The sequence below is a fragment of the Pyrus communis genome, chromosome 16, assembly GCF_041283825.1.
Source record: "Pyrus communis isolate YQ-2024b chromosome 16, ASM4128382v1, whole genome shotgun sequence".
Classification (NCBI taxonomy): domain Eukaryota; kingdom Viridiplantae; phylum Streptophyta; class Magnoliopsida; order Rosales; family Rosaceae; genus Pyrus; species Pyrus communis.
The window spans coordinates 5,804,643-5,876,188 of record NC_142580.1 but is presented as its reverse complement, the minus strand read 5'-3'; the positions used below and the strand labels follow the sequence as shown (position 1 = coordinate 5,876,188).

The following is a 71,546-nucleotide window of genomic DNA, read 5'->3' as shown; positions in this document are numbered from 1 at the left end:
TAATCCCCTCCCCTATTTGCAGAAGAAGCACATTCATCGTCGGTCGTCCTCAAAACTCTGACCCAACGACGTAGGCTCGTAGCCTCTCTAAATTCCAACGCAAACCCAACTCCCCTACCTCTTTTTCTCTCGCCGTCAAGATCCCTCTCCAAGCTCTATTCCCGCACCTCCTCGCCCCCCAAGCCCCTATCCTCCCCTCCTTCTCCCCAACCGCCGCCGCCGTAACTCGCCGAGTCAAATCAGTCTTTGACTCGACCGACCCAGTCCCAAACCCTCTATGAGATGATGTCTGACGACCAGAACCGAGACTCCAGGCTCCTCCCAGACCAGAAAATCCATGCATCTTCACCCTGACGTCAGCGTGCATCACCTCCACCTCGGGCTCTCGGGCTGGCAACTCTTGCCGGGCCTTTCCCTCGGGGCCGCTTAGGCTCCATCGCCAGCACACGCTGGACCTCCCCACTCAGGCTCTCTGGCCCTGTTCCGCAACCTGTCCCTCGAGCACAAGCTCCTGCTAAAGCTGCGCTAAGGTAGGGGTGGCATGGCAAAACAACTCATTGGATTGTTAATGGTTAACCATTAAGACCATTTAGTTAATTTCACCATTGCACCATCATCACCACTACCAATCTCACCAACATATTATGTTGAAATCAAACGCAACGGGTCTTAATAGTTATCCATAAACTATCTAACGGGTTGATTTCCCATCTCTAGTGACCATCATAATGAGTTCAATTTAACTTGAACCGATTCGGTTCTCAATTTTGCCATTCAAAAACCGAACCAGATACATTAAGTACCCATATATTGATATATAACTATTTTTCCTCATGGATCTTACACCAAAATTCTAGGCTCTCTCATCTATGCCCATAAATCTGTCGGGGCCGAGCCTGCCCACACAAGCGCTCATGTAAACAAACGATAACTGGGTCGAGGGGCAAATTAAACTTGTACACCATAAATCCGTACCAACCCCAAGAGGAAAGCCCATTATTTCTGTCCTAGGCTTTAGTTGGGCCTCAAAACTACTGGCAGCGCCAGCCCATCGGCTTCAATTATTCCATAATTTCCCTTCCTTTTGTTCTGTCCTAAACGTCAGGATATCTTTTCATTTAAGGTAGAGAATTTTTGGCCAAGCCATACAACAAGTGAACTAAAAGTTCTAGCATCTTACTCGCTGTCTATGAGAGTCTAATTTTCCTCTTAAATTAATAGTTAAAAAAAATATTCTTAAACGGTAATACTAAGTGATCCAACACAACGTACTTTTACGTGCATTCACATGATACAAGGAGATGCCAAGCATATTGAATACTGGACAATTAGGTCGGTCTCTTGTGTAAAAAATGTCGGGAATCCAATCATGTAGAGAGCTTCCTAGATTGTGGACGGTTTTGGACCCTTTATGCTATTGTCATCTTACACTTTCTCTACTCTTCTTCCAACTTCAAAGTTTGAATGTAGTAGTTTCCTTTACGAAACTAGATTCCTCGTCGACCTCAACTTACATATATTCCCAACGCTTTTACATTGTATTGAAGATAATACTAGCATAAGAGCATTGCTAAAACTAATGTTTTGTAGGCATCGACGGAACCGTTATATTATGTAGGGCCTAGATCTCACAAGATAGATAAGCTTCTTTTCTTTTGAACTTACAATGCATACCGAAACATCACATAGATTAACTTATTTCTAATGATTATTATGCAATTATTTACCACTACTCATGTAACAAAAACTAGTCTTGTTGATTTCTCACATGCTCTCTAGTTTGGGGTAAAATATAACATATAATCAATTGCATCCAATCATGTGTTTATCTGTTCCAACGTGAGCCTTCGAAGCTTGGTCAATTTGTACATCAACTTCTCAATATCTAATCAACCATTTGGCAAACCATTAATCAAGGATAATTCATTATATAGGTTGGTGGAAGAGATATCTAATTAGGAGGAGGCAACCTTTCTAGACTTGGCAGTACAAAACTAGCATAAAACTACCAACCCTAACAAAAACGCATGACTTCTAGAAATAAATAAAAAGAATGACGAAAAAATCTTTTTGGTAATATCATATCAATAAATTTCCTTCGTACGTGGATATTTAAAAAAAAAAAAAAATCTTTTTGGGAATATTCTTCTCCTTTGAACTTTTTATCCGTTCAATACTTTCAGTTCACGGTTCTCAGCCTTCAAAGCATCAAATACTCAAAGGTTCAATTGGGAGTGGAGGACCATCCACACATCACTGAACCGTCAGGTCCCCCACTGAGCAAAGAAATTATAGAAAGTTCCAAAGCTTCAAGAATTAAAGCTCAACGTCCACTGGGTTCCAATCATCGACGTCCCAGTCCCAGCCCCCGCCGATTACTTTTACCAATTTCACATCTTTGGGAGAGTGCCAAAACCCTGCACAGTGCATGCAGCCAATCCATGTCATCATCTGCCATCTTAGGAGTCCAAGAATATATATCGATTTCACTCCATACTACCAGACTCTGTACGAGGCACATTGCACGGCAGTCTCAGAGGGATTCCTTCTCTATTTTTATGGCTCTATCCCCTTTTCTCCATAAAACTTCAATGGCTTCTTCTTAATTACCAGTCAGTACTATAAAATTGTTACACCATGATCCTCCGTAACCATTGTTTTTAATAGGAATTTGATAGATTTATTTATTTTTGCATGCACAGTACTACATATTGTTTTAAGGGTTTTCTTATTTATATAAAAAAAAAAAAACACTTATTTGTTGTTCATGTAGCATACAATAACTCACATGCATATGTCAGGAAAAAAAAGTTTAATTGTGTTACATCTTACAAAAACAAAGATTAATAACTTGATGGTTAGTTTATTTGTACTGATTGACAACCTAAATGTTCGTGTTGCAATTTTTGAATGGACATGAACTAAATTGTCATGGATCTCAAACTAGAAAATTGTAAACTGTTTGGCGACGGCAAATATTAGTAAATTAGAAAGAAAAAATATATATATCATGTGAACTATAAGTTTTCTATGAGAACACTTATGCTATGTTTGGAAGAGGAATTTTAAATTACTAAGGAACTTTAACTCATTCTTGTTAAATATGTATTACACGAGGACTAACAATGAACTACTTAAACTAGAAAAACTAATATTAAAATACTACAAATGCACTACAAATACCACTACAAAGGCACTAAATTGGCATCCGAAATTCTCTCAAATGTGTTGTTTCTAGTCGTTTTCTGTTGTTCTACCAAGTTTTTAAGGTATACCTACTACATTTGGTCTAAGTTTTGCTAAAATTTTACCCTCATCGAAATGTACCACATGAAAAACTTCTTCTCCATCCATTTTTATGTTTTGATTGATCTTAATTGTGAAATTTGTTTGGTGTCATTCTCTCGTTACAAAGTGAGCACAATATTTTTTTGAAAGTGTTAAACTTAAAACAGTAATAGCCATCACCTTTTTGTAGGTTAAAAATTCTACCCATGTGAATCAATTTTAATGGTAAGTTGGTAAGTAGGGTCCAATATGGGTTATATCCTATATCAATATGCCAGCACAAAATTGTATAAGGTGATGATCATTCATCGTGCATATATTGAGAGCTCAGTAACAAATTGTTAGGTACATATATCATACACAACAAAGTTTCCACAACATATCTGCTCTACTCATTTCATCAGTCACGGTCCTTCCCCAATATTACTGTCTATTAAGAATATCGATCCTACATATAAAAAAATGGATTGATACTCTCAATATTGTCCCATTGAAGATGGGTCAAGTTTGGAGATGACACAAGTGACTCACACGCTTTAGAAAATTGATACAAACGACAACCGACTAGGTATCTTTTTTTTTTTTTTTTTTTTGAGTTGAGCGATATTAGCAACTGATGGGGTTCGAACCCACGATATCATGCAAGGACGTCATTCCTCTTCATCACTGTGGTAGAGGATCACCTGCCCGACTAGGTATCTTAACACTCCAAGTTGGATGGTTACTTGTTAAGGTTAGACAACAAGAAGGCGTCAGCATCCCATTTCCAAGTGTCGTAAGTGGGTCCTTGCCACGGGTAAAAAGAGATTTGCAGGGGCAGGATTTTTCAAATGTGTTCATATGAATATCCGATCCCAAATGTATACCACAAAAGGCAAATAAAAATTGTGTAACTAACGGAATAAGGAAAAGGGGAAAAGAGCATCACAAAAGAAGAGGAAAATGCTTATTATTTATTCTTCACAAGGGTATTGCTAAATCCACACCAGAATGACTGTATGAAATGCAAAATGGAATTGCAAGGAATTGCGTTTCTAGGGTTCGTTATGCCCTCCACTTTGTAAATGGGAGTTTTTTTCTTGGTGAACTTGTAAATGGGAGTTGGGACTTACTTATACTATATTAATATCCAAGTGGCTTATGTTTGATGTATGCGAATAATCCAAGCAAAGTGCATGATTCTCTCTCGTACAGGATAAGGAGATAAAGGTGGATATGCTCACCATTTGAAATGTTATGCAAATAATTATGGGTGGAGTTTATTCACATACTTTTTATTTTTATTTTTATTTTTTACACACTCTTTGATCATTTCTGTTATAGATCATATTTAATTTATTCAATCCGACAATTAAAAAATAAGAGAGGTATATGAAAATTAAAAAATGATGTGTAGATAACAACATCCATAATTATTATAAGACTAGTTGCACCACTAGAAATCTCATCAATACACATCGTTTTGAAAGTGTGCGCATTGATGCTTAGACACGGCTCATCCGCGCGCAATGTTGTTTAGGCAACAAAACAATATTAAAGGAAATTGAGGCTTTACCATAAATACAATTGACAATATGATGAATAACCAAATACTTTATAAGTACATGCAAAGAATAACCAAATACAATTGACAATATGAAGAATAACCAAATATGAGGGGTATTGCCATTTGAAATTTTCATTAAATAGGCAGTGTTGACTATGCTTTAAAAAAAAAAAAAACAAACCTTTTTTTGGAAGCTTGGTAGACCCTTCTTCTACTTTTCTATACTTTTCTATTGTTATTGACAACATTTTTTTTTAAAAGCTTTTTTTTTTTTTAGAACTTTCATGAAAATAGCTTGGGCTAAGTATATTTTAATATAAAAAAAAGCATGCTATAACTTTATTTAATAAAAAAGAATTAAATTTTAATGAAAATGACACAATTTTAATATATATATATATATATAAAAGAAAAAACCTGATCCATCATAAACACCGTTTATGAAACTGAACACTATTTTTGAAACTGAACGGTATTAAAGTATTTATTGGTCCAATTTCACAAATAGCGCCTAGTTTTTTTGTCCACTTTCGTAAATAGGGTCTAGTTATTGGTCATGTTTCATAAATAATACTTAGTTATTGTGTCTAGTTTTATAAATAATGTATGGTAATTAGTATAATTTCATAAATAGTGTCTCTTTCTTGGTCTGATTTAATAAATAGTGTCTAGTTATTGATCAACTTTAATAAATAGTGCCTAGTTCTTGGTCACATTTCATAAATATTGTCTAGTTCTTACTCTAGTTTCATAAATAGTGTATAGTCCAGTTTCATAAATAGTTTCCACCTATTGGTTTAGTTGGAAATAATGCCTAATTCTTGTTTTCATTTCATAAATAGTATCCACTTATTAGTCCAGTTTCATAAATAGTGTCTACTTAGTGGTCTAGTTTCATGAATAGTGTATACTTATTGGTCAAGTTTTGTAAATAGTGTTTAATTCTTGGTTCAGTTCTATTTGAAACTTAGACCCTTTTTGGTTTTGTAAAAGCACCCGTTGCACTGAAAATGATGAACCTAGAAGTGACCATTTAGATCAAAACATTGAGACGATTGTGTTCTCAGTAATTATATTTAAAAAGCTATTTTCAATTACCAAATTAAAATTTCCTCACATTTTTTACATACCTACAATAATAAATGTAGCTCTCCATCAAATTTTTTGAGCTTGGGTGTCATCTTGGAGAATTTTTTTTCCTTGTGCCCGTGACACAAGTGGTACACCACGTGTTATTATGTAAGTGGTGGAAATTTTTTTATTTTTTATGTTATTAATTTTTTAACACAAGAATCTCACAACTTGTATAGAGATATGTGGTGTACCACCCTATGTTTCAGACACATTCTTGTCATCATAACTACTATTGGGAAACAACACTACAAAAATAAAATTAGGGAATGTAATTCAATTTGAAGTCTTTTTCTTATTCTAAGCAAAAAAAGAAAAAAAGAAAGAAAGAAATCTATTAATGTAGGTGACAATGGAAGAAAAAAGTGGAGTGTGGAAGAGGGGTGGACGTGCCCAGCGCAAGTTGGGTTTTTTATGGTTTTTTTATTTTTTTAGTTTTTATTCTTTTGTTATTATCATTAAATAAAGCTAGTGGATGATTTTTTTTTTTTTTTTTTTATATATTAAAATGTAAAGATTTGAAGCTCTTTTCATTAGTTTTTTTTTATTTTTTATCAAACACATTTGATATTCCAAATTTTTGTAATAAGCTGTTTTTTTTTTTTTTTAAAGTACCACAACCCCAAACCAACCCTCATACTCTCAATAAATACATTTAATGGTTCTTAGTTTTTGCATGCGTCTGACATTTTTGTAAACCAGATGCATGCAAAAGTATTCATATTAAAATTACAACCAAAACAATTTATACATGCATATGTAAATAGCCAAGCATAAAGCCTTTACTATTTATAATTTGGAGACAAATAGGATAAAGGGGATATATAAAGTTAGAGGGAAGGTGCGCGCGAGATAGGATTTGATCGATCCTTGGCTAAAGTACGACCCCATTGGGGCATTGACATGTTCATCTTTTAATCGGTGGATAATTGAATGACGTCATCGAGGAAAATGACAAAGGATTAGAGGAAGTTTAATTTTGAGTGCTGAGAGAAGTTATCCTAAAAGAAGAGATAGAGCTTGATCGGATAAGGCATTGCATGATCTATTTGTCAAGTTGTTACTTGTCAATGATGCATATCTTTTGGATTTGTCATTAATTGTTAAATTTCAGGTAGACAGGCCAAGAGCTCACTCCAACAACACTGATATTGTCCCCACTTAACCACCTGCTCAATCTGTCAGGTGTGGGGTTTTAATCCAAAAGGTCTCGATGTTAGTTAGAATGAGGTAATTCTATTTAAAGGGCTAGTTCTTAAGCCTTCTGGCAGATGTGGGACAGAGGAATTCTAACACTCCCCCACACGTGAGACCCCATTTTATGGGTCACACATGAAGTTCTACACATCGACAACCACGTAGAGCTAAGTTGGGGCTCACCCGTTCGCGCGAGGCCAATGGGGACCCACCCATTCACGTGGCATGTCTTGGCCTACGTGCAGCCAAGTCGGGGCTCACCCATTCTCGCGAGATCAAGGGAGACCCACCCGTTCATGTGGCAGTACGGGCCCATCCCCTGACTCTGATACCATGTTAAATTTTAGGTAAACGGGCCAAGGGCCCATTCCAACAACACCAATACTGTCCCCACTTAACCACATGCTCAATCTGTCAGGTGTGAGGTTTTAATTCAAAAGGCCTCGATGTTAATTAGAGTGAGGTAATTCTATTTAAAGGGCTTATTCTCAAGCCTTCTAGCAGATGTGGGACAGAGGAATTCTAACATTAACATTTTCATAATCTGCGCTTACTTTGATCATGACTTTTTTGTAATGAAGATCAGCCCAAATGTGATGATCTCATACGCATGTTATTTGGTTTTCCAGTCACCTTACTCTAAACTAGTGGCGGATGGACTAAGGGGCTAGAGGGTCAGCTGACACCCCCCCCCCCCCCCCCCACAACCACCCAAAACTTCAGTGAATGTCCATGAAGAATTTGGATGCTACCCCTTTGAAGATTGGAGTTAACTTCATACATACCCTTCAGTTGTTTGATAAAATGCCTAAAAGAAGAGTTGAGTTTCTTATTATTATTATTATTATTTAATATTACCTGACCAAAACGATGTCATTTTGCGTCAAGTTAGTTTAATAAAATAAAATAAAAACACCAACAGCCAAAAAAATATTAATAATCATGTGTATTTGCTAAATACATTGCTTTAGTCTTACTGGTTGCTACTACTTCCGTGGAGAGAGCCATTTCCGCTATGAAAATTGTGAAGAGTCCATTGCGTAACCGAATATGAAATCAATGATTGAGTGATAGCATGATGGTTTATATTAAAGCAATGTTTTTTCTTCTGTTGATAATGAAGCTATAATGATGCGTTTTCATGAAAACACATCATTGACTATTGCAACTTGTATTATTATTTGTTCTATAAGTTATGAATAATGGAACTATGGTTTAAAGTTATTATGTGTCTAAAAAATGTTTGTGAACTTTTACATGTGACCCTCCAAATAATTTTTCCTAAATCCACCACTGCTCTAAACTGCTAGGAGATTAAAGTTTATACATGATTCTGTGGAGTCTATAGCTTGCAATTGGTTGGTATAATAAATTACTTATTAGAAGGGATGTTTAATAATTCGTGTCTAGCTAGAAGACCCAAAGATTGTTCGAACAACCTTAATTAATAACGAGGCAGCATTATTTCAACACAACACTTCATTTGTTTGGTAATTTTGAGATGCCTCCTTCCCCTCTCTCATTTGTTTGTTTGTTTATGCGACTATATTGTTAGTCTCAAGAAACCCTGAAATTCCTCTTCTCCGAGAATTTGGTGGGGCCTGGACTCTTTGATAGACTAAGGTTTAGGTCAAGTTTGGTTATTGACAATTTTTCTTGATGAGCAATCTGTAAAAATTAAAAATGAGCTAAGACTCTCTATACGCCATCTTCAACTGAAGGAAAACCAGAGGGCTCTCTTTAGCCCTATAACTATTTGAAGAAATTATATTTTAATGAACATTGTCAGACCATATTTCATATCATCTCCAACCGAGAGGACCAAAGGATCATAGGCCAAACATAGTCCTGTGATAAAAACCATCTCCAACCGAAGGGGCCAAAGAGTCATAGGCCAAACATAATTTATTATTATAATTTAAAGATTACAACAACTTAAATTTAAAAACTACAACTTAAATATTAAAGGCTACATCAACTTAAATTTAAAGGCTTAGGTATTTAAGAGAAATGGATGGCTGACTCATTTGGGCCAGCTTGTTGGCCTGATTTGGTGGTTTTGGTCCTGTGGGGCCCACAAGCCCTTTGGCCTAGCCCTCTGTTGGAGACGGTTGTCGTGTCATTTCGAACTATTTTTAGCTCTATAGCCCTTTGGTCGGGTTAATTGGAGATGGCCTAAGTTCTCAAAGAGACTTGCAGTATTCCCTGATCCTGAGACAAGGTAGCCTCCCCTCCCTTCAATTTTTGCTGACAAAGCACAATTAAACTGATGGAATATAGTGATTGAATGCCACAATTTAGGGCTATTTTACTCCAATTATATCTAGAAGAGACCTGGATTGATTTTTTTTTACATGATGAACTCGTTATTTAATTCCACAAAAGAAATATATTTTTTATCAGATTATTATAGCTAACATAATGTATGATTTGTACTAAAAAAAAGCGTAATGCATGATTTATCTTAAATCTTTCACTACTTAATATAAATATATCATGTTGTAATTGGTATTAGAAGAAACTGTTGGAATAGAAAATAGATATTAAGTGGCTTTAGTACTATAGTTTAGTAGTATACATCTTCATTCTTGTCTTAATTACGTTAGATTCTTGTCAAAGAAGTATTTTAACGAACGATATTTAATCAAATTAAATAACTTAAAGAAGATATGCATGCAGTGAGTCATGAGTGAGAGCTACTTATTTGTGTGTATATGCTAGTGCATGACTTACTAAATACAAAGCATCTCAGTCGACTTCTCCTCCAAAAAGTAAAAGCAAAACAATGGCTTGTGGATCCCATCCCATATGTCTTTGCCTGCCCGGCTGCTTCACCATGCCGCCATGTTAATGACTATGAACTTGGCTACTTATGCATCACGAACAAAAATAGTTTAAGCATTAATTATTATTATTATTTTCAATAATTCTTCCGAACTGGTATTGTCTCTTTAACAAACAATAAGATTATTACAATCTAAACTACAAAGACGAAGATCTGAACTTGGACGCCGATGGTAACAAACAATGCTCTAGCCAACTTGATTAAATTCGTGTACAAAGATGGAGATCTGAACTTGGATGCCGAAGGTAAAAAAGAACGCTCTAACCAACTTGATTAAATTCGTGACTACATCTGAAGCGGTACTTAAAAAGTTAAACAAGGTATAAAATTCCAGATACAGTCTTGAAAGGGTTCAACGTATGAATTTCAGGTAGAGTCGTTATCAAAATGTGTACTTTTGGTTGGAATCAAGATAAAGTTTGTGCGAAAATATCTAATTCTTTTGTTCACACTCGCGATAATTCATTTCCTGATTTTGCAATTAGCTAGCTAGTAGCCCTGATTTGAACTTTCGCTTTCCCGGTAATAGCGTATAGTCTAGTAATGCTGGTCTATGTTCACATACGAGGTAACAAAAGTGAGATATAGAATGTTCACAGTCCATACAAACAGAACTAAGATGGAAAAGAGAAAATAAAAGCACAAGGAAAAGAGAGAAAAAAGAAAAAATAGTTTTGAAATAAATTGAAGAAAGTTGATTAATCCATTATAAAATTAATTGATAATATGAGATTTAACCCAATTACTTATAAGTATATGCAATATCCCTTTTTTCGTCTATGTGAGAAACATTCTCAGCACATTTCTCACATGTGGTAAATATTCAAGTTAAATACATGAAAAACACAAACAGTGTGACGAGGAGCACGTGTGGCCGTTAGACTTCATCTGTACGACAATCTGCTCTATTATTATAAAGAAAGTTGAGGTTCTACCATAAAACTAATTGAAAATATAAGAAGTAGCCCAACCAACTTACTTATAAGCTTATGAAGACTGGAGATCCCTCCTCTTATCAATGTAATATTCATTCTCAACAAAAGAATGAGAGATATGGGTAAGGGAGTAGACTTATACTCAAGTTTAACTCACAAAAGAGACTAAGAGAGTAGTTTAGAAATGTCTTTTGGAGAAAAATATAAGGTTTACAGTTTACTCTGGGGTATGGGAATCTAAGTGCCGACGTAAGCTGACCAACCAAATCAATTCTAGTTGGCTCCACCTACCCTGTCCCTTTACTTTGAAGACTCCATGTCTATAAATAAAGGCCAGAGAATACCATACGTAGGCTTGAGCACACTACTCCAACCCCATCTTCTAACTCCTCATCTCCTAGTTACTAGCTAGTCAAAGCAAAACCCTAGTAAGCATGGCCGGACCCTCGCCTGACCTGACCAAGGTCACCAACATCAAGTTACTCTGCAGCTACGGCGGTAAAATCCTCCCCCGTTACCCCGACGGCAAGCTCCGTTACCTCGGCGGGGAAACCCGTGTCCTTGCCGTTCCCCGCTCTATTTCCTTTTCCGGTCAGTTTGTATATAAATTCCCCCATTTTTTTAGTCTTTTGTTTGGAGGATGTTTTATTGAATTTAGCTGCGTGGTTGTGTAACAGAACTGTCGTCAAAGCTGACTGAGTTGTGTGGGCCATCCGTGACGGCCGTCAGTCTGCGCTGTCAACTGCCCACCGAGGATCTTGACGCCCTCGTATCCATCAAGTCCGATGAGGATCTCGTTAATCTCATTGAGGAATACGACAGAGCAGCCTCTTCCGCTAATCTGAAAATCAGAGCCTTCCTCTCACTCATCCCCGCCGGCAGGACAACCAAAAGCGTTTCATCCCCTTCTTCCTCCTCGGCCTCTGCCGCCTCCACGACTTCGTCCTCCAGCAGCTCCTCGTCGTCAAATAACTACTTCGGCGCTGCTTCCGGTTCCACCCCAAGATTCCCCTTGCCGTCTTCCACCCCAGTTGATCGTTGCCTTCGTCAAATGCCGCTGCAGCCTTCCCCGTCGACGGTGCCGTTTCAGAGATCCCCCTCCAAGGTTCCTCACTGTGCTAATATTTACCATGCTTGTCACGGCCACAGAAACAACAACCCTACTGGTACTACCGGTAGTCGTCTCTACCTGGTTCACAACGGCAATCACTGGCAATAACGTGGCAAAGCAATCACTGGCTATAACATCGTTTGCCACGGTCGGAGTTCCGGACTACAAAATTACAAATATGTCACGGCCTATTAAAACAAGTTAATACTACAAACCCTAAAATTAAAAAAGAAAAACACACAAAAAAAATCAGTTATATAGTATATCTGATCAGTTATGTAATGGGAAATATGGAGCTGTAATCGTTCATCAGATGGATTGCTATTGAATATCCGTGGTGATTAATGACTTTCAGTCCTAATTCGTTTTTTCAATGTGCATACATATAAAGACATGGTGAGTGCTTTTTTAGCAATCCTTCCCTTTCTCTCTCAGTATTCACTTTTTTTTTTTTTTTTTTTTGTCGTCGTCTCTCAGGAGCTTACTGATCAGCGCATGTGAGCTGTTGAATTTTGATTCAATGATTATAATTATTATAACTTTTAAATAGACTTCCTATTTGTAGCCGTTGAATTAAAATTCAACGACCCAAGTACGCTGTTCAGAAGGCTCTTGAGCTTGTGCTCAGGAGAGGATTCAATTCCTCTGTCTATAGCCATTGTTTCTGCACTAGAGCAGTAGAGCTTTTTCCATGTCTGTTCTCCGTTAGCGTCCCGTTAAACGCCGTTGGGCGTTGTGCGTAGCACTGTCAGTAAGCGCATAACATCTGTTAGGTTTCTGTCAGATTCCCTGTACTGAGTGAGACGTGGCATTTGGTGTGTGATTAGAGTGTCCGCTGTGTTTGTTATGTGTCACTCTGTTATGCGTTATGCTTTTACGTGGGACAAACAAACCTCATCCCAATCGATCTGACATTCAGACTCATGTCTCTTCGTTCGTCGTAAATTCCACTTCTTTTTTACCTCTTATTTTTTTCCTTTTTCCAAGAGTAGCTTATTAATCGAGTGTATTTAATCAATATTGTTAACTTTGTGGACGTACCTCAGGTTTGTGAAGAGAGTAAAATGAAACAAGCAGGATGATGATCTGGAAGGCCGCAGAGAGAGATCAACTTCTGAGAGTATATATAGAACTGATGAGCTAGCGGCATGTAAGTACCATTAATTCATTATTCATGAATTAATTGTGTTAGTTTAGGTTTAGGGCAATTGCATTTGCAGAAGTGAAGGTATTAGCTTTTGGTTGTGTTTTAGTTTAGGTTTAGGGCAGTTGCATTTGCAGAAGTGAATGTATTAGTTTTTAGTTATTTATCTTCGGACTTCAATCCTTTATGCACTAAATAGATTTTCTCGAAAATTTTTATGTGTTCCGCCTGGGATCTTCTCATATATGCATGATCATTAAGAAACACATCGGCTAGCTTCAACAATGACCAATGAGCTATGTACACGCCGTCTTTTATTTTTATTTATTTTTGTTGCATTCGTGGGTTTCTAACCACCCCTAACCTATTTATCCACCACCTTATTTACACTCACCACTAAACTAACTTCGGTAACGCATTTGAAAGATGAGTAATGTGAGACCCTCTTGGTGACACTTTCTTTTACGTGTAAGGTCTTACGTTACAATATTAAGACTATTATGATATTTAGACACAACAATTAACAAGTGTTAGAAAATTAGTTATTTATTTTAGGGTTTTCATCACAAATGGTTTCTGAAATTGGCTTTCACCATCAAGATGGTCCCTGAAATTAAAAATCATTTAATGTAGTCCTTGAAAATAAGTGTTGCAAATCAATGTGATCCTTCCGTACGTCATAATTCTGTTAAAAATTATGTTAAAGTGGTGATGTGACTCATAAATGGGTTCCACAAGATTTACTTGTTTTTATCACAAATGGTTTCTGAAATTGACTTACACCATCAATATGGTCCTTGAAATTGAAAATCAATCAATGTAGTCCTTGAAAATAAGTGTCACAAATCAATATGATCATTCGGCCACAATTTTGTAAAAAAATTTGTTATATGCTGATATGGGTTTATAATTAATTAAAAATGTTGTCTAAATACCTTTTTGCTCAATGAATATTTTTTTTCTTATAGTAAGGCCTACTCCGAAGAGAGATCCCTTCCATAAATTCTCAAAGGCACAAGGCTTAACCAAGGTCTAAGAGGGGGTGTGGAAATAATTTTCAACCAACAATGGACGCTCCTTAGTTATAACCTCATTATCTCAAGGCAGACCTCATCGTTCTTTGCATCACTAGACCACCAGGGAAGCGCCGAATAAGCTCTCCAAGATTATGACGAGGAAGTTGATCGCCTAAATGTTAACGGTGATCTCCCAGAAGTCGTTACCAATGGGCCAAGTCATCACCAAAGGTGATCTCGATCTAGGTTCAATTCGGTGAAGGGTGTCGAAGTGTGTAAAGATGGGTGTATTGAGATGTTTTTATAGAGAATAGAGAGCGAATGAGGTATATAAATGTGGACTGGGATCGGAGGTGATTGTAGGACTAGGTTTTTGGGTTGACAAATTTTTTATTAATTATTAAATTATTTAAGTCTATTTGTATTTTTTTTTTTTTAAATTTAATTAGACTTGTGTGACTCATTTATGTGTCACATCAGCACATAACAGAATTTTTGATAGAATTGTGATGGAAGGATTACATTGATTTGAGACATTTACTTGAGGGACTACATAGATCAATTTTCAATTTCAGGGACCATTTTGATGTCGCGGGTCAATTTCAGGGACTATTTTGATGTTGTGAGTCAATTTTAAGGACCATTTGTAAGAAAAAATGACTTATGGGGCCCATTATGTGTCACATCAACACTTGACATATTTTTTACAGAATTGTGACAAAATGACCACATTGATTTGCAACACCTATTGTTAGGAACTACATTGATTGATTTTCAATTTCAGGGATGGTGAGGGTGAATTTCAAGGATCATTTGTGATAAAAACCCTTTATTTTATTATTTGGGTTTGGGCCTAACTTATTTGGATTAGGGTTTCTTAAGTTCTGTTCTCTACAAATACACCTTGTAGTTTAGTATGAGAATTAAGTCAGTCAAATCATAGCGATTAGTTTGTTGTTGTCTCGTCAATCTCATTTATTTGTTTTCTGTTTAATAAAACAATGTTCATAGTTTATCTTGCATTTATTCGTTCATTAGGAGTATTCTAATTTTCAACTTGTGGGTCCTACCATTGTAAGTAAGACCTACATGTATAAGAAAATGTTAGCAATTATGTATGCCCGGTTTGTGTTTTAAATAGCATTGCCCAGGTAAGACCTATTTTTATCAAAATCTGTCAACAAGTGTTTTAGTTTTGTGGGTGTTATTGATTAAAGTTACGATCTTACCTGCCCAGATTTTTAGAACTTAAAATCAGGATATTTACACTCTCACTTCTTGGCTTCCTTCGTCTTCGTGGCATTTTTTTCGGGCATCAATATGCTTTGACATTTTAAGCTTTACGAAAAATGTTTTATGATGGTTACACATATGGTCCATACATGCATGATCGTCATGACAAAAAAATTTCTTGACCAGATTCGATCTATGGCTTGCTGCGATCGGATGGTAGGGATGGGAAGGCATTTTTAACCCTTACGAAAATTGGAATTTTATGATGGTTATAACGTAGTCCATACATGCATGATCGCCATGACAAAAATAAGTTCTTGGCTAGATTCGATCGGTGGCTTGCTGCGATTGGATGCTAGGGATGGGAAGGCAGTAGGAGTACTGGAGAATTTAAGAGGTCGGAGGAACCATGCATGGCGATTTCAAATCAAATCAAATCAAATTAACATATATGATTCCAACATCCAATAGCGATAATTTGGAAGCATCGGGGGATCATATATTATTTTCATTTAGGTATCGAATCACAACTGTACAATGAACTTATCTATATATTAATACCTATTTATTTATTGAAAGTGGAATAAAATGGGACTGAACCATAAAAATACATATTTATTCCATACATGCCAGCTGGAGATTGTAACCTAGCTACACTGGTTCATGAAGCTGCACGTAATTAGTTGAAATCCAGTATTTTTTTTAAACTATACAATACAAGAAAAAGGATGACAGCTGATGGAGATGGAGACATTCTATTTGAAAAGGGCAAATAAAAAAATATTGATTAAGAAGGCCCTCCATAATTCACTCCACTCACGTAGCATTCAGGGGATGAGATTCCCCCGCCCCTCTCACAAAAAAACATACAAAAATATTATGAAGTTCCATTATTCTATACTAGGAGAATTTTGAGATATAAGATTTGAAGAATGTAATTTGTCGAAAGTTTGACAAAATAATTTATAGCGAATGAGTACTACATTGTAATTATAGCAAGATTTTTGTAATAAAATACAACATTTATTAAGTTATGTAGATAGTTAAGTTGGAAGAACATCGATTTGATTAGTATTAATCGGATGGTCAACTCTGAAACATTCTTGACATATAAAGACACCCAGTAAACTAATTATTTATTTATTTGTTTAGGGAAAGCACCAGACAAATTTGAAAGAGATGTGAGCATTGCATGTTATTGTGGAGAAATTTTTTATTGTGACCAAAACACGGATTGTATATCACGTGTTTTTATATAAGTAATGAAAAAATTTATGTTTTAAGTTATTAATTTTATAACACACATATCTTACCATTTGTATAATGACATGTGATGTACCACCATGTGTTCTAGTCACAGTGAAAAATCTCTAGTTGGCTTGAATATCTTGTGGATAAATTAACCAATATAATAAGAGATAATTAAAGTGGTTTAAAGGTTTGATCATCCTCCACCCCTGCCCCCACCACGTATGGTTCTGTGATCTGTCCTTGTTAAAAAATAGAAATGTGGCACTAGAGAGTAGAGATCATCAATATTGAATTAAATTTTTTTTTTTTTTAACAAACGATATTACCTACATAAAAGAGAGGGAGTGTGTTTAACCTCACAATGGGCTAAAATAATGTGGTTTTTATTTTCCCTTGTAGTAAATCAAACCTAAAACATCTTACTTACAAATGAAAAAATATATCATTAAATTATAGTACTGAGTAACTATTGAATCAACTTTTGACAAAGAGTAAAATTACGTTTTTAGGTGGGTGGGGAAAAAGTGGTAATGTATTGTGTTGGATCCCACGCATAGGCCACAGGAGGACTACACCTGCGAGCTGTAGTTGTTCCGTGTTTCGTATTCCGCATTCTGAAATGTATGTAATTGTAATGTCTCTTGTATAAGAAATAATAAAAATTTAGCTAAAATGATTTTTAAGATTGACATAATTTTTCATTTTGGTCTCATTTGAAATCGATAGAAATTTTGAGCTTGTAATTATCAATCATTTTAGTTATTTTATAAAAAATCTCCATTAACTAAGAATAAAATGACAAATATACTCTCAATTTTTATCAAATTATTTTGTCACATTGTTTATTAAATTGAGGATATTTTTATCCTTTTGGTATTTATTTACATAATTTTTCACAGAATGACCAAAATGATTGATAGTGAACAAACTTATGCACCACTTCTATCGATTTCAAATAGTAAAGACCCAAGTGAGGAGTTATGTCAATTCCAAATACCATTTTGGCTAAAAAGCCTAACAAAAAACAAAGGTAATTCTCCTTTTACTACTCTAAAGTGAGGAGTAATGTAAATGCTTTTGTGCTTGGAATAAGCAGGAAATTACTGAGATAGAATATGTTGAAGCCAACGATGAACTTGAAGAGGAAAATGATATTGAAGATTCTGGTAGAGCCAAATTCTAGTATCTTACAGAATAGAAATGGATGTATGCATAGCCTGCGCTAAGTTTGCATAAGTCCACTGTTCATAATTTACGTGCTACTCAGTTGTGAGATAAAAAAAAGAAGGTTCATGAAGCAAGGCTACAACTCTAGTATAAAATCATGGAGAAAAAGTGTGTATTTGTGTGTGTCTGTATCAAATGCACTCAATAGAGGAACTAATATGCAGTTGAAACGGATGAAAAGGCCGAAGGTGCTGCTCACAAGAGAGAGCGAGTGGAATCTGTTACTGCTTCTAGGAAGTTTGAGGAAGATGAACTTGCAGCTTCCAAATCACAGAAGAAGCCAGGGTGCTTGCTGAGGTAATTAGATTCTTCCAGTGTAATTACGTTGTTAATTATGCTCTAATTTTGTTTTGATTGCATTGGTAAGTATCTATAATTGGAAATCCACCAATATGTCGTATGTAACTTTACGTTCCAATCTGAATCTATTCCTTTAAGCGTCAGGTGGAGTATGAAGGTGGTGGTGTTAGGCAAAAGGTAGTACAATGACAGCTTCTGCTTATTTCATTACTAAAAAGACGGTTGGAAAGATCCACTTTGTGAGGTTGTTGGCCGCCGATTTCTTCAAAAATCTTGCGGCGCAAGGAAGAAACTTGCTAAAAGGAGACCAAATTTCAGAAGATTTTGATAGCTGAGTGTTTTTATTACTGTAGAAAGACAATTGATGCTTTGATTATTTCAAAAACAAGGTTACTTACCTGCCCATGGTTATGGTTTTAGTTGTTGACAAAACTATAAATTATGACACACAATGTCATACACCAGAGCATAGTAGAATTTTTTGAAAATTGTAGCTTCAATTATTCTTTCCTTGAAGTTGACTATGCCAACTAACTAAAATAACATGTTGCATATATAAAGTAAGAGAATGACTTCCATGGCACAAGTAGATGCTTCCAATAACAAATTATGTATAAATTTTCTTCATGTATTGTAACTTTGGTACAAGATGTTAATGATGCTACGATGGTCGTTTATTCATGTTTCTCTCGTGAATTGGATCAGTTACTCGAGGCAGCATGCACATCCACTTGCACTGACTTCAATCCCTTACCTATGAGTTAGTTCGGTTGGCTGCGTGCGCATGAGACACAACTACCCCAATGCTCAACTACCCACGACCGTGTCCTTGTCGGTACAACAGTTCCATTTAGATCACCTCATCAAACTCAAACAATCTTCTTCCTCAAAAGATGGCATCCTTCCAAATGGCAAAAGACACCACTCCTCTATCCCTCTCTCCAAACTTCATTCTCTCAGAGAATCACAGGCCACACCTCTCAAATGTTTCAGCTCTGGAATCAATCCCCACCATTGATTTGAACGACCAAGGCAGCAGCAATAACTGCGATGGACCATCCCCATTGGTTCAGAAGATCTCACGAGCTTGTGAGGAGTATGGATTTTTCCAGATCATCAACCATGGAGTACCCGAGGAAATGATGACTGCCATGGTCCAGAGGTTCAGAAGATCTCACGAGCTTGTGAGGAGTATGGATTTTTCCAGATCATCAACCATGGAGTACCTGAGGAAATGATGACTGCCATGGTCCAGTTCTTCAAATTGCCTCCTGAAGAAAGGGCAAAATACTTCACCACAGATCACTCCAAGCAAGTAAAGCTTTTCAATTACTACCTCAAAGTTGAAGAGCAAGAGCAAAATGTCACTATGTGGAGTGAAACCTTCTCAAGCAAGAGCAAAAGGTCACTATGTGGAGTGAAATTCACTCTTCTCACATCTTTGGCATCCTCTCAATTCCTTGCCTGAAAATCCTCCCCAATACCGGTACCAGCATAATATGAGCAATATATTCTACCTTAAACTAATATAAACTAGGGGAAAGGGAGAACTAAGATGTCAATAAATGAGCACTAAACCATAATTCATACACATTTTATAGTCCTTTCAGTGCCGTCGAGTTCTATTTTTAATTAAAGTTTTGTAACTTTATTCTAATTCTGCGTATTAATTTCCCTTTTGTTTATGGTTTTGTTAGTGAGCTTTTTGCTGAATATGCAAAGGAGATTGGCAGATTGATGAAAATGCTCTTGGGATTGCTATCCCAGGGACTTGGACTAGAGAAGGACTGCTTACAAAAGAAGCTGGGTGATAATCCTACTCTGATAGCACAGGGAAACTACTATCCACCATGTCCAGACCCTGAGGTCACGCTTGGACTAGCTATCCATACTAATCTCAATGCACTCACAGTACTCAGGCGGACAGAGGGAGTGACTGGCCTTCAAGTGATCAAAGATGGGAAATGGGTTGCTGTCGATTCTCTCCCCAATGCCTTTGTTATCAATCTTGGTGACCAAATTCAGGTGCTGTCATAAAACTGGTTACAAATTTTTATAAACAAAAACGGTGATACTAAACAGAAAATAAATAGATAATTAACCGTGATTTATATGTGATTTATACTCTATTTGTATTTATTTCACAGTTGCTTTATGGATTATATTCATATTTAAATTGAATTATCTCTCCTTTTTTTATGTAGGTGATGAGTAATGGAAGGTATAAGAAAGTGCACGACAGGGCAGTGACCCAACAGGGACACTGTGATTGGTGCAATTGAGGATTCGATTGATGAGCAACACCCTACATTGTATCGGAGCTACAAGTAGGCAGAGTTTTAAGAGTTCTACAGGCAAGAAGGAACAAGAAGGTTTGTCAAGGAAGATTTTGAGTTGCGGAATTGAAAAATTACCTTGACTTATATGATTGGGTATGTTGTATTCCAAACATTATTGTCATCATCTAAAAATTTTCTCAGTGTTGTTATTTATTTTTTTTAAATCGCCACGACAGCCTACCTTTCAGGGTAGGAAAGATTCACAAAGGTATTTTAGCCTCTTCATGACTATCGTCGTGTGATTCACCAGCACTAAAGATTGAACCAAAAAAGTGCCGTGTAAAATACTGGCATATAATTCATTTTAAACCACTGAGTCACCGCGTGATTAATAATAATAATATAAAAAATGTGAGCATCGATTTATAATAAGAGCTACTAGACTCACCCACCTCATTGTCTTATTTCTCCATCCACGTTATAATCTCATCCACCTTAAAAAGTTAAAAAATTAAAATGCTATTTTCCCACCCACGATTATTCCCAAAATAACCTTTAAATATGCATACATATAAAATTATAAAATAGCATATAATTTTCATAATGCATCTCAGACGTGGTGTTTCAACTGGCTTTCGTACCAGGTGTGGATGCAAATTTTCTCCTTCTTGTTCTTGGATGAAAATGCACCTGCAAAAACAATTAACACCTTAGGTCAAGGCTAAGAGCCTCATGCGCTCACAATGAATTTTAGGGGAGGGGTGGGCTTTGGTCGAAGAACCTCCGATGCCAAAGTTAGAATTTTGAGGGAAAAGTGTTTGGAGAATTTAGAAAATTTTGCAAGAGGATTCAACTTAGGTTTTTGGAGAAATGGAGTAGTATTTATAGGGGTGTGGCAGGCCCCCTTTGGAGAGGTGGGAATTGGCAACATGTAGTGGTTTTATGCCATAATATCTTGCAATCAATTAGAAAATTAATTAGAAAATTAATTAATTAATTAGAAAATCAATTAATTAATTTTAGGTAATTAATCCTATTTTGAATGAATATTTGGAGGTTACCTTGTGGGGAGGATTTGAGGAGAATTGATGAAATAGGTTTTGAATAAACACCTATTTTGATCACTTTTGACCTTGATTGAGTGATGATTGTCCGCTGCTCGAGCGTAGGAGTTCCTGATATACCTTGAGGGTAATCTTGTTTTTTTCATCCAAAAATCCATGTGTCGCATCCATATTTTTCTTGATTATTTTTTGCTCCACACCAGGGTGTTGTAGATTCATTTCAAGCGTTCTCAAACGTTAATGAAACGGAAAAAAAAGGAAAGGATTGTTTGATTTACTTAAAGATTTTCGTAGGTGAATTTTGTGTTTCTCAACCTATGTTGGCCAAATTCAAATAAGCAAAAAAAAAAAAAAAAAAAAAAAAAGAAGATATGTTGGCCAAATCCTTTTTTCTGATCTTGAAGTCACAAGTATGCTAGTTCAATTCTAAAACACCAAGGTATCCAAATTCGAAAACAGGAAAACTTCGACAACGACGTATATACTATGCGGCAAATTCAAATGATCCATATACAAAATTATTCTTTTACTTCTTTAATGGAAACATAATTTTCTATCTTTTCTATAAAAGTTTCATCTTCTACTTCTTCAATGAAAAAGTCATCTTCTAAATCCATTGTTTTTTTTTTTTTTTTTTTGGCTTTCTCTGAATGAAAGGAGATGGAAATATGAGTTAGAGTTTAAGATAGACTAAAGTATGCAACCCAACCCTTTTTTTTAACACAAAAGAGGATAATTAATGTTCTTAATTACAAAAATTTAATAAAAAGTGAATGAGAGGATAAGATATTTAGAGAGGATAAGATATTTAGAGAGAATAACATCACTTTTTATAATATTAATATAAAGAGAAAATTTGAAATAGGTTCAATTTTATAGACCACCTTTTGAAATAAGTTCAAATTTTAATGATTTTTTATTTTTGAAATAGATCGAATTTTTAACTACTTTAAACCATATCAAAAGACCCCTAATATAAATGATATGATGATTGCAGACCGAAAAATACAAGAAACTTTTGCGGTTTAAAAGCAAACTTCACTTGGAACGAAAAATCCAAAAGGCAAACCTCGATTCACTACTCGAGTCTTGATCAAATATGGCAGCAGCAACCCAAATCCCGGAAGTAGTGCTCGACTCCTCCGCCGGCCCCAAGAGCATGCCCATCCTCGCCTTCGGCACAGCGGCCGACAACATACAGCCTGACGGTTTGAAAACGGCGGTGATTGAGGCCATCAAGCTAGGCTACAGGCATTTTGATACAGCTTCCATATATGGCTCCGAGCAGACTCTTGGTGACGCCATTAAAGAAGCTTTAGAACTTGGCCTTGTTGATTCCAGAGACAAACTCTTCATTGAAAGATAGTAATTCTGTGTTCTCAACTCTAATGTTGAGTGAGCATTCGTGCATTCATATTTATAGGATTACAAGTCATACATATGTAGAACTAGGATTACAAGTAGTTGAATCAGGATAAAACATGGTCTGCAACAAGCGATGAGGATTCCGTGTTGGACTGGGAGTTCGTGTTAGACTGGGAGTCTATTTGTGCAACAGATATAGACTGAGTTGGAGTCGGTTTATCACTCCCCCGCAAACGTACAGGGAGGTCACGAACTGGAAGTTTGGACAGCAAGGATGCAAAACGAACTGCAGACAATCCCTTGGTAAGAAGATCAGCCAGCTGATCCGTGGAGGAGACATAGCAAACGATGAGCTCTTGACGAGTGACCTTTTCCCGAACATAGTGATAGTCAACTTCGACATGCCGCATGCGCTGGTGGTGAACTGGATTGGAAGCTACGGAAATGGCACTAATGTTGTCGCACCAGAGGCGGGGCGGAGCAAGAGGGAGATGAAGCTCTCGAAACAAGGTGCGATACCAAGAGAGAGCAGCGGCTGTGTAGGCAAGCTGTCGATATTCAGCTTCTGTACTGGAGCGTGAGACACCACGTTGCTTCTTGGAGCTCCACGAAATAAGGTTATCACCAAGGAATATACAGTAACCACCAGTGGAACGGCGATCGTTCGGATCACCAGCATAGTCCGCATCAGCATAGGCAGTGAGCTGAAGGGAACTCGAGCGATAAACAATCCCATGTTTTGGAGTAGCTTTAAGATAACGGAGTATGCGTTTAACCGCAACCCAATGTGTCGTTGTGGGCTTATGCATAAACTGACAAACCTGGTTAACGGCAAAGGAAATATCAGGACGAGTGAAGAGAAGATACTGCAAGGCACCCACAATGCTACGAAACTCGGTGATATCAGACAATGGTTCACCATCAGATAGACTGAGGCGTCGGCCACTAATGGCTGGGGTCGAAATGGGCTTGCATTCCAGCATGTTGGTGCGTCGGAGAAGATCAGTGATATACTTTGTCTGAGTAAGATGAAGGCCCGTGCTAGTACGATGAACCTCCATACCTAAGAAATAATGAAGTGGTCCAAGATCCTTCATTGAAAATAATGTGCCCAACTGATGAATCAAACGAGTGAGATGGTCCATGCTATTGCCAGTAATAAGAATGTTATCCACATAAATTAACAAGTAAATAACCACGGAACCATCAAAGAAAGTAAATAATGATGAATCTGCATGAGAAGATACAAAACCCAAATTTTCCAAGTGATTGGAAAAACATTGAAACCATGCACGAGGAGCTTGTTTAAGACCGTATAAAGAACGTTGCAACTTGCACACATGAGATGGACGTTGAGGATCAATGAATCCCGGTGGTTGCCGCATATAGACCTCTTCATTCAAAGAACCATGAAGGAACGCATTTTGGACATCAAGTTGTCGAAGAGGCCAATTGAAATGAATAGCAATGGAGAGAATTAACCGAATAGTCGCATGATTGACAACAGGACTAAATGTCTCAGCATAGTCTAAACCCTATTGTTGATGAAACCCGTTAGCCACTAACCGTGCCTTGTAACGCTCAATTGAGCCATCAGAACGTCGCTTGATTTTATATACCCACTTATTAGGAAGAATATTCATAGTGGGTTGAGACGGAACCAAAGTCCAAGTGCCATTATGTTGTAAAGCATTGAATTCGTCAACCATCGCCTTTCGCCACTCGGAATCTTTATTAGCCTGACTAAAACATGTAGGCTCAACCAAGGCATTAGTAACAGTAGCAACATAAGTATATTTGGGATTAGGTTTGCAAATACCACTTTTGCCTCGAGTGACCATAGAATGGGACACGGCACTTACCTCGGGAGTAGATGAAACCAATGGGGCGGGTGTGACTGGTGGCAGGTTTGATGTAGGGACTGGTTCAGGAGAAAAACTGGAGGGCACGGTAGAGATTGATGCAGGTAGGACATGAGGCTGAGAAGGTTGGGGGCGTGGGGATCGGCGAGTGTATACTTGAAGTGGGCGTTGGGTAGAAGGCTGAGGTGGGGTAGACACGGCTGAAGTAATAGGATGAGGTGGGTGCGGGAAGGAGTGGATGGCAGTAGTAGGTGTTTTGGAAAGGCCAATCTCGAGAACGGGATCCACAAACGAGGAGAGTGGTGATGACGAAGTAACAATGGAGTCTTAATATGGAAAACTGTTCTCATCAAACACAACATGGCGAGAAAGAAAGACACGTCCCGTAGTGGGATCCAAACATCTATAACCTTGATGATTTAATGAATATCCTAAGAAAACACACCGTTTTGAACGAAATTGTAATTTGTTAGTATTATAAGGACGCAAGTAGGGATAACAGGCACAACCAAAAACTTTGAAAAACAGATAATGAGGAGGTTTGTGAAATATTTTTTCATAAGGAGACATATGGTGTAAAAGACGAGTGGGCAAACGGTTAATGATATAATTAGCAGTATGAAAAGCTTCGGCCCAATACGAAGTAGGTAAACCAGATTGGGCTAAAAGAGTAAGCCCAGTCTCGACTAAATGACGATGTTTACGCTCGGCTAATCCGTTTTGTTCAGGGTGATGAGGACATGTAAGACGATGTAAAATACCATGGTCATGCAAAAACGTACTAAGGGCCTTATTAACAAATTCCCCACCACCATCGGTTTGAAAAGCTTTAATCTTAATAGTGAACATATTTTCAACCAAATTTTTAAAAGTAACAAATGTAGGAAAAACGTCAGATTTTGCACGTAATGGATAAAGCCAAGTATAACGAGAAAAATCATCCACAAACACCACATAATATTTAAAGCCAGAAACAGATAAAAAGGGTGAAGTCCAAACATCGGAATGAATTAACGCTAAAGGAGAAGAAGACACAGATGTAGACAAAGAAAAGGGTAATTTATGACTTTTTCCGAGGGGACAAAATTGACAAAATTTATTTTGAAACGAGCCTTGAATGGGCAATTTATTTGCAGAAATTAAATTTTTAAAATTGAAAACGAAGGATGACCTAATCTACTATGCCATAAGGCATCAGTTACACGTTCACCTAAGAAAGCAAAAACACCATGGGTTTGATGAGAGGGGCGATTAGAACACGGGTAGAGTCCATTGTTACTCCGGCCTTGTAAAAGGATCCTCCCCGTCCGTGAATCCTGCACACGATAAAAATGGGGATGTAAAGTAAAGAAGCAGTTATTATCATCCGAAAAACGGTTCAAAGAAATCACATTAGTTGAGGCTTGGGGACAATAGAGGGTGTTAGGCAAACGAAAAGAAGCATATTTAGTTTGAAGGTACGAGTCACCAATTTTTGAGATGTTCAAACCTGGACCACCATTCACACCACGAATTTGATCGGTGCCATGATACTCACGAGGATTTTGGAGGTGGTTGACATCATTGGTTATGTGAGAATTTGCGCCGGAGTCAAAAAGCCATTGCTGGACAGAGGGTGCAGCGGCGGAAGCACGGGAAGATGGTGCAGCTGTGTAGGCTTGAAGACGAGAGGAGGGAACCCGACCTTCGTAGGACATATTGAGACGATTGAAGCAATCAATAGCCGAGTGCCCAAAGCGTTGACAAATCTGACATTGAATACGCCCAGAGGAGGAAAAAACAGGCAAGGATCCATGAGATGTGCTGGAGCCAGGTGCTGGACCAAGAAGTCCATTGTAGGAAGAAGATGACCCGCGGGAAGGGGCTGCAGAGGTGGTAGAACCGGAGTCATGAGCAGCCAAATTTGGGCGTGAGAAGTTACCAGCACCACCACGGGAGAAGCTTCCACCACGTCCACCACGAAAAGAATTACCACGGCCACGGAAGCCACTGCGACCGCCACGGACAGTAGCAAAAGCAGAGGTGCCGCTATCAGAGGGAAGAGAAAAGGCGTTGTAACGTTGCTCGGCACTCAGTAATAAGGCTTCCAATGAATTGTAGGTGATGGGAGAGTCACGAGCCTGTGCGGAAGCAACAGTGGTCTCATATTGTGGACCTACTTTACTCATAATAATGGCAACTAAGTCAGATTCAGAGACGGGGGCGCCAGAAAGAGCAAGGTTGTCGGCGATGGCGTTGACGTTGTCGAGATAGTCAGCAATAGAAAGATTACCACGAGCAGTATTCATCAATTCTGTACGTATTTGGATAATACGATTTTGAGATGTAGAAGCATACCGTTCTTGAAGAGACGACCAGGCAGAAGCCGAATCAATTTTGTTGACGATTGTAGCAAGAACCTTGGGAGTAAGGGAACTCGTAATCCAAGAAATGATCATCTGATCAGTCTGTATCCATTCAGCATATAATGGATTGACCTTGTCAGTGAGTTTACCATGGTCATCAAGAAGAAAAGCAGATGGGCAGTGATTTTCACCAGTAACATAAGATAGTAAGTTGCGGCTGCGCAGCAAGGGAAGGAACTGAGCACGCCAGAGAGGGTAGTTGTTGCGGTCGAGCTTGATGGTGAGAAAATTCATGACAAAGGGAGCAGCAGTAGCAGACGAAGAAGACGCCATAATTGTAGAAGACGGAGAGAAAAAAAAAAATTATAGTATGAACCTTTGTCGTGAGACGCTGGCTCGTGATACCATGAAAGATAGTAATTCTGTGTTCTCAACTCTAATGTTGAGTGAGCATTCGTGCATTCATATTTATAGGATTACAAGTCATACATATGTAGAACTAGGATTACAAGTAGTTGAATCAGGATAAAACATGGTCTGCAGCAAGCGGTGAGGATTCCGTGTTGGACTGGGAGTTCGTGTTAGACTGGGAGTCTATTTGTGCAACAGATATAGACTGAGTTGGAGTCGGTTTATCATTCATCACTTCAAAGCTGTGGAGTAATGATGCTCACCCTGATCTCGTCCTTCCAGCTCTCAAGAAATCACTTCAGTAAGTATTAGGTAGTTACTATGGAAAATTACTACTTACCCATATCTGACTATCTCAAGCTAATAGTTTAATCAAACTGCTTACGAGTGAAAGTTTTGTATAGTTGGTTTGAAATAATGCCACCGTAGCATCTATGTGTGGGCAAATTCTTGTGTCTCACAGTCGGATTAGGTCGACTGTTTAACCCACTTATAAAGAGGGGAGCCTTGCATAAGGTTTGCACTTGGGACCAAGACCTCCATACATATAGACTAGATAATCTTGGATTTGTAGGACTATCCAATAAGAAGATGTCGCATATCAACAAATGGAGCCGGATTAACCAAAAGAAAAGGAATGCGTGTTTGGTTACAGTCAAATTACTGAGTGGTTGAACAGTCCCACTTAGTAATTTGACTGTCGGACATAAGAATTTCTTCTCAAAATATGACATTTATGAAATGGAGTTTATTTTGTATGGAATCTGGATGATTTGACTGTGTGATTATGTGCAGGAATCTTCAACTGGAGTACCTTGACTTGTATCTGATTCACTGGCCTATCAGTGCCAAGCCAGGAAAATTGGTGTACCCATTAGTTGACCTTATGCCCATGGACTTCAAAGGGGTGTGGGCAGCCATGGAAGAATCTCAAAGACTTGGCCTCACCAAATCCATTGGAGTTAGCAACTTCTCTAGCAAAAAGATTGAAACTTTACTCTCTTTTGCTTCCATTCCTCCCTCTGTAAATCAAGTATGTCCATTTTTCAACCTACAATATTGCTTAAATTTGTATCTAAAAGTTGTACTTTTTTCCCTTTTTCCAATCTCTAATTTGTTAGTGTGTGCGTGTGAATACAGGTCGAGATGAGTCCATTCTGGCGATGAGTCCATTCTGGCAACAGAAGAAGCTGAGAGACTTCTGCAAGGCCAATGGTATAGTTGTGACTGCATTCTCTCCTTTGGGTGCAATTGGTTCCAGTTGGGGCACCAATCATGTTTTGGAAAGCAAAGTGCTTCAGGATATAGCAGAGGCTCGGGGAAAGACTATTTATTGCTCAGGTTTTGTCACATTTCGTTTTTCTTGATGATATTTTTGTGTTGGGGTAGTGTGGCTTGATACAAGTTAACACAATGTGGTTCTCCATAAACATCATCAATATTTTTTTAGATAAGACTACACACCAGTATATGTTCATTGAGCCTAACCCAACTTAGTATTAGACTTGAGTGATTAAATTGGTGTCAATATCGGTGTTGGCCCTGTTGGGTAAGACTTAATGGTCGTTTTCACATAACAGTAATGAAATTTATGTAGTTCACACCAGGAAATATCTGAATGGGAATAATAAGCAGAAACAAACATGATTAATGATTTTTCAATCAAAATTAGAATTAGTACACACTAATCAATGGACTGAAACTTGGTGAGTTTGTGGTAAATTTGGCAGGTTTGCATTAGATGGGTATATCAGGTAGGGACAACTCTAGCTGTGAAGAGCTACAACAAGGAGAGGCTGAAGCAGAATCTCCATGTGTTTGACTGGGAGCTATCAGAAGATGATCTTGCCAAGATCAATCAAATCCCACAGAAGAAGATGATGCGTAGAGAAGAACTGGTTTCAGCTGATGGATCATCTCCGTACGATTCTGTTGAAGAATTATGGGATGGAGAGATTTAAGCCCTTCTTACCTTTTTGTGTTTTTGTGGATGTGCCTAATTGTCCAACATCATAAGAAAACCGTATTGTTTCTGTTATTGCCAATTGAATTTAGAATGTTGAACTTCAAATTCCTTTAACGAGAATGATTTCCTATACCCTATTGCTTCCTTGGATTTAGAGAACGATATTTGATACGAGGAGGGGAGGCCCTCCACTTTTAATTCCTTTTTCTCTAGCATGTATGGACACCAAAACTTTTTACCGTTAAATACTCATTCATTGAATTTTTCACCGCTCATTCAACAGCGTGTTCCGCCAACAAGCATGCATATACCAGAATATAATAGAAATTTCAAAATTTCCCCAAAAATCAGCTCAGCAGCAACTGCAAGTCTGTAAAACCCAATCTGTTATTTCGAAGCCCACGTGTCCAATATAGACTTGCCATTAGGCCTTTCGTTTTCTAGACCCAGTGGTCCAAAATCTAACATTTCTATCGTTAAAAGAACTATTTTAATTTGGAATATGATATACACATTCGCATTTTCTTTTCTTGCATACTTTTCCTTTCACTTTTTCTACTCTTTTGATTAAGTCAAAACAAAATTAAAGAAGATAAAAAAGGAGGGAAATGTAGAAGGAGAAAATGAGAACATAAAAATTACAGCTCTTAAACTCGTTTGATAACCATTTTATTTTGCATTTTCAATTTTTTTTTCTTTTTCTTATGTAGATATAGAGAGAAAGTAGATGAAAAATGCATGAATCAATACCGTGGAGGGTTTGTGTTAATAGGGAGAGATGACCACAAAATGACATACAAAATTATAACAATACTAGAAAAGGAAATCTATTTAAAATTGTTTTTAATTTTTAGGTTTCATGTTAAAATCATTCAATATGCATTCCTTCCACATCCTTCATTCCTTTTTACCACCTTCCCTCTGTCTCTATTTATCTTTCATTTCTTCATTGTATTTCATTTTATTTATAACTCGAAATTTGAAACTAAGATCGTAATATTATAAAAATCACTCTTATATTTTAAGAGTTAGCATGTTTTTAATTACAGGTTTAGGCAAACCGATGAAATTCATATTTTCTGACTTCGAGTCTCATTCTTTTCAAACTCCTCGTTGTTTTAATACCGTCAATCGTTAATTAATCGAAACTCAAACCAACCCAACCCAACCTTAAAATTTGTGGTGGAGTTTTTGTGAACAACATATGTCCTATCCTATGAGACACTTGTGAATTGCTCATTTTCCTCGTGGTCTAATTTGCATCGGCTCGTAGGACTGTACCACTCTCACATTGTCATCCTAGGATTGCTCTCAAATCTTTACTTCCACGGCCTCGGCCCTTGGTTGTCCGTCTTAGACAACAAAAATCTATCTAGTTTCAAAGACAAGAATTTTGCGTAATTGATGAGCTATATAATTACATTCGAAACAAATGGCTACGTTAGTACTTATTATTACAGTCTAGTGCTATTTATCTTCATTTATAAGTAAGAGGTCTTAGATTTAATTATCGTTAAAAATAAATTCGAAGAAAATTAATATAATTAACTAATTGTGAGGTTTTAGCTAAAAATTATAAGATAAAAATGAATACTATTAAGCCGTAATAATTATTGGTAAACGATGAATTACCAATTACCTAACGCTTAAGGCCATTGTATTGAACTACCGTGTCCCCCTGTAGTGAAAATTAAAATAATATTATTATTTATTTCTTAACATAAAACCTAGAAGGAAGGGGAAAATGTAGGAAAACATAAACATGCATGCGTAGCATAGAATTGAGATGGAGAACGGAGATGATCATATGTGAGATTTTGTGTAAGGGTGGTGTGTCCACAATCTTTTTTATCCGTTATATAGTTTTTTTAATTTTCAACCGTCAAATTGAATAAATTGAAGAAAATTAAATAACAAAAATTAACAACGGTAGCTAGCACTATTCATGTTTAAAAGAGAGGAGGCCACTCAGTAGTCATTACTAGGGCTTGGTGGTATTTCTCTTCATTTGAAAATGAGAGGTCTTAAATTCAAATTATGTAGACTACCCATTGTGTGGCTTAACCGAATTTTTCCTCTTCTTAGTGTAAAAATATTGATATACTAAAAAAAAAAAAAAAGGAAAGGGGACACAATAGGTGACCATATGTCTAATTCTTCTTCTTAATATAAAAATATCGATGTACTAAAAAAAAATGACACAATAGGTGACCATATGGTTATTGATATACTAAAAAATAAAATAAAAGGAAAACTAATGAAAATGGTTTGAAAACTTTGAGTTTTTAATGATAAGGACAAAATAAAAGGTAAAGTGAATAATATCATGATTGACTTTTTAGTGTTAAAATGTGATTTTTCGTTAAAATAAACAGTACCAAATATTTTTCGTTAAAATCCTAAAAACAAAAAAAAAAAGAAAAAGGGCATAATAAGTGACTATGATCTATTTCTTTTTATTTTTAATATAAAAATATCGATTTATTTAAAATAAAAAAAAATAAAAAAATAAAAAAAAGGTAGAGGACACAACAGGTGACCACATGGTCCAATTCATCTTAGAACTTCTAAAAAAGTACCGCCTCTGGTACATAAGGGACGACAACTTGTAAGTATGCACGCAGTAAAGAGTTGCATCCACCATGCATACAGCATTATAGGCTGGGACTCAATAGAACCCCTAAACCCTAAGATCTCATGCATGCATGCCTACATAGAACTGGTAATCATACTCTTTACTAAGTCCGTCGAAAGCAAAAAGCGCTTGTGCCTTGTGTTGCACGCCTGTCCTCTTCGCCTCCCGTCTAATTTGGAGTAAAAAAATAGTCAACGGATATTTGCTAACAATTTTTCTTACTTATCATGTGACTTATAAAAGATAAAAGTACATTTTGCGGTTAAATAAGATGTGTCATATTTTGTCATTTAGTATTATAATATTGTGATATTTTTCTTTACTTATAAATTAGAGTTCTTAGATTCGATTCTCGTCAAAAATAAATTTGAAACATATTATTGCTAACTTGCTAAACTCACAACCTCCCTCTTTAATGTAAATAATATTGTTTGTAAAACATAAAAATGAAAAGATTTGTCATGTCTTCTTCTCTTTCCTTTTGCACACTTCTATTAATTTAAATTTCTTAATTTCTTTTAATTATTCAATTTAAAGGCTAATCCTACATAAAATTGTGTAAGGAAAAAAAAGTTAAAAAAGAGTGAAAATTATTTCTCGTAAGTATATTAGCCATCCTCAACATGGTACACTTGACACTTCTCATGAGCTGCATGGTCAGGGTCGGCCCTAAGAATTTAGGGGTCATGTGTAAGATTTAGATGGAGGCCCTTCTTCTTTTTTATACTGTATTTTCTTTGTTATTTTTTTCAATTTGTATCTATAAAATTTAAACACTACAAATTAGAGAACCAAATTATATGTATTATTTGAGTCGACAAGAGTGTTTCCTGTCTTGAAAGGTCTTCATTTTGAAATATGTTGCATGGTTTTTTGTGTAAAACTTATCAACTTTTTAAGTTAATAAATTTGCAAAACTTAAAAATAGCAAAATAGTTTCACAAGGACTCAAACCCATGCCATGTACAAAAAAGATTAAAGGCATGCACCACTAGCGCTGGTACGGTAGTTATTATTATCTTACACATTTAAGTATATAATATGTATCTGCTTATATGTAAAGAAATTTTGGGGTCCTTCCAAATCGGGAGTCATTTGCGGTGGCACCTTTTGCACACCGTCAGGGCCGGTTCTGTGCATGGCCAATGAGTCTCATAATTCCATAATTACTAAGGTGAGAGTCAGCTTTTTTTTTTCTTTATCTTTTTTTTTAAGAAAACTTCGACAATATGAAAAAAAATTTATTGATATCAAAAAAAATATATATCTAATCAGGGAAGATATAAAACCTAATACCTCATGGTACAAGAATAAAGAATTAAAAATACATGAAAAAGAAAAGGAACATAAACCTTATCCATTTAGAAATAAAAATAACAAAGATCGAATTGAAAAAGAGGGGAACATGAAACATAACTCCTCTAAAACCAAAACTAAGGGATTAAACCTGCAAAACAAAATGAGCAACATCACAAGATTAAGAAAAAACAAGAAATTGAAACAAACATGTATGCCGAGATGTATATTAAATTGAGAAGCAGAAGAAAAAAAAAACTATATAGTCTGAAAATAAAACAGTAAGAAGCGCTAACGGAAGGAAATCATATCCTACCAAAGTTGGTTTAGAATGTTAGCTAATTGTAATTAATTTAGTGAAAATCGTCTTTTGGTACTAAAACAAAATTAAAAAATGAAGAAGAAGTCAACTACTGCAGGTGCGGGGCATGCAGCCGCCATATTAATACAGAACAATAGGGGCACGATGAGTACTCTACGTGTACCACCTCCTACCATGCTACATGCTCTGTCTGAAAAGTTTGGCCTCTTTTTATCCAACAACCCCAGTTATTGGTAGCACGTGTATGGAAAGGCATGCATGATTATTCAATTTGTGCACACGTGGCGCGTGAATGCTGGTGATTTACAGGAGGCAATATCCTGACAGTGAATCTATAAGATAGCAACTTCTCACCACAAGTCCGACATTGCATTTGCATCAATTTTTTCATCTCACACTTTTTTTTCTCCTGTGAATTCTTGTTCTTCAAGATAAAGTACAAGACAGACAGGGAAGTAATTCAATTTTAAGTACTTGATGCAGAACTGGAATTATTACATGAGTTGAAGATTCAAACAAACAAGTTACTCAATGAATTCAAAATTGCACATGCATTATTATTCTACTCCATCAAAGCTGCCTAAACATAGTAATTATCATTTAGGTGCGTCTCTTGATTGGTGTATGAGGACTCAGCGTAAAATTGAGCGAAATAACATTTTGGGATTCATACAATCAACCTCACTTAGTGAGATAAGATTTGATTGTCGTTGTAGGTTCTTCTCCTTATGGAGTCGGCTTGACAATTTTGTAATGCTATTCAAATTTTCTCAATGAAATAAGAATATATGTTTATGTAAAACTTGTTTGGATATTCTTTTAAAATGACAGAAAACGTTTTTGGTGAAAATATTTTGAAAAAAATCCTTAGTAAAAATGCTAGTAAATCCTTAAAAAGTATTTAAAATGCTTCCTGGAAGAAGCATATAACTGATGCTTCTTTTAGAAAGCATTTAACGTGCTTTTGGAACCCAAAACATTTTATCTAAAAACGTTTTCAATCATTTTAAAAGCATGTCCAAATGAACCCATAGTCGGTTTAATCTTTTTCTTTTCTCTCGGACTTTGCTATATTTTTTTAACGTATAGATAAATTTTATATATTTTGAAAAAAAAATTGACTAAATTGATTATAAATTAAATATCATCAAAATTAAGTATCAATGACATGTAATATTAAGGACAAATCAATCACATATTGATAAAATATTTAAAAATAATTATTTTACCAACTGAGATTTTAAAATATGATCATTTTGATCAATTTTCATTATTTTAGTGGAGTCCTTGACCTATTTTTATGTAAATTATAGTAATGGTCTCTCAATTAAAAATCCATGATCATTGGTCTTGTAACTCATCAAAACATGCAATTATAGTCATTTTCCTCAACTTCGTTAGACTTCCGTCAAAATGATTCATGCGCTATGCACGTGAAGCTGAATCAAGGGAAAATATATGGAAAACCAAATGAGAAAAATTATAGCAATGGTCCCTCAACGTTAACCCAATCAGAAAAATAATCCCTCAACTTTAACTCAATTGGAGTAATGGTCCCTCAACTTTAATGCAATCGTAGCAATAGTCCCTCAACTTTAATCCAATTGTAGCAATGGTCCTTCCAACATGACTCATTTTGACGGAATTTTAACAAAATTGATGAAAATGACTATAGCTGCACATTAAAATGAGTTAAGAGATTAATGATCATAAATTTCTAGTTGAGAGACCATTACTCCAATTGAGTTAAAGTTGTGGGATCATTGGTACAATTTTCTCTTGTGATTGTGCTTGCATTTATACTTCAAAAAATGCCATGAACTGAAGCTGACAATAATATAGGATGCATGTGTGAGATGGACGTGGTACGATGGACTTTTTAGGAGGAAATTGTAGGATGCATGTGTGAGATCGACGTGGAATGATGGACCTTTAAAGAAGAAATAGTAGGATGCATGTGTGAGGTGGACGTGGTACGATGGACTTTTTAGGAGGAAATTGTAGGATGCATGTGTGAGATCGACGTGGAATGATGGACCTTTTAGGACGAAAAGCTAAAGGCCATATAAGTAGTCTCTTTTTTGGGCAAAAAATTAAAAGTGTAAACACGAAAATCTTATGACAAATAAAACAAGAACACATGTATAAAATAATTGTATTGTATTAATGTAAATGCAGGGTTACAATATATGTTTATAATGTTTCCTCATATTCAAACTTCGAAGATGTGTAGATGTGTCTTATTGATCTGAGAGTCGCGATGACTTGATCTCAAATGAACATGACCGCAATAATTTGGCTTGTGGCGATGGAAGAACCGACAAGGGTAGTAGTTCTTGATGATTTTTCAAAGGTCTGTCAAAGAATGCAGAGAGCTTTTGGAATTCTTCTAAGTATTTGGGAATTTGGATGCTTGAGAGTTTCAGCGTCTAGGTGTGAATGATTTTCTGGCCCTCTTCTTTTGTCTTGGAGTCTCGTATTTATACCATCTTCAATCAAAGAATGCCAAAGGACCATGTTTATGCCAATAGCCCTGCAAGAAATTATTTTTAATGAACAGTGTCAGACCATATTTTATATCATCTCCGACTGAATGGACCAAATGGCCATAGGCCAAAATATAGTCATTTGACAAAAAACTCATCTCCAACCGAATTAGCCCCCTTTATAATTTATTATTTTAATTGAATAAACTATCATATTAAAATAAGATTTTCGAATATATTTTGATTGAGTGTCATTTGTTGCTAATAGAATGTGAATGATTGAAATAAAATGAGGTAAGATAGTATGGAATTGTGAAAAAGGATGTGAGAAATGGTGTAGATTTACTTAGGTATTCATAGGAAAAAAATTTCGTCAAATTTTTTTTTTTCAATTTCCAACAGTAACATGACGTCAGCTAGCCGTTGCTAGTTAGCATCATGCTAACGCCAGGTAGCCGTTCGAATGATTTGGGCTTGGTGAAACGGGCTAGCCTTGTGGATGAGATATAGCTAGGTGGGGCCCATAAGTCCTTTGGCCTAGCCTTCGGTTGAAAACGGTTTTCATGTCAAAACTGGCTACATTTTGGTCTATAGCCCTTTGGATGGCCTTATAAGCTCTCCAAGCCTTGCCTATGGATGAATTTGGTTTGAATTATGGACTTGATTAATTGATGAAAGAACTTTGACTCGATTTGTGGACCGATTCATGATTTAACTCTATTAATTAATATTTGATTTAATTAAATTAAAATCAAATAATTCATTTTCGCCAGGTGTTGACACGTATTCTTCTTAATGACTCGTCCGATTTTGATAAGTTATATCCATGTGTACAATTTGTGAGACATAGAGTGTAGTATCCCACATCGCCCGTGAGGGCGTGGTCTTTGGGCCTTATATATCCATTGCCAACCTTAAGTTTCAATTAGGCCTTTTGTGGACTCCCTGAGGGGAGAGCAGGCGCTGGCTACGGCTGAGTACCGGTCCACAGAAACAAAACCGTGCGGTAGCTCTGTCTTCGGGCAGGGAATGCCAAAGCGGACAATATAGTTGGAGCTGAGGGTTGGGATGTGACAATTTGGTATCAGAGCCAGACTCACGGTCGTGGTGTGCCGACGAGGACGTCGGGCTCCTTAAGGGGGGTGGATTGTAGTATCCCACATCGCCCGTGAGGGCGTGATCTTTGGGCCTTATATATCCATTGCCAACCTTAAGTTTCAATTAGGCATTTTGTGGACTCCCTGAGGGGAGAGCAGGCGCTGGCTACGGCTGAGTACCGGTCCACAGAAACAAAACCGTGCGGTAGCTCTGTCTTCGGGCAGGGAATGCCAAAGCGGACAATATAGTTGGAGCTGAGGGTTGGGATGTGACATAGAGCACATTCCACATATGTCCTAACATGTCAAAATTTTATTGTGTTGGTAAGTATTTATTTCATCAAATTTTTTATGTTTATAAAAAGTACACGTGTCATATTATGTAAACAATAATTTGAAGGAAATTACAGTGGAGCAATTAAATTAGGGGACAAAGGGATCAGATTAGGGGACAAATGGATCAGAATTAGTCTGTCAAAACTACTGTGAGTTTTCAGTCTCGCATTTAAATTACATCCGTCTTCATAAAAGGGTAAGTACTTGTTACTTTATCCCAAGAGAAATGTCAATTGCATTACTAGTTACTTTATCCCAAACAGAAAAGTTAATTGCATTACTACTTACATCAGTCTCAATTGGCCCAGCCGGCGACGAGTAACAAAATTCCTATAGGGTTGGTTTTATTGAAATTTGCTTCTATATTTAAGTTCGAATTTTTATTTATGTAATTTAAATATTTAATTATAAATAGCCCTTGCACGCCTTTATTTTTTGGGAGGTCCATGCCTCATAGAAGCTGTCTACCTGAGATCATCTCTTGGGCTGTAGGTTGTGACACAATGTTAGGGATTCTAGCTCTTCTAGAGTGGTATCTCACTGATGGCTCCTCGTTCCTCGAAAGGGGTCTTCTTCGCCTTCCACCTAGTCTGCACAGGAAAGATTCAAAGCCAATTCCAAGGAACATTGAAGCTGCATAGGGTCTTTTTGTCTAGGTATAAGTAGCTCGCATCTTCACAGACATGTCTATTTCCTCGAGCCTCTCTTCGAGACAGTGCTTATATATCATTAAACTTTTCATGCATCTCGAAATTTATTCAAGAAGAAATTTCGCTACCTTAGGACCGTTATACTTTTTAATAGTTGTCTAAAATATTCTCTATCAATTGTCTAAAATATAATTTTTAACAAGTTATGTCTTTCAATTGTCTAATATAATTTTTTCAAGAAGCAAGGGGCATTTTCCTTCAGGTATCTTAAAATATTTTTTTGTCGTTACGTGGTTAAATTCCTTTGTTTTCAATTCCCTAAACGTCGTTAGTTTCTTTTATTTTTGTTTTCCCTAGGAACATATATATAGAGTAGGTAACTCAAACAGGTAAAAAACAACAAAGAACAGGTTTTATTCGTCAGTTGCTTGCTGTCCTATCAAATTTCTCTTCAAAACCCTCATCAGTTCCCTATCCTTTTCATTCCACGCGTGCCCTCCTTCTTCCTCTCCATCTTTCTGTCTGACTAATTTGCAGTGACAGCTAACATCTGTAATGAATGTTCAAACCTTTTTGACATTCTGCAAAAGTGGTGGATCTCATTGGTTAATATGCTTGAAGAATGTTGTAAAGAGAGTTTTAACGAAAAATTCACAGTACTGTTCATTTTAACGAAATACCATATTTTTACATTAAAAAGTCAAATATGGTACTATTCACATTACTCTTTATTTTGTCCTTATCGTTAAAACTCAAAGTTTTCAAACTCTTTTCATTAGTTTTCTTTATTGTAAAATGCATGTAAACGATAAACCGTTTTTTTTGAATTTCCAAGTTGACACCGACTTACTCTAACCCCCTTTTTCTGTTTCTTTTTACTTAATATTAAGAGATAAGTGTTAATAACCTTCTCACTTACATTTTTATTTTCCTTATGTCACGTGAACTCACTAGCACTCAAAAACTAAAATTTTGATTATACTATTGTTGAAGATATATAGTGACTGCCACATCATTTGACATGTCATCATAAGTGCCATATCAGCTATTGGAGTTGGCTAGTTTGTTAAAAGTTAGTTACACAGATGGCTTAGCTGATAAGCTACGTTTGCAGATTATATAAGCATGTATCAACTCATTTGTGTAATCATCTTTTCATCTCTCTACAAATAACAAAGCTTTCACTCATCCTTTCCTCTCTCTCTCTCTCTCTCTCTCTCTCTCTCTCTCTCTCTCTCTCTCTCTCTCTCTCTCTCTCTCTCTCTCTCTCTCTCTCTCTGCATTTCTTTGCATACATTCATCTGCGAATCCTTAGATGAATGTTATCAACTATATGTAGACAACGAAATTTTGGTGAAGTAAATGTTCACCAATACTTTAAAGTTTTGACATGTCGAGGCTCACGTGGCATGCACCATGTGTCTCACAAATCATACATAATGAATGTAACTCATCAAAATCAGACGAGTCATCAAGAATGACACGTGTCAATACTTGGCGGAAATAAATTATTTGATTTTAATTTAATTAAATCAAATGTTAATTGATGAAGTCAAATCACGAACCAGCCCACAAATTGATTTTTGATTCTTTCATCAATTAATCAAGGCCACAATCAAGGTCAAATCCATCCATAGTCAAGGCTTGAATAGTCTATAAATAGGAAGCTCTAAGACAAAGAAAATGGTCTAGAAAATCATTCACACCCAGATGCTGAAGCTTTGAAGATCTGAAGCTCTCAAGCACCCAAACCCCTCAAACACTCAAGAAGATTTGAAAAACTTCTGCGTTCTTCGTCAAACCCGTGAAGAACCACCAAACACCCCTATACGTGCCGGTTTCTCCATTGTCAAGAGCCAAAACCTTGCAACATCCGTTCATCCAAAATCAAGTCATCGCGACCCTTGGATCAACAACACTACACACTTTTTATTTTGGAGATCAAATCAGAAGATCAAGTTGTAAAGAAATTATAACCCTACATTTATATAAATACAAATATCATTTGTATGCGAGTTCTCTTGTTATTTGCTACAAGAAATTCATTTTTACACTATAATCTCACAATTTTTTTCCCTTTATTAATCTAAACTACTTATTAATAAAACCTTATTTGTTAACCAAAAAGGGTGAAAAAAACTATTTAGTATTCTATCACAACAAAAAAATTATGGACAGTAATTTAATTTTATAAAACTAAATTTTGCTATTTTATGTAAATCACACATACATGTGATTTTAGGATATATCTATTTAAAAACTAAAAACTCTTTCCTCACGCCTACTCACACTCCCACGTTCTCGCTCTCCCCTTCTCCTTCCCACTTCAAAAACAAAAATAAAATATGTTCACACACACCAAAGTGTAGGCATATGTTAGTATAATTGAAGCTAGTTTATCAACTACAAAGTAATTAGATATTTAGTTTTTACATATTAATTAAATACACGTGACATTTTATTTATTTATTTGAATTTTACTATTATTAGAGTTAGATGAGAAAGTTTGAAATTAATATAATAATTTAAAAAAGATGAGAGTTTCTAACTCAAAATATACATAAATAGAAATTCAATAACTTATCCATTAAAATGTACATGCAAATACACGCGACATAAATAAAGTGAAAAAATTGAAATAAGAAAGTAAACGCGAATGTGTTAACACACCCCTTACGGGATAGAAAAAACGGAGAAGAATTTTTATTGGAGAAAAACGGAGAAGAATTTGGCAAACAACTAGGTTATACTTTCAAGAAAAACGAATGCAAGAAGCAGACAGAACGTGCATGTTGATACCGGTTTCTTCCAAAGATCTCCTATGTATCCGGTTCCTGGCTCGCAAAACGGTGTTGCTAAAACAAAAAGTTCTGTACTTACAACCGCACTTTTGTGAAAAGTTTAAAGCGTACATGGCAATTTTTAACTCACGCCTTGTCGAGAAATTTTCTACTTGATGAACCTTTACGCTTAATGTGTTATCTATCTATCTATTATATATAAAGTCAATCAAAAAGTAAATAGTGATTTTAGTGTCAAGCTTCAACAAAAATATGTGAACAAAAATGTTATAAAAACAAAAAACTTCAAAAGCATTTCAAAATAATGCATTAAATAAGACAGGGGCATTATCATCATTTTGATAGTGTTTATTTAATAATTAATTTTTTGGTACAGGTTTTTATTTATTTTTATTTTTTATAATTAGCACCTCAAAATAGATTGGCAATAATGTGATTCAATTTCTCTTTTTTTAAACACCGCGTGTAATGCCGGTTATAAAAAAGGTCTTTCGCACACGGATAATAGTGTGATTAAATAAGTTGTCAAATGATTTTTTTTTATTTTACAAATGATATTATCTACATTAAGGGGGAGGGGTGAGTTTAGCCTCACAATAAGCTAGCAATAATGTGATTCAATCAATTGTTTATTAAGTATTATTTTGTCTATTTTTAAACATGTTCAAAACATCTTACAAGGCATGTAATGTCGGTTATAAAAAAGGTCTTTCGCACGCGGATAATAATGTGATTAAATTAATTATCAAATTATTTTTTTTTAAAACAAATGATATTATCTACTACACTAAAGGGGAGGGATGGGCTTAGCCTCACAATAAGCTAGCAATAATGTGATTCAATTAATTGTTTATTAAATATTATTTTCTCTATTCTTAATGTAGACCGATTTTATTATGTGAATTCAGCTGTTTTAATTGGTTTATGAGGGGTTTCTTCTAGCATGATCTAAGATTATTTAATTACTATAAATATTTGACTTTCCTTTTGTCAATTTACGCATATAAATACATTTAAAACATGTAAGTCGCGTGTAGCACGCTGATTCAAAAAATGCTTTTTGCACGCACGTGAGCGTATGCATAAAGGCTAGTATGTTAGAATATGAGTAAGAAAATGTATTGGCTTATGTATGATAGAAACTAAAAATTAATCCTAAATTGTTCATTGCTTCAATTAAAATTGTGAGACAATACTGGTTTTCTATGAGTAATTTAATAGTGAATTGTAAGGGTTGTTTGTATATATAAAAGTGAGTTTTGTTCTCACAAACTTTATTACGCACTTATTATTGAACTAAAATCCATTGTTACTTGAGAGAATACGACAGCGAGGAGAATGTCAACTTTGAAGTTTATGACTTCTTCATCGGTTTATATTGGCCAAAATTATTTTTACATTCACAACTTTACGATAAAATTGACATATATACGTCTCATATTAAGATATATTAATAAAAACAAATACATAAGTTATAAATTTAATAAAACAATACATAATTTGGAAATTATAGAGATAGAAGTGACAAATACATGTCTCATTATTTATACATGCCTAATTGGATTATTAGTCCCTACGGTGACATGGTAGTTAGAAGATAACCCACGTGATAAAAAATAAAAAAAAAAGGATTTAAGCCCCTATGGTGAAGTTTGTTAGGACTTATGCCCAAAATTAAAAAATTTGTCAACTTTTTGTTAATTATTAGCACATGAACCACATATATTAGGCTAAAACGGAACTCTCCGTACACATATTAGGCAAAAATAGAATTTTCTATTAATTGTTAGCACGTGGGGCTGGTTCACGTGCTAATAATTAACCGAAAGTTTACAGAATTTTTAATTTTAAGCATAAATCCTAACAAACTTTACCATAAGGGCTTAAATCTTGGTTTTTTTTTATCACATGGACTATCTTGCAACAGGACAAGGATTGTCTGCCCTCCCGTACCTCCTGTTTTGTGTGGTCACGGTTAAGCCACGTCAACATTTTATATTGTTTTTTTTATAGATAATAAGACAAAAATGAATAGTAATATATGTTGTATGATCTATAACAAACTTAACCAATTAGTCTATTTTATGTGTTCGAATATAATAATTTTATATATGATCAAGTCTTTGCCCACTACTGAAATTAAATAAAACGATTGGTTGTAGAATTATTTTGTTGTTATGTTATTTTTATTGATTTCCTTGTGAGTAAAGGATTAAAATTCTTTGTCCTTTTAAGATTTTTTTTATCGTCAAATTCAAGATTTGCTTTCGGTTGTATTCGTTATTTTTGTAAGAGTTGTAAAGGATGACCTGCTGTATGGCTAGAAATGAGGAGTTGGATCCGTTCTCGACACGCCTAAGGATCAATTAATCTCGGACCACACAAATTGAATTTAATGGTCTTCATTAACTTATTTTTCTAGTCTAGATGAATTGATTCTTATGCTCCGGACACTAAGACCATCTCCAACCGAACGAGGGCCCGATGGCTCGTTTTAGCCCTCTGGCCCTCCAAGATATTAATATTTTAATGAACAGTACATGACCATATTTGCCTCTATCTCCAATCGAGGGCCAAAGAGCCATAAGGCTCGTTTTAGCCCTGTCACAAAAAATCATCTCCAACTGAGGTCCAAAGGGTCATAGAGCCCAATATAATTTATTATTTAAATTTAAAAACTACAAATGTTTCATGTTGTTAAAAACTACAACACCTTAAATTTAAAAATGTTGTTTAATGTTGTTATTTCATATTGTTTAATGTTCTTTCATATTACTTAATTTAATGTAATGTTGTATAATAGCTTACGAAGTTATAGGAAAAAATAGAATTAAAAAAAAAATTAAAAATTTTGTAAAAAAAAAAATGTAAAAAAGAAAAAAAAATTCAAAAGTAACGGCTAGCTGACGTCAGCTAGCCGTTGTATTTGAAATTTTGGCCTACCATTTTTGTCAGCTATAACCGGCAGGAATAAGTACAATGCTATCGGATATTACCGACATGAATAATGAAAATTCTGGCCTACCCCTGGCTGGCTGGCTGAGTTGGGCCAGCCGATTGGCCCTTTGACCCTTTTTTGTCTAGTGGGGCCCACAAACCCTTTGGCATAACCCTCGGTTGAAGACAGTTTTCGGGCTATTTTTGATATTCTGGTCCTCTGGACCCTTTGGTTGGAGATGATCTAAAATCCGGAGCAGATCCAATTCCTATAAATAGTTATATCAGGCAAAATAAAGGGTCCAAAAAGGACAACACGGACCACAGAGATAATGCCACGCGTTGCACACGTACCAATTGCGACGGTCAAAACAGTGATCATATATAATGTCTGTTCAAAGTTGAGGTACATAACCTGCATGCATAGCCATCTTAGTCAAAGGCTAATGACCATATATTTAGCCTTAAAATTGACAGAATGAGTATAACTAAAGAGCTAAAAAGAATTGGGCAAAAAAAATCTGGCTAAGTTCAGCTACAAAAAATAAAAAATATGAAAGAGAAAAAAAAAATGCCGTGCATATGGTTGATGATAAAAAATTTAACCTAAAATCATATTTAAAAAAATAAATAATATTTAAAATATTAATTTTCAGAGGGCTGAACTTAGCTCTCCATGATTAAAGATGTCTTAAGAATTTAGGGTTTAAACTTTAGAATTGTAGGGTTTACCTACACATAGTTGGATCTGGAATAGGTATAGACACAGAAAGTGCTATGAAACAGATACCCAACCAAATTAACCAAGTCCCAATGGAAAAGGAGACAGATTTTTCTCCATTTGAATCTTTGATCTCTCGTTAGGGTTTTGGAATGTTGCATGCATGCATGGCCATGAATCTTGAAATTCCACCCTTTCTTTCGTTATTACCGGCTACAGTCGTTTTGATTGGGCAGACTTGGCGTTTATTAATTTTTTACTTGCTAATTATAATATGTCAGAACCAGTTCGTAATTGCTTCTATATTTTCAGTAATTGAATTGCAAACCAAAAGTATGCCAGAAGATTGTGACCAAAGGAAAGTAGTGACAGAATATTACAGAATGAACATAAATAGATTACAATCAAGCAATGTGAGAATTCATTGGCAAGTTGGATCAATGGTAATCAGGGGATGCTAGCAACATATTCATTCAAATATTTTCATTTTATTTTATATTTTTTTCTGTAATTGTGTTTTATGATCGAAATTATATAATTTATCGATCAAACTTTAAATATCCACTTGTATAAAACAAATCAACCAAATTACAATGAGAATGTAAGATGTTGTGAGATGAGAACCAGAGTTTTATAATATAGGAAGGGATTGTAACTTCGACCAAAAAGAATGGGATTGTAAGTGGCATTCGCACAGTAATGTCACCAAACTGGTGACGGGTTTATAATGCCACCACCCAACAAAAGCAAGCAGCAGAAAATAGAACAGAGACAGGGTGGACTTGGAGCAGTATCGGTAGTAAAACCCGTAAAAAAGCAAAATCCGCGAAAGAGGAATTAGAGGAGGCGTGGGTGGGGTATGCATCATGCATGCAAGCTTTTGCTTGCCGTAGCCTAACCGCAAAGAGTCATTATTATGGTAAAATAAACAGTAACTCTTTAAAGTTATATACAATTGTTCAGCAATTAAATATTAAAAAAATAATAAAACTCAAGGGTAAAAGAGATTTTCAGTGTGTCGGAATTTTTTTTAGTATGATAGGAATACGGCTCAGTGCACCAAATGTTGTAATACAAATGGTTGGATACTTGAAAAAAAAAATTAATCACTTAAATTATGATATTTGGTGTAGCGGAATGTGTTCTCGCAATACTAAAATTTTTCTCTAAGAGTGGACCTTTGAGCTAGGAAAAAGGAAAGAAAGGAAAGTTTTTGAAAAATGAGTGGATCGAGGAGACTATATTTTAGACTATATTAACAAAGGAAAATGGTAAGAAGATCATATGGTAGATTATATTTTATTATTTTGTAAACCACGTTATGTGGTAATAATAATTGGAATTTTTCTTTAATAGTTAAAAAAAAAAATTCAACTATCATCATTCACATTATATAGTCTATAAAATTTAATTTTAGTACATAATCTTCCTAGCACTACCTTTTCAATGAAAGCCATGAGATGAAGAGAGGGTGGTGCTGTGTTGTGCTCGGATCCCTGCACTTCTGCCTTCCTGTTCCTTCTGATTCATTCCCGGCAATCCCAACAGTGTCAACCGTATATATCTGTAACCAATGTCATTCATTATTCACTTCATTGTTAATTCTCAGGGGCACAAACCTCTTTTTTTTCCCTTTTTCTGGAGAACAGGGCAGGTGGGTGTGGGTGGTTGTGTTTTCTATGAATCGAAGCTCTTGGAATTTCGGCTTCACAATGAACAAAATTTCTCTGTGGCATCATAATATTTAGTTCCATCCCATTGAATTGATGTAATATTTTCATGTTTTGATATTCGTGCTCATATTCATGGCCTCCCACACCCCACCTTCAAGACCACTCATCAAGAGATGTGATGTAAAATTACATCCAACAACAAAACATTCTAAGCAGAGGGATCCTTTAAAGGAAGGGATCCTTATTTGTATTATAAAAATAAGGATTAGTTGTAGGGTTTACACCACGTCGAACTTTAACAATTCGAACCATCTATTTTTAGAGTTGCACATTATAGAACATCATTGCAAAATATTAACCAAATCGGAAATATTTAAGACATTTAATTGAGTTTAAAAAAATTAATGAATACTTTGTTATATAAAAAATAATGAAATTTTATTTTAATAATTAAATATATAAATGTTTTCGGATTGAATTGAATTTTTGCAAGAATGATCTATGAATCAAGATTTACAAAATAGATAATTCGGATTGTTAAAGTTTGATGTGGAGTGGGCCTTACACCTAATCCCTTTTTTTTTTTTTTCAAAAAATGAGGATCCCTTTGCATAAAGGGCTTATATATATAAGCAGATATATTAAAGTATGTAACACTGCATGTTCAAAAGGTATTTCCTTATGTTTAACAAGCTTCTTTAATTTACAATGTAGATGCAAATGAGTTACATATTGTTATATAGCTAGTTTGTTTATCTACATCACTCACAAAAAGGAGAAAAACTTGTATGGGACTTGGCTTGCCACTAGACTTCGCTGAATGGCACTACAATCCACTTAAAACTTGCCACGTGGCAAATCTTAAATATATTCTTTTATTATTCTTTTATATTTAAAATTTTTATAATTATTTTTTTAACTAATTAATATATTATATATATTAATGTTATGTTTCCTTTTTTATTTCTTTCCCCTTATTTTTTTTCTTCCCAGATCCCCTCCCCTGAAGTGGCAAGTCTTAAATATATTCTTTTATCATTCTTTTATATTTAAAAATTTTATAATTATTTTTTTAACTAATTAATATATTATATATATTAATGTTATGTTTCCTTTTTTATTTCTTTCCCCTTATTTTTTATTTCTTCCCAAATCCCCCCCCCCCACACTTTGTTTTGCCGTAGGTCATAGGACTCCCTCCCCTTTCTTTCTTTCTTTAAATAAAATAAAATAAAGTTATGCACCCACTCCAAGTTTATCATGGAAAGCAGCCAAGTATCTGTAAGCTTTAGCGTCTGAATGCACCACCATTCCAATTTTCAGATCTTCTTCAAACTCCATTGCCTCAGCAGCAACCTATCAATTGAAAAAAAAAAAGTCAAAGATTAGACTAATATATTAATTAAAGACTCATAATAAAGAAGGTAGCAAACATAGAGGATACCCTAATTCATATTATAAATATAAAAAATCCAAAAAACCTCACCCGAACCCAAAAACCCCCAATTAAAAGAAAAGAAAATAACCCTACTACATCTATATATGTGGGTTATTCATGTCACATGATCAAAGCAACTATTGTATAAAGAAAGAAAGAAAACTTACAGATTCTTAGTTGCTTTCCATGATAAAATTGGAGTGGGTGTAGAACTTTTTAAAAAAAAAAAAAAAAAAAAGAAAGAAACGAAACTGGGAAAGAAAGAAAGGGGTGAGAGTACTGAAACCTAAGATCTACGGCAAAACAAAGTTGCCCCGGGGGGGGGGGGGTGGGGTGGATTTGGGAAGAAAAAATATAGGGGGAAAGAAATAAAAAAGGAAACATAACATTAATATATATAATATATTAATTAGTTAAAAAAATAATTATAAAATTTTTAAATATAAAAGAATGATATTTTATATAAAGGAATGATAAAAGAATATATTTAAGACTTACCACGTGACGAGTTTTGAGTGGATTGTAGTGCCACTCAACGAAATCCAGTGGCAAGCCAAGTCCCACACAAGTTTTTCTCCACAAAAAGATGTTTTGTATTTTTGCCTAAATCTCATCGTTCTTTCATTCTTAAAAGAGTTGGTTTTATTATAATTCGTGTTTTATTTCTAATTTTTACTGTTTATACTTGAGATATGTAATAAGTATATATAGTGAAAATGAAAGACGAAGGGAGAGAGGGGACAAGATCTTGAACATGAAAACAACTTAAATATTTTTTAGATTTTAAAGTTTCAACTTATGTACAGTTTTTTCTATCTCATTTTTGTCATGTATTTGCTCGTATGTGTCTAACATAAAATGGAAAATTACTTGACGATTAATTAGACAAACATAAAATTAGCTTCTTTTTATTTACAAAATATAAAATGAGCTTGAAGCCTTTAAAGCATAGTTCACAAATCACCCAAATATCGAAAGAGAAAAATTATTCAATTTATGTAAACTTTTGCATAAAGTAATGTTGAGAGATTACATATTTACTTTTTAGCCAAAAATGTTGAGAGATTGCATATTTACTTTTTAGCCAAATAATTATTGAGATTGTCATAATTCCTTACTTTGGTTCTTGAGATTTGAAATAAATAGGACTGGTCTTTGAGTTTGCACTAGTACAAAAACATGTTTGCGCGACGAAACCTTGCGCGACGCAGCTAAATGAGTCGCGCAAAGTATGTTTGCGTGACGTTAAACACAAAACGTCGCGCAAATGGCCTTTGCGCGACTGCACTTTGCGCGACGCAGATTGGCGTCGCGCAAAACGGTATTGCGCGACGCCAATCTTCGTCGCGCAAAGGCCATTTGCGCGACGTTTTGTGCGTCCCGCAAGATTTTGGCGCTAAAGCAAGTAAGCTTTACCGCTTTTTCTGTTGACTTTGCGTGACGCAGGGCTACGTGAGTCGCGCAAAACAGCTTTGCGCGACGCACGTGCACTTACGTCGCGCAAAACATCTTTGCGTGACGTATGTGGCGTCACGCAAAAGCGCAAAGCTGTTTTGCGCGACGCCACATACGTCGCGCAAAGTCAACGACTTTTTTTTCCTTTACTTAGTCAGTTTGGGTGGTAGAAACTGCAAACTAGTTGCAGCAGCTACCTCTCCCTCCCCCATCTCTGTTCTAAACGTTCTCCAATTCTCTCCATTCCTTAATCTATTTGTATCCGATAAGCAATTTGATTTTGTATATGCAACTTTGAATTGAGAATTCAAACTAAAACTACTAAACTTGTTTTGTACAGGATTTTTGTATACAATTATCATTGAAGAACGAATTTGAAGGTATTTTTTTCATATTGCATATGGGATTTTTGTATATGTACCTTTGCTTACTTGCTGTGCCCTTTTTTGGTAATGGTGGAGTTTTGTGAGATTGAATTTTGAAGTAATCTTTATTAATTTTACCTATTAAAAGGAGTGAGATTGTAGATATATTGTTGAAGACTTGTTTGGGCTTCATTTGAATACTTTATCGAGGTTAACTTATATATTTACATAGAAGAAATTGTAAGAAATGTTGGTTTCCCCTTGAAATTTCCTTAATTTGTGCTATACGGTTGAATTGAGGGTAAATGCAATGTGTTGCAACTAAGAATTATATAGAAAACCTACAAAAGCCATGATCTTCAAAGCTAATCTTATCATCACTATTAAATTCTCAATGCTAAGACAATAGGTTTTAGTTCAATAATGAGCGGGTTGATTTTTGTGAGCATATGCCATACTTATGTAGATAAACAATGGCTATGATTCTCTTATTAAATCCTTGTAGAAACTCAATATCATCTTCCAATTTTAATACAAGTAAGTAATTTATGATTCATTTTGAAATTTTATACAATTTATTTTTTATTATTGATTAATAAAATTTTCCTAATGGTTTTTTTTTTTTAGGAGGGTTCTAAGTTCCCAGAGATCGACGTGTTCAAGGACGTTTACGTTCGACCTGGCAATGAGATCGCTGAGTAGCTTCATGTAAGTAGATGTAATTGTTATTATTCTTATATTTATGAATCGTTCAAATATTATTTATATTTTGTTATTAACCATTATACGTTTTTTCTTTATTATTACAGGCTACTATGGTGGAAAAGGGCGATGCTGTTCTCCAAGAAGCAACATCGCAACTTCCCTCGGAAACCCCGATGGAGGACGTCACTTTACCCGAGGATGTAGGTTTTCAGATCATGACTGAGGTCCTGGATCAAAAGTACGGTCGTCGTCATGGCAAGGTTGTTCGGGGTATGGGGAAGGCGCAAGTTCGTGAGACGGGTGCCTCTTCTTCCAAATCGACCACAGGAGAGGTCAACGCCCTGAAGGAGGAAGTGACAACCCTAAAAGGTCAGCTTGCAGCCCAGGACGAGCAGATAAAGGCCCAAAGTGAGCAGATGAGGGCCCAGAGCGAGCATATAAAGGCGGAGAACGAGCAGATGAGAGCTGAGAACGAACAGATGAGGGCGCAAATGAGTATGATTGTACAAGCCTTAGTGGTGTCCGGTCTCCAAATCCAGCTGCCAGCACCTGATCTTACTCCACCTTCGACCTCCCAGCCACCTCACCTACCCGATACCCAGTAGTTTTCAAACCTAGAAGACTACTTGTTGTAGTTTTTTCTTTTTTTGTTTAGACATCTTGTATGCACATTTTCATATGGTTTATAATTAAATTTTTTCTTGGTTTATTGTTTATTGTTTAGAATAATTACAATATTTATTAAAAATTAAATCAAAAATATTAATAAATCCAAAATATTTTTGTCAAAAAAATTAAAAAAAAATTAAAATATAAAAAGTTTGCGCGACGAAAAAGTTCCATAGGTCACGCAAAGTGGGTTTGCGTGATGTAGGTATGTGTCACGCAAAGTGTCTTTGAGTGACGCCAACACACTTTGCGTGACGCATCTTACGTCACGCCACACTAGTAGAAAAACATGAACAAATATTTTGTACTCATACGCAACAAGGTTAAAAAAAAAGAAAGAAAAAAAAAGTTTGCGCGACGTAGGTATAACTATGTCGCGCAAAGACATTTTGCGTGACGCAGAAGCACCTTCGTCGCGCAAAGTTTTTTTTTTTTTTCGGTGAGCGGGTTCTTGGATTGCTTTTTTCTTTTGTGGTATCCACTTGTGTAAATGTTTTAAATTGATAATCGAATTAGTTCATTGTATTTATATAGGGTTAAAGAGTATAACTGTAAAAAATCATCAAAATCAGAGTTAAAATAACCGTTAAATCGTGATTTTTCATTTATAACTGTCGAAAAGTTTTGTCCCGTTACTTGATCATTGAATGTTTTTTTTTTTTTGCAATTTTTTGCTGATACGATCTCGAAGCTATACAAACAAGTTTAACGGTTGGATCGTTGAAACTAATTTCATACAATGAATTTTCCCATCAAAATCAATGGTATATGTATTTACTAAGTACATTTTCATTTATTTATTTTGTACTCATAAGCATCAACAAAAAAAAAGACACTTTGCGCGACGCAATGGTGCCTATGTCGCGTAAAGTCTTTTTTTTTTTTTTTTTTTTTTTTTTTTTTGGAGTTCTTGTGGCATCCACTTGTGTAAATGTTTTAAATTGACAATCGAATTAGTTCATTGTATTCATATAGGGTTAAAGAGTGTAGCTGTAAAAAATCATCAAAATCGGAGTTAAAATAACCGTTAAATCGTGATTTTTCATTTATAGCCGTCGAAAAGGTTTGTCCCGTTACTTGATCTTTACATGTTTGTTTTTTGTGATTTTTGGCATACACGATCTCGAAGCATATACAAACAAGTTTGACGGTTGGATTGTTGAAACTAGTTTCGTACAATGCGTATCTCAGCAAAACATTAGATTCACTAACAATTGGAGTTTATTTATATTTTCATTAAGTATAACACAAGATTTTGTGGTATCCACTTTTGTAAATATTTTAAATTGACGATCGAATTAGTTCATTGTATTCATATAGGATCAAGGAGTGTAGCTGTAAAAAAATCATCAAAATTGGAGTTAAAATAACCGTTAAATCATGATTTTTCATTTATAGCCGTCGAAAAGGTTTGTCCCGTTACTTGATCTCTGCATGTTTGTTTTTTGTGATTTTTGGTGTATGCGATCTCGATGCATATACAAACAAGTTTGACGGTTGGATCGTTGAAACTAGTTTCGTATAATGCGTATCCCATCAAAACATTAGATTCACTAACACTTGGAGTTTATTTATACTTTCATTAAGTATAACATAAGATTTTGTGGTAACCACTTGTGTAAATATTTTAAATTGGCAATCGAATTAGTTTATTGTATTCATATAGGATCAAAGAGTGTAGCTGTAAAAAATCATCAAAATCGGAGTTAAAATAACCGTTAAATCGTGTTTTTTCGTTTATAACCGTCGAAAAGTTTTGTCCCATTACTTGATCTCTGCATGTTTGTTTTTTGCGATTTTTGGTGTATGTGATCTCAAAGTATATACAAACAAGTTTGACGGTTGGATCTTTGAAACTAGTTTCGTACAATGCGTTTCCCATCAAGTTCAATGGTATATATATTTACTAAGTGGATTTTAATTTATTTATTTTGTACTTATAGCACTTAAGAAATTGAATGATATATATGTAAAAAAAATTATTGTGGGTTTTTTGTTAGAAAAATATATTATTGTGGGGCTTACTAAAACAAATTTGAATTTGAAAAGAAGAAAGTCACATTTTTAGTAATTTTTATAATAATTTAAAAAAAAATACTTTGCGCGAGGCCTTAATGTGGTCGTCGCGCAAAACCACTTTGCGCGACGTCAAATTATACACCTACGTCGCGCAAGTTGTGATAATTTTGGCGGTGCAATAGTGAAAAATAGGCGCTTCTTTTCAATTTTCCAAATTTGGACAAAATCTTGAACCCTCCTCCTCCCTCTTTCTTTCCCATGAACCCAGAATCTAGACAAAGTTACGAGGCACTGAGCTTATACCTTCTATTCGACGCCAACCTTGGCCGTACAATTTCAAGGCTTCAAGGAACTTCTGATGCTCCTCCTCTAAATCTTCAACCCTCTCCCTCTTTCTTTCCCCTTAGACCCCAAATCTCCCTCTCACTCATATCTTCCTCTCTTTTTCCCGTGAACCCTAAAATCAAGGTAAGGGTTTCTGATTTTGGAGGTTGGTTCTGATTCGATAGGGTTTCGGATTTGTGTAGGTTTGATGTTATGTGGGTCTGTTGATTTTGTTCAGTTGATAGGGTTTGAGGTTCTGATTTGATAGGGTTTAGGATTTGTGAGCATTTGTGAGGGTAGGAATCCCAGCACCAACTCGAAAGAAATGAGTTTGACTTGCAGGTACGACCTCTAGCCCATCACCAACTCTACACTCCTCCATATCTCTTCTCTCTTCTCTGTTTCTGTATCTGTATTCTCTAATCTTTTATTTTAAATTCATACATACAGATGTATAATACAAGTCCTCTACTTCTCACTGGAACCGCAATCCATATTTAGCACAGTAGAGATTCCCACTTTTCTAATCCCAATCCCCTAAAACCCTATTCAGGAAACCCCATCTTCTCATACTATAAATATTCCATTTCATATTTCCAGAACTGGGTTTTAGCTATTTAATGATCTCTGTGGTGGGTTTTCTCGAAGAACCTTAAAAGCATGAATCCTTAGTCTGTCCTCCCTATTACAAAATTTCACTACATGGGTTTTGTTCAGTCCTAGTTTTCCACATATGGGATTTGAATCGTTTGATCCATATTGGAAGTTCATGCACTTTGAGCTTTAATACATGTAATATTCTGATACTTGATTCATCCATTTAATTCCTACTTAACTGTTGATGTTATAGTAAATAATGTTTCTTTGTTTAATTTATTAGTAGAAATTGAAAATTGATATCATAATCCGCTTGAAAACCTTGAACTTTGGGCATCTTAGTTCCCGGTTTTGTTGGTTAAGTTGATATCTGGATATATTTTTTGTCAATTTGGTCTGAAATTCAACTATATTTTAGAACCCAGGTGATTTTTCACCCAAATATAGTGTTCAATTTCGATTTTGCATTTATAATTTGCTTTAATCTATACCCAAATGTGTAGCTGTTGAACTGTGCCAACCCAACGCAGTAATTGTTTGCTTAGTTTCAATGTTATAATGGTTTGCTTACTAGTTTTTCGTGATTTTGCATCGAATTCTTGATATTTGCTTACATTGCTTCATAGGCGTCCATGTCAATCTGCTGTGGGATTCCTATCTATGTTTTGCAGTTGCAACATGGTTGAACAATGGACTGGATTCGAACTTCTGCAGAAAGCGCTTTCTGTATTTAACTTTTCCAAAGCCGGCAACAATTGAACTAAACTTCTGCTGCCTTTCAAATTTCTTTAATTCTAAAGGAGGTACTTTTCTATGCTATGCTTTGAAAATTTTGCCTCTGCACCCAATTTGTCTGTTGGAAAGAACAAGTTGCGATTGTTTAGAGAAATTTGGATATCATTTTGCTTTCTTGATTTGGATATGATTTGGGGTCTGTTGAATTTGCTCTATGAATGTTTAAATTTTCTCTAACATCATCAAATTCTCATTTTAATTGCAAAACAAATAAGCTTTTGGCACTAACAAAGATACGAACAGAACAAAACAAATAAGCTTTTGGCACAATTTTTTTTCTTCTACACTCTTTTAATTGCAATCAACTAGCTCTATATATTTCTAATTCAGGCTGAAGCTATATGAGTAAATATCATTTAGTTAACTGCCACATAATTAATGAGTGTTTGAGTTGTAAACTTAGTTAAGAATGTGCACAATTATACTTGTGAGTATCATGGATGCAGCTGTGATATGATTTTGGATAAGACCGAGGGAGTCTGGGAGATGTGATATTTAACCATTATTTACAATTGCTGTTGGAGTGGCCTTATTGCTTACAAAAACCATTTTCTCGGACTCCATTACTGTACTGCTGTTTGTTGGCAATGCTCGATATATATATATATATATATAGCTCTATATATTTACGTAATAACTGAACATTTCCTTTCTTATCTCTGCATGTGTCTCCTTATTAGTTCGAGAAAATGCATTTAAAATAGTGCATATTACATATGTGTTACAATTACAATTTGACTCTTTTTAATCAATCGTGCTGCCTTGGTTCGAAGCTCTTTTCGTCATGGCAAGGTTGTTCGATGTATGGGGAAGGTGGGGGTTCGTGAGACGGGTGCTTCCTCTTTCAGATCATCCACAGGAGAGGTCAATTCCCTGAAGGAGGAAGTGACAACCCTAAAGGTCAGCTTGAGGCCCAGAACGAGCACATTAGGGCCCAGGACGAGAGGATGAATATGATTGTTCAGGCCTTAGCAATGTCCAGCCTCCAAATCTCGATGCCAGCACCTGATCTTGCTCCATCTTCGACTTCCCAGCCACTTCGCCCAGCCGATACCCAGTAGTATGATGTATTAAACCTAGAAAACTTGTAGTTTTTTCCTTTTTGTTGGGACATCTTGTATGTACATTTTCATATATTTTATAATTAAATACTTTTTCTTGGTTTATTAATTATTGTTTAGAATTTAATTACAATATTTATTAAAAATTAAATAAACAAATTCTTTGTAAAAGCACTTTGCGCGACGTAGGTCACTCCTTCGTTGCGCAAACCCTGCCTTCACTGCCTTGGCGCGACGATAGATGCGCGACGAAGGTTCGTTGGGCTAATGTTTGCGCGGCATTTTCTGACTTTGAGCGACGAAGGTCCTACGTCATGCAAAGTTTTTTTACTAGTGCTAACACACTTTGCGTGACGCATCCTCCGTCACGCCAACCCACTTTGCGTGGCGCATGTTACTACGTCACGCCAACACACTTTGCGTGACGCATGTTACTACGTCACGCAAAGACACTTTGCGTGACGCATGTAACTTCTTCGTCGTGCAAAACCTTCTTTCACAGGCGTGGCGCGACGCTTGTCGCGCGACGAAGGTTCGTCACGCAAATTTTTGCGCGACGTTTTTTTGACTTTGCGCGACGAAGGACCTACGTCACCCAAAGTATTTTTTGTACTAGTGTTGTCTACCGTCAATCATTTTGATCATTCCGTGAAAAATCTTTATTAAATAACAGGAAACTAACAAAAATACTCTCAATTTAATCAACAATGGGTCAAAATGATTTGACAAAAATTGAGAGTATTTTTGTAATTTAATTTTAATAGATTTTTAATATAATGATCAAAATAATTTATGATGGATAAATTCAGAATTCAATTATATTAATTTTAAATCTCAAAAACCAAAATAAGAAGTTATGCGAATTTCAGTAACTATTTTAGTTAAAGGAAAATGTTATTGATACTCTAAAAATCTCATTCTACACTTCTCACAAGTATATTTTTTTTTCTAAATATAAAAAATTTGGAGTGTAGAATGAAAATTTGAAATGGCAATAACAATTTCACAGTTAAAAAGTCTTACGTATTTATACTACCTGTAAATAACTTGTGGTGAATACTGTACTACAGTGCAATGAATTTACCGCAACTGTTGCACCCATAGACAATATTCTGAGAGACAGTAAAAATAATGAAATCATTTAAGATTTTCCAGCGAGTAGAGCTTTTTCTGAGTAAGGAATTTGAAAGAAGTAAAAAGAATGAGAGGATGAGATATTTGATGAAATGAATTTCAAGACATTCCTTACCACTCCAATTCTCCAAGTCCACAACCAACAAAACCTTGATCCTTGAGAAGCTCAATTATAAAACATTATTTTAGTAATATTTTGACATTCCTTTCGATGATATATGGAAGAAGAAAAAGGACAGAGTCTCTGGGCTTCTCATTTACCATCCATCCAACAACTGCAAACAAAAAAGAACAAAGCTGCTTAAATTACTTTCCATTGATTCTGTTGCCCCTTCTGACTGACAGTCTTCGATCTCCTTGTCGTTAAAATCTTTGCTGCTCCTCTCTTTTTCTGGTTTGGCGTCTCCGCCCTTCTCATCTCTCTTTAATTAAAAGCCCTTCACCGTCGGTTACCCGCTCTCTGAAACCACCCCCCCCCCCCTCTCTCTCTCTCTCTCTCTCTCTGATGTACTAGTAATAATAATATTTATTTTCTTTTGGGTCGGTGAGTTTTCATGTTCATGAGGCAATGCACATATCATATCGTATGCTAGCTAGGGTTTATAATATTTTAGTCACGTACCCTGAAGTGACCGTCTAAAACAAGGGAGCCACTAGTATTTTTGATAAAATCCCAGATATTTATGAGCATTGCATGACAAAATATGTTCAGATGATCATAGCGTATGTGAACATTAACAGAGATAATTTTTCTTGCGACTTGCGAGATGATCATATACAAGACGTACATCCTCCCTGGTTTGACATGAACCAGATTGACGTGGATGTGTTCATACTGTCATTCGGTATTGATTCATGATGGACAACGTTTTCTTAAATTCAAACCCAGTGATCTAAACTGTTGGCAAAGGTGTAATGCCAATATTGATACAAAATATATAATTAAGTAATGCAGTTAAATATACAATTTAATTGTGGACATGAGCCAAATATTTTTTTTTTTTTTGTTAACAAAAAAAATTAGCAAACATAGAATATAAGTCAGAGAGGGGCCTATCTACATTCCCAGACTAAAAAAAGTTTAGGGAAGATTTGTTATTATCACTACCAGCATTACCGCATACTCTTAATCTCGAGCCATGGAACTTACGATGACACTTAACTATCAATGGTCATTGGTATGGATTTATGTAGCGAAATCGCACCTTCATGGAGCAACGCACAAGACAAAGACCTCACCAACTCAATCAACCCCCTTTGGCGAGTTAAACGCTAGATCCCTTTTCAAGTTAAACATGGTTTATTTTTGCATGTATTGTACAAAATAACCTTATACTGTTACACACTGTTGTGGTTCATACGGAACAGCCTCCCTATATATACTCAATGGGCAACGGGTGCAATAACGAGACTGTAAATTGATTTAATTAACCAAATCATTAACTGCCTTCTATAACGAGGTCGGTCCTGAAGGTGATTCACACATGAACAGTCACCCGTGCTGGAAAATTATCTATCCACTAATAACTGAGACTGAAATTAAGTATCTCAACCTATATATTCGAATTATTGGTACCTAATTAATTAATAGTTTGCAAAACTTGCTGAGCATGAACTGGTTACTTTCCCGATGGATTCCCTTGGCTAAACCCCCAAGGTTTCTTCGTCAGACTAACGGTTTGTTTGGCGCCCTTCGTCCTTGCCTCATTTCTTTCGGTGTTCTAGGATATCCCATGTTTGGAAAAACCAAGAAGGGCACGTATAATCTTGAACGGAACATGCCCAATATGTATTAAAGTTAATTACATTGGGAAGAAAGAAGTTGTACCTTATCTGTGCCTATTTTCAGCTGGGTAATACTTGCATCCATCGCACGGGTGTACCTCATTGTACATCTAATTTTGATTGACATATTTCACTTGTAGAAATGTCATAATTCAAATCGTTCATTTCCTTAAAAACATTTAAAGATGTGTGAGCACAAAATCAAACAAACTGACGGCCATAATTTATTCATATGTATTAAAATGATCTGTTCATCATGAAATGTTAATTGTTTCTAGACACGTTTATTTGCTCGGACAAGGATTTGCTAAAAAATGATACTTAAATAACGATTAAGAAATGAAATATTTTGATTATGACATTTGTGCAGTTAAATTAAGAATAATATACTTGCATCCACCTCTTGGGCACACCTTGTGCATCTAAATGTGAATTACATATTTTAACCATAATTAATGTATAATCATCATTAAAAATTATTTATGCAAAAAAGTTAATCAAATTATTGATTGTCTAGTCTCTATAAATTCAAACAAATGGACGGTTGTTCTTGCAAATTAATGTTATTTGTTGCACAAGCCCTTGATTTATTCTATACATTAAACAAAACCTAATGGATTGCCAAATTGATTGTTTTTTTATTTTTTGGAAGAAGATCTTTGAAAGGAAAACTAATGAAAATGACTTGAAAACTTTAAGTTTTAACGATAATGACAAAATAAAGAGTAAAATGAATAGTACTGGGATTGACATTTTAGTATAAAAATATAATTTTTCGTTAAAATAAAAAGTACTAAAAGCTTTTCATTAAAATTCTCATCTTTAAATAATTTCGATAACAACTAATGTTCTTTTTTATTATGAAATATGTACAATAAATTACGTCAATTACTATTGAGCGAACAAGAAAGTAGGACAATAGATAATTGATAGACACAAATATTTTCTTTAAAGTGAAGTATTCACACACGTGTGAACAAAGAGATGTACTGATTTTTAAGTCAGAGCAAATACTTGTAATTGTAAATAATGAATTAAGTTAAAGATATGCAATAAATTAAGGAGAGCATTTGGGTTCGTGGAAATTTAACCTTCTTTCCTTGTCTTCTCTTCTGACTAAAACACAAACAACTTTAAGTCTCCATCTTACAACCAAACAGAACCTAACAAAAGGTCTAATAACAAACCCTTTCAAAAAGAACATATAAAAAACCCTAACCATGAGACAAGTCCATGTGACCATTAAAATCCTTGGTTTTCAAACCCTAACTCATCACACTAATAAATTTGAAACTGCAAATATGGAAAAATTTGCCAGCATGAAGCCATAAAAAAAAATAGCAAAAACCAAAGTAGGAGGAACAACTTCTGAGCGCCGCCAGTGTAATCATTCAGAATGTTAATCACAGCGGACAGGGAAGGAAGGAGGGAAGGAACTCTTGTTCTCGGGACAACTTGCAAAAATCAGTTTCACAGTTATTAAGACATGAAAATGACATAAACACGACAAGTACGTACGATTTGTAAGGTTTAATTAGTGATAATAAAATAAGGGAATTCTCTTCTCTCCTAATCTCTTGCCCTTTTTTTTTATTTATTTGAATAGTTACGGTTTAGTTATATTAACATCTTATGTTGATTTTTTTATAGAAACAATAAAACAAAAAGTAATATGTGGGAAAAAATAAAAGAAGGAAGAGAATCTTACTCAGATAGTAAAACCACTTTGTATATGTTTATCCTTCTCGTAATTCGTTTCGATTAGTTTATTAAAAAACTAAAAAGCTGGCAGCCGCGACCTGCATATACTTGTCCAAAACTCCAGGCTCTTTCGTGGTTCCATTGGGAACCGAATCCCTTCTGAACCCAATAAATCTGAGTTTACAGATTAAATGATTTAAATTGTTGAAATTTGATCTAACGGTTACAATTATTATAATTTTAAAAAAAATTTCTGTTTATAACCATTGAATCAAATTTCAACCATTCGGATCATTTAATCTTTATGCTCAGATTTATTGGGTCCGGAGGTGATCCGGGTCCATTCCATTGCCTCTTGGATGGAGACGTGTGGATGTTTATAACCATTTTCAGAAATGTTGTTTCGTTTGGTTTTTTGTTTTTTCCTTTGTTTTGGTAGTGTTTCCAGTTTTTTAATTGAAAAATAAAAAATTGGAGGTTGAAAAGAAACCTCTAATTTACTCCAATAGCATTAAATCTCCAATCTACATCAGTCATATTCTTACTTCCACTTTATATTTACTGGCAAAGAAATATATAATAATTCTTACTTCCACCCCATCCACTTTTCTTCTCTGCTCTTCGAAATTGCCGAAAGATAATATCCTTTCCCAGTTGTTGCTCTCGGTTAAGATTATCTTCCTTCCTTTTTACAATTTTTTCTGTTTTTCGTCTTTCATATTTTCTATTTTATTTTTATTTTTTTATAAAAAATTAATATAAAATATTGATGTACCTTAATCATGATCGTTCAAAAAAAAAAGGAAGAGAAAAGAAGGAAAATAAAATAGAAGAGAATCCTATTATGTTGCTCTCAGTTGTCGCAGGAAATGCCCACGCAGATGAAAACTACTCCATAAATTTCAGGTAACGTGGATATTTTGAGTAACCTGGTTAGAACTTCCGATCAAAATAAAAAAGTTTTATCTGGCAAATAAGAATAAAAAGTTGTAATAATGGTATCTAAAAATCATTGCTCTATATTACAAATTCAAAAAAAAAACTTACAAATTTTTTGTTCAAAAGCTAAATATCCACTTTGATCAATCCTCTAATTGTTTTCTAACCAGATTGTAGGTGGTTGGTTCTATTTTACGACGATTTTCATCCAACAACTTCTGGGTTGAAATTTCTACTCAAAGAAGTTAACTATGTCGATACGTTTTGCTTCTGAGTAATTAAAGAGGTTGTTCCGCCACTTTCTGCTACACCAATGTAAATTATGGAAGTATTTTTGTTCACCATTATTTATTGTAGTGCATATTCATCATTCTATTTATCACTGTTAGATGTGTTTGAATTTCGAGATTAAAGTAGTGGATATAGACAAATTTTAAAATTCAAACTTATCTAATGATGATAAATAAGGTAATGAGTATACACCACAATAAATGGTAGTGAGAAAAAAAGCACTTTGTAAACTATACAGCAAGCTGTGCCAACATTTATTGACCATTATTTTCATTTATTTACTTTTGAAAAATGGGTAAGATCTAACAAATGATAGACATACTTTAATTAAATTGCAAAAGAAAATAAATACTATCGCCCCAAGAAAATGAAATAAAAATAGGAACATTAGATTGAGGAAATGATCTTGACCCTCTTAAGTCAGAGATGGTTGGGCCAGTAGGACATCCTAGTCGTTAGAATTTAACTCTGAAAATTAAAAACCCACCCCTACCGATTCTTCTTTTTCGAGTTTTGTGTTGCATTTCCACATGAATAAATCATGTAACACGTATTTGTATCCTTGTTTATACTATTTTTTAATAGAAGTACAATTTTTAACACATGTAAGTTTTATCGTTATTAGAAAAATAATACATATGATAATACAAATAAATTGTAAAAGTAGTTTTTTTATTTTTCACCATCATAATATGCGAGTTGGTGTAAATATTATTTTATTATGAAAATGACCCTTTCTGAGTTAATATTTTATACCGCAACAGTTGAATATTTTTTAAAGTAAATCATACTCCTCTAATTTAATAAGAAGGAAATCACGATTGAATTTCTCCTGTATTTTCCTTCTCGTCTCTCTATCTACAACATGAGTAATGTTTTACTGTATCCGAGTCAAATAATAATTGGTAAAACTATTTTAATCTGTATACGCAATAAATATAATATAACTTTCTAGATGCATAAAATGGAATGAGAATTTAAAATCAGTCAGTTTCCAGGTCCTCACTTGATCTCCAGCTATAAATATACCCCCACAGTGCTCTTCCAACCCATCATCATCAACAAACCCAACGCACAAAAGTTCACAGAACCCCATTTCTCTCTCACAAAAAGGAAATGGAAGAAGCGTTTAGAAGAATGAACGGGTTCTCTCATGCATCCGAACCCGACTTGATCACTGACCCTCCAAGCAAGTCAACAACCGCCGCCACCAACAAGCGCGCGCTGAGAGACACGGCGGCAGCCGCTGCCTCGGGCGCAATGAGATACCGCGGCGTGCGACGCAGGCCTTGGGGTCGTTACGCGGCGGAGATCAGAGACCCGCAGTCCAAAGAACGACGCTGGCTTGGGACCTTCGACACGGCAGAGGAAGCCGCCTGCGCCTACGACTGCGCCGCTCGTGCCATGCGCGGTGTCAAGGCGCGGACCAACTTCGTCTACTCTTCTTCCCCGCCTACCGACGTCGTCGCTGACCATCCTTTCCCTCATTTCAGCTTCCACAAGCACTCTCACCCGTCTGCCAAAACCCGTAACGGCTACGGTGGCGCCAACCACTCTCCTAGTTGGAATTCCGTACCGTTCTCGCAGTATCCATCTCCTAATCAGAACGACGGCTACGGCGGCGCCCCCACTCCTGCTGCAACATCTTTCAACATGCCTTTCCTCCAGAATTTCATGAAATATTCCTCACCAAACCCATCTCCCGTTTACAATAACCAGTTTCCGTACAATATCAACGGCTCTTCTTCAGCATCTTTGGTCAACACCACCTCTTACGGTCAACGCCATGAAACCAACATCTCCGGAAGTACTAAGTTCCCTATTGGTTCATCTTCTTCCATGGCTACTGCTCCTACTTCTACTACTACAACTCTTCCCTTCATAGATATTACTTCACCTCCTCCCACAAAACCCACCTCCCACGACTATCAACACGACTACTCCTCAGACTTCTTCCCCACGGAGCCGGCGTATTCCGGGCTGTTAGAGGAGGTGATCCATCGCTTCTTCCCAAAACCCACCAAAAAATCATCAAACGACGATCCCATATCGACTCAAGACTACGGCCATCCTTCCAGTTCCATTCAAACGGCTTGCTTTGACGGGTCTTCAACGAGGACAGTCGGAGGGTACTCAAAAAATGAGCAGAGTCAGGTAAATGTTTGTTACAATTTCCACGAGCTGCTGCCGCTGCCTCAGCCGCAGCAGCAGCAAGGAAACAGTCTCAACGGACTAATGGATCATCACCAACAGCAAGTGTCACAGCCACAGGCAGTACCGGTCTACAACGATCACGTGCCGTTCAACTTCCAGATGGGCGGCGGCGCAGATCACTCCATGGGAATGGATAACATGTTTCAATACCCTGAGTTTATGGGTGGGTTCGCAGCCAGGGTCCAGAACTAATAATAATTCCTAGCTCCCCTAAAATGCTCTCATATGATAAGGTAGCTTTATAAGATAGCTACATAAAAAGAAAAAAAAATGGTATGAATCTAACCAGTTTGCATGTAATCTTTCTCTTGTTCTTCCCATTTGAACTTAGGGTTTCTGTCCTTAATTCTTATTTTTAAGGTGGTTGGCGGAAACTGTTTCTGTTTTTAGTTTTTAGTTAGTCATGAGGAACAGAAAGGAAGAGAAAAAAAAAGATCTTAATTGTCGTCGTATCTTGATTACATAATCGATATAATTAACTGTATGCATAATCTGGGTTTCTAATTATTTACATTTTAGTTTTGGAAATTTGTCTCGTTATAATATTTTGCTTTTGTTTATCTGAACTGTGATAATAATTGTTCGGTTGGCTTTACAGTGGTACGGTTTGACCTTGGAAATCTGGCACCTTGCAAGGCCATCATTCGACTTTTCGGTTCTATCTTGATTCCTCTCTAATTGTCGATACCTAAATATTTGATGGGCTCCGTATCCAATTTTCTTGGACTCAACAAGCAACTAGTGCTAGCTTCTAAAAAATAAATAAATATAAAAAATTCAGAGTGAAGTTGCATTAGCTGGAATGAGTTTAATCAAGTTCTCCCTGCTCCAATGTCCGAATTGTTTGTATACCAAAATATATATATATATATATATATATATATATATATATATATATATATATTGAGTTGCATTTGCCTTGCATGGCATAAAAATGTTGCACAAGTTTGTTTCAGACAAAGTTTTTCTTTCCTCTTGATTTTGGAGAAAGTTTGGAGTTTTAATATATAATCAATACTCGTTATAAACTCTTGCATGGTTAGATCTTTCATCGATGTAAAACTTTATCCTTATATTTTCACACGTCTCTTCATGCGATAGATTTTTAAGCCTAACACGTAGACAATACAAATTAAATGATTTGGAGCACGTATGGACCTTGGGTTTGACACGTGGGTCAATTTAATTTGATATATGAATAAAGTTGGGATTCTATGATAAGAATAGTTGACGATATAGGGTATAGCCAAACTACTTATAAGCACTTGCATGGTAGTTTGGTCCCCCACCAATGTGGGATTTTGATTCCATTAAGGAACTTGTCGTTACCATAAAACTAATTGACAATATAAAGATACCGATATAAAAATTTGTCTCCACATTCGTATAATTTTTTATGTATTCAGTATGCTGGCCGATGGCAAGAGGATAGTAGCGCCTCTTTCGAGTCCAGATCGGCCAAGGGTGTTAGGAGAGATGATTTTCGCGTCTCATTTTTATTTCCTCTGCATATCAACTAGTGTCTTTAATTTGGTTTCCTCACACATTTTTGAAGTTCATTGAGGTATCGTTTGGTATGCAGACAGGACGGGACGGAACGGAATGGGACGGGACGGGACGAGACAGGACGGAACGGAACGGAGCGGGAGCAAAGATACCCTCGGATGGAAACAAGGAGGAAGAAGAAGGAGACAGAGAGGTTATAATTTTGTGTTCCACGGATGTGGAACGAGTCGTTCCAGGGGGGTGAGGTGGAACAAAAATTCACCCAAAACTCGTCTTGTGGAACAGCTCGTTCTATCAGTTTTAGGCGCAGCAAACGTGGGACGGAATAACTTGTCCCATTCTGTTCCGTCCCGTCCCACGTACTAAACGGTACCTGAGACATCGAGTAACCTAAAAACAATTTTCACGAACTCCAAAAAAGAGAAAAAATAATCCACGCAAACAGAAGAAATATATAATTGATTCAAATTATATGTTTTTGAGTTTGTTAAATTTCTTAGGTTTTATTTCAAACCTAGAAACGTGTATGTGGCACCTCCCTGATGAAAGTGAATCAAGGGATCCTACAAACATCAGGTGACATGTGGGACACCCTTGAAAAAATGGGAGTTTTATAACGAAACACTCATGGTACTATTCATTATAACAAAAGACCACAATTTTACTCTAAAAAGTCACTCTTGGTACTATGGATTTACAACATCTTTTTGTCATTTTCATTAAAACTCAAAATTTCCAAACCCTTTTCGTTAGTTTTTCTTAAAAAAATTTGATCTTGATTAATATTTTAAAGGATAGTACTTGTGTTCTTCTATTTACAATTAAAGTAGGATTTTTTTTTTTTTTTCCAATTTCCATTCTCTTTAGTCCACTTCTTTTGAACGATCGCGATTAAATCACGTCAACATCTTGTATTCACTTCTTTATAGGGAAAGAAAGACAAAAAAAAAAAGTGAGAAAGGACAGGAGGGAGCGGGAGGGGAATTAAAGTTAGAGAGGAGATAATATCTCTCTCTTACGATTAGCGAATGTTTACTGTCCAAATATCATAATCGGAACTGTTCATTCTCTTTGTCATTATCAAAATATCGTATGTGCAAAAAAATCATTTGATTTGGAGATTGTTTAGTCATCCATACGTGTTAACGGTTTCAGTAACAAATAACATTATCATGTGAACCATTTACTTGTTTTTATGCGTATGAATGGAGAAAAGAACTCAAAATTGAATATTTATTGTAAATACGATCTTTAGATGATAATAAAAATAATGAACGATTGTAATTATAGTCTTCAGATGATTAAAAAAACATTAATTGTAAGTAAGTACACAAGTAAAACCCCATAAAGAGGACACAAACATGATCTACTTTAAATTAGGGATGAACCGACCACCACTGCCCAAGTTTTCAATACTTGCTGTGTTGTTTAGGCACATGAATAAGGTAGCATGCACAAGATATGTGGTCCTCCTAGCCCTAGCATTTTAATTTTGTATCAAGAGTTTAATGCCTGCGAAAAATAATGCAAGCCCCTTTCTCCTCGGCTAACAAAAGCTTGCACTGAGAATGCTATACAAAGCATATCTATTTCCCAAGGAGGACCCACCGTTTCTCATCTATTATTTGCAGATGATTCCCTCTTTTTCTTAAGAAATGTGCTATTCACACACCCTATTTTACTTTTCACACACCATTTGATAATTTCTGTTCGTTGATCTTCTTAATTTCATCTTATCCGACGACCGAAAATTAAAAATGTATATGAGAAGTAAAATGGGATGTATGGATATCACTCGTCTTTCTTAAAAGCCACCTCACAAAACTGCCAAGCCTTTATCCATATCCTCAATACCTATCGTGAAGCCTCGGGACAAAAGATCAACTACAATAAATCCACCTTGTTCTTTTCTGCAAACACTCCTCAGCATGCCAGAGATGAGATTGGAGCGGTCTTAAATATGATTGACTCCCCGGACCCGGGGAAGTATCTTGGCTTGCCTACAATCTGGGGCCGTTCAAAAAAAGAAGCCTTGGCCTTTGTCAAAAATCGTGTTCAGCAGAAAATACAATGTTTAATATGAAATTATTAATATACCCTTTGATACACATTATAATTTTGTAGTAAAATTAATCTCAATAAATGGCAGTTAAATCCCTTTCCATTGCAAGTTCAAAGCCACACCGTGACCTAATTCGCCCACCCCCACCACCACTACCCCACAGGTGGCGCTGCGAATCCGGAAGAGCCTGCCCTCCCCACACCACCCTGGTTCAAGATCTGGTGGTGGGTAAAAGTTCTGCAACGAATAAAACGCAAGTCCAGATCAACCGTGAAAATCAATCACACTTTAAATAAATAGCTCTCTCGTTGAAATCACACCCAAAAGAACAAATGAAAACCAAAAAGTTCAAATTGATCATACACCCATTAACCCATAACTTTGAAAATCAAAAGATTGAAAACAAAACATAAGATTGCTAGAGGAGGAATTGTATACTGTACACACAAATGTGGGGGTGAGGTGGTGAGAGAAGGTTGCAGCCGCCAGCGTGTGGTGGTCGGGGTGGAGGACTGAGTAATGGGATAGGATAGCTGCTAGGTTACGTGCATTTGTTTTCAACTTTTAATTTAATTTACATTTTGATTTGAGTTTTTTTTATCTGTTTTCAAGCTCTTCTTTTTATCTCTCAGTTTCTATTCTAAGGGTATATCTGTATTTTTATATCAACTTTTGGTTATAATTATTGTAAATTTAAAATAATAGTTATAATTCTATATGAGGTTTAAATTAGTTAGTGTTCAAAATTTCCTATCAAAAGTTAAGAATGAATCTCATATTGATAGGAGAAGAGATCTTATATGAGCTTATAAATAAATTGGATTAGTCTTCATATTGCCTATTAAGTTTATGGTGGAACCCAACTTCCTTCTTGGTATTTAGAGTAGGTTGTCACACGTACGAATCTCAATGGTCACACGTGCTCCGCGTCACTCCTTTGTATTGTTCACTTGTAAAACTTGAAAATTCACCAATATGATAGGGCATGTTGAAAATGGATCACATATTAATGAGAGAAATGATCTTGTATAGGCTTATAAGTAAGTTGAGTTACTCCCTAAATTGCCAATTAGTTTTATGATAGAACCTTAACTTTCTTTAAACCTTTTTTTATCCGAAACAACAATGGTATTTCATTAAAAGTTAAAACACGATTGCAAAAAGGTTGCCAAAGTAGTGCATTTCTCTAGTGACTAAATTCTTGATCTGGAGAGAGTAACGCACAACACATAAATCACCAACATGGCCACCACAAACAACACAAAACAAAAAAACCGTCGGTGCAAATTCACCACAATAGATCAATGGTGACAGATTCGAGGAACACAAAAAATCATCACAAAAGTGAGGCCACACAACTGCTAGGCGGCACAAATAAACACAAATTGCAACTAAGCCAAGAAGAGCTAATGCCGACCAAAGCCATGGCAAGGAGAGATTTTTCAGTTTGACCGAAATACGGAGTATGCATATATACATAGAATGTGTCGATTTGGTATTTCTGTGTTAATTATTATTTTATTTTTATTTTTATTTTACGTGAGGAAAGTGATTTGAACTTGGAGCTTTTTTTTTTTTTTTTTTTTTGAGCAAACAATATTATTTACACCAAGGGGATGCTCACAATGGGTTAGCAATAATGTGGTTCAAATTTATCTTTGGCGAAAATCGAACCTAAAACCTCTCACTTACAAGTGAAGATGAATACTTCTAAGTTCTAACTGTAATACCAAGTAGCAACTTGGAGCCTCTTTGAATATTAAAAAAAAAAAGTGAATTAGTGAGAGTACTTTCACACATGATTTTTAGCCATGGAAATGTGCCAAAACCAACCCTAAACACCCTCCGCCCATTTTTGTCAAGCCTTGATAATTTCGGCCCAAGGCAATTCTAACCTAACCCTAAACCCAACACGCTTTGGCTAACTTCAGGCTAGATCTTTTTTTTCGCTTTTTTTTTTTTTTTTTTTTTTTTTTGTGGTTTCACATGCTTGGCAAGCGGGTGGTCCAACAGTGAAGCAGGATAAATTTTTCTTTGTGATGGAAATACAGATGTTACATCACCTATTTTTATAAAATTGGTGGAACATTTTATTTTTAAAGTTATAAACTTTTTAGCACATATATCCTACCATTTATATAAAGACACGTAATGTAATACCCTGTGTACCGATCACACTGAAAAATCTGTCCTGAAGTAGCACGTGAGCCCATGGCAACGGTCAACAATGCAAATAACGCGGTTCTATGAAACAAGGGAGAGTTCTAACATTTTGATTCCAACGATCCCTTTAATTCAACGGTCACAATTTATTTCGAAATTAAAAATTAAAAACAAATCGTTAGAAACTAGGAAAAAAAAATATCAAGAGGAAACAATTAAAAATATTTCCTAACATGCCAAGTGAAAACACAAAAAATTCTTCTTCTGTCATGGCAAAATTATGTGTTTAATTTGCCTCGTGTTTCCAAAAAATATTTCCTAATCTAGAAACAAACACCAAAATCATTATTCATCAAAAGTAAAATTGGACATATGGCACAATCCTAACGACCTATTCTAAATTAATTCCACTCCCTCTCAAACCACTTTCACGATCAACCACCTCCGAATTCCTCACACAAAAATCTCTCCACTCCTTGACGCTAATCTATCAAAATAGGTGAAAATCCTCTAACATAAGAGAACTAGTATGTCTCATGACTAAGAGAGGTTGTGGATATCAAGGTAATAACAAGTGTACAACTTGTTCCTCTAACCATAAGAATCAAAGACCCTTCCTATTACAAATAGCAATGGGCAAGGGTTTTTTATTTTTTAATAAAAATTTTACTATTATTAAGAGGAGGGAAGGGTACATTAATTAAGGAGAGGAGATTTTTGAATCATGAACGCATGGGTAAAAATGTCCAAACTATTACATTAATTAAGGAGAGGAAATTTTCAAACCTTAAGCGCATCGGTAGAAACCTAACACCGTATCTACTAGTACAATGAACCACATGCAAGGGGGTTCTATTTAATTAGAAACTTTGACTTTAATTAGGAATAGTGAATTCATTTGTCCTGTCAACTTTAACTTTGATTGCGTTTGGACTGTATTGACTATTTCAGTCGGATATGATAAATAGTTTCGGATAATATTCACTAAATTAGTCGGGTGTTTAGTGTAGTATTAGACTAATGACTGTATTATTTATACTGTGTTTGGTACCATACCAGATAAGAGGAATTCAAGTATTATTATTTTTAAGATAAAATTCCTGACTAATGGAAAAACAAAATGTTTTTACAATTAATAATATTCACAACCACAAAATGGATCAAATAAAAAAACAAATAAAAAGTAAAAAAGTATTTTGTCATTTTGAACTTCGATATTGCATTTCCTACTTGTCCTCCATTTAAATCAAATTATTTAAAGAGAAGTAAAAAAAAAATTGAAATCACCTCTTCTCCAGATATCTCTGCCGCACCGCCCCCTCCAAACACCCTCACTCGCTTTATTCTTGGCCCAAAGAGGATTGAAATGCACCGTAGCTTCTGCCTATACATCTGAAAACATTGTTCTAAGCGTTAGTCAGGCGGCGGGTTGGGACCTAGCACTTAGGCGGCTAGACGGATTTAAGTAAATCTATTGTATTTCATGCAAATAAATGTCTGTTTATATTTAAAATATATATAATTTCATCATAAACCAGAAAAATAAAATGACATATATATTATAAAGTATTGGACCATAATGAAAACATAAGGAGCAAACATGTAATATGTGTTTATTTAAGTGTTCAAAAAGTATCTTACAATTTATTGGAAACAATAAAATGCAAAAGGAAAGTATTATATTTTCTATTTAAGTGAGTTGCAATCTAGACTGGTATTGGAAGAATTAGCCGTCCTACAGCCGTCCTACAGCCGTCAAGCCGTCCTACAGCCGTCCTACCTTGTCCTACCTACACACTTGTATCATGTATATATATCCTTGTAATCTTGTAGAGAAAAATAATGAGAAAAAG

At 35.5% G+C, this 71,546-nt stretch overlaps 4 protein-coding genes, 1 long non-coding RNA gene and 1 pseudogene across 6 annotated transcripts; 5 read left to right on the top strand and 1 right to left on the bottom strand.

Moving 5' to 3' along the window:
* Window positions 1-11,290: 11,290 nt before the first annotated feature.
* Window positions 11,291-12,468, top strand: LOC137732051 (uncharacterized). Its single transcript, XM_068471346.2, has 2 exons — window positions 11,291-11,533; window positions 11,620-12,468. Exons 1-2 carry the CDS (start codon window positions 11,377-11,379, stop codon window positions 12,159-12,161), a joined length of 699 nt encoding a protein of 232 aa, XP_068327447.1. The 5' UTR covers window positions 11,291-11,376; the 3' UTR covers window positions 12,162-12,468.
* A 6,649-nt stretch (window positions 12,469-19,117) lies between these two features.
* LOC137731421 (protein DMR6-LIKE OXYGENASE 2-like) lies at window positions 19,118-20,714 on the top strand (annotated as a pseudogene). The gene is made up of 4 exons (XR_015957849.1): window positions 19,118-19,415; window positions 19,647-19,710; window positions 19,922-20,249; window positions 20,429-20,714. The product of XR_015957849.1 is annotated as a protein DMR6-LIKE OXYGENASE 2-like (transcript).
* A 1,848-nt stretch (window positions 20,715-22,562) lies between these two features.
* On the top strand, window positions 22,563-29,648 carry LOC137732408 (non-functional NADPH-dependent codeinone reductase 2-like). The gene is made up of 5 exons (XM_068471716.2): window positions 22,563-22,923; window positions 27,783-27,851; window positions 28,346-28,587; window positions 28,697-28,896; window positions 29,281-29,648. Exons 1-5 carry the CDS (start codon window positions 22,667-22,669, stop codon window positions 29,509-29,511), a joined length of 999 nt encoding a protein of 332 aa, XP_068327817.2. The 5' UTR covers window positions 22,563-22,666; the 3' UTR covers window positions 29,512-29,648.
* On the bottom strand, window positions 25,985-27,086 carry LOC148689868 (uncharacterized). The gene is made up of 2 exons (XM_088688349.1): window positions 26,284-27,086; window positions 25,985-26,110 (listed from the first exon to the last, which is right to left on the bottom strand). The coding sequence occupies exons 1-2, from the start codon at window positions 27,080-27,082 to the stop codon at window positions 26,070-26,072; spliced, it is 840 nt and encodes a 279-aa protein (XP_088544475.1). The 5' UTR covers window positions 27,083-27,086; the 3' UTR covers window positions 25,985-26,069.
* Window positions 29,649-50,296: 20,648 nt separating the features above from the next.
* LOC148689867 (uncharacterized) lies at window positions 50,297-51,142 on the top strand. Its single transcript, XR_015957969.1, has 2 exons — window positions 50,297-50,436; window positions 50,538-51,142. It is a non-coding gene; the product is annotated as an uncharacterized LOC148689867 (long non-coding RNA).
* Window positions 51,143-62,821: 11,679 nt separating this feature from the next.
* On the top strand, window positions 62,822-64,154 carry LOC137730757 (uncharacterized). Its single transcript, XM_068469717.2, has one exon. The coding sequence runs from the start codon at window positions 62,865-62,867 to the stop codon at window positions 64,152-64,154; it is 1,290 nt and encodes a 429-aa protein (XP_068325818.2). The 5' UTR covers window positions 62,822-62,864.
* Window positions 64,155-71,546: the final 7,392 nt, after the last annotated feature.

What these genes read in the sequence shown, in the direction of transcription:
- LOC137732051 (XM_068471346.2), top strand. Translation starts at nt 11,377, where the DNA reads ATGGCCGGACCCTCGCCTGACCTGACCAAGGTCACCAACATCAAGTTA. An exon ending in CCGCTCTATTTCCTTTTCCG is followed by an intron (nt 11,534 to 11,619) that starts GTCAGTTTGTAT and finishes GTTGTGTAACAG; the next exon opens with AACTGTCGTCAAAGCTGACT.
- LOC137730757 (XM_068469717.2), top strand. Translation starts at nt 62,865, where the DNA reads ATGGAAGAAGCGTTTAGAAGAATGAACGGGTTCTCTCATGCATCCGAA.
- LOC148689868 (XM_088688349.1), bottom strand. Translation starts at nt 27,082, where the DNA reads ATGAATACTGCTCGTGGTAATCTTTCTATTGCTGACTATCTCGACAAC. An exon ending in TGGTGTGAATGGTGGTCCAG is followed by an intron (nt 26,111 to 26,283) that starts GTTTGAACATCT and finishes TATCGTGTGCAG; the next exon opens with GATTCACGGACGGGGAGGAT.
- LOC137732408 (XM_068471716.2), top strand. Translation starts at nt 22,667, where the DNA reads ATGGCAGCAGCAACCCAAATCCCGGAAGTAGTGCTCGACTCCTCCGCC. An exon ending in TCCAGAGACAAACTCTTCAT is followed by an intron (nt 22,924 to 27,782) that starts TGAAAGATAGTA and finishes TTTATCATTCAT; the next exon opens with CACTTCAAAGCTGTGGAGTA. An exon ending in CTATTTATTGCTCAGGTTTT is followed by an intron (nt 28,897 to 29,280) that starts GTCACATTTCGT and finishes TAAATTTGGCAG; the next exon opens with GTTTGCATTAGATGGGTATA.